This window comes from Acomys russatus, chromosome 22 (assembly GCF_903995435.1).
Source record: "Acomys russatus chromosome 22, mAcoRus1.1, whole genome shotgun sequence".
NCBI classification, from domain to species: Eukaryota; Metazoa; Chordata; class Mammalia; order Rodentia; family Muridae; genus Acomys; species Acomys russatus.
The window spans coordinates 28,289,517-28,360,212 of record NC_067158.1 but is presented as its reverse complement, the minus strand read 5'-3'; the positions used below and the strand labels follow the sequence as shown (position 1 = coordinate 28,360,212).

Below are 70,696 nucleotides of genomic sequence, written 5' to 3'. Positions count from 1 at the left end.
TGGCTGTTCGTTGCTCGACTTCAAGACTTGAGACACTATGGTTGCTTCAGGTTCCAGCAGCAACTTTGGTTGCATTGCTGGTCTGCTGAAATCCTGCCAGGGGAGTCCTTCCCAGGAACTGAATCCAACAAGGTCTCCTTCCCCTGTTCCCATTAACCTCCTTTCTCTCCTATCTAGGGTAGGTGGGTCGGAAGTGAGGTATAAGCATTTAAAGAACCCCAAATAAAGTAGGTTTGGAAAAGTTGGAGCCTACATTGGACGCCTAGCTTTCACACGGGTTCTGGCACTGAGGGCCTCACACTTGCATGTTTCCAGTTACCTTACCTAGAATCAGGTGTGTGAGACACTGTAGCATGTGATTCTATTTCTGGTCTCGGATCTCTCCCACTGACCTATTTCTCTGTCCTGGTACTGGTACCCCCGCTACCACCACCACCCCCCTCCGAGTCAGTGGGTAAGCACTTACAGCATTTAAATCAGTTCATCCTCTGGCTTTGTCTCTTTACTTCATCATTAGACCAGCCAGGACCTTTGTGTATGTAAATGACTTCTAGAATCAGCTGTCATTTTCTAAAAATAAATAAAAAAAGCAAAACAAAACAAAAAACACCCACATCTATACTGTTCTGATTTCATTTGGACGTCAACTTGTGGATTGACTTGGAGACACCTGACATATTAGCAGTACCCAGTCTTCCGCTCCACTTACATAATTTCTCTTCATTTACTCAGATCTTCTTCAGATGAATTTCTGCCATCAGTGTCTCACAGTCTTGATGGTATCCCTCTCACAGGTGCGTCAGCAGTAATGCTCTCACACTCCCTGAGTCAGGACTGATTTCACACCTGCTGGGTGATGGGAGCAGGTGTTGTCCCAGTCAGGGAAGCCAAACACACCATTCCCTGGGTCTTTCTGGTTCTTCCTCCAGCTCAGGCCCTAGAGAACTCAGGCTAGCTCTCTGCTCTGAGGCTGCACCTGGCTGAGGTAGGTTACGTCTGCCTGGTGTTCAGCTGTTGAAGAACAATGGAAGGTTCCATGTTGGGCCCTAAACTCGGCTCCTGTTAGTCAGTCCTTCTTGGCCAGAAGCCACATTCCAGCTTTGAGTGTGGGGAAGGTAGGCGCTTTGGTTCCTACCCTTATTAGGTGGGATATCAGCATTGCCCCTCCAAGTGACACCCTCTCCAAATCTCCTTCATTGTCCACTGTAGGTAGGAGGATCCTTGCCACCAGCCCCAGCTTGGCCAGTTTTCTTTGGGAATCTGATTTCTTCCCCTGAATGTATCACAGTCAATTGATTTGACTGTTTGAGAAGGAAAGAAAACTTGGGGTTTATGCAGCAGATGATGAGTGCTTGGCTTTGCCACACCAGGAATCCTCCAAACTTAAAGTGCAAGGTATCCCCTCCTCCTGCAGACACTAAGGTCAAGGAAAATAATGGACACATAGCTAGTCCCTCCCTGAGGCCAGCCCTGGGGAAATTTGGAGAACTGGCCATTAAGCATGATCGAGCAGTTTGGTCTAGAAGATATGTGACGTCCATCTGTGTGTGCCTCTCTAGTGAGCAATAATTCACAACACTTGCTGGCCCAGCAAGCACGGAGCCGCCCCATCAGCTCCGGCCTCATGAGCGACACGGTAGGTCCATGCTGACCGTACTTATCATCTGGACCTGGTGATGTCGGGAAGACAAGACAGGCTCTCAGGGTGGGCTCCCGGGAACTTGGTACAATGGCCAGGGGCCATCCTGTCATCTGTGGTCACACTCTTTCTGTTAATGAAGTGGTCGCTCTGCACAGCTGCATCCATGGAGAGACACTGCCTCCTCTTAGTCTTCCTTTTGTACCATGGTGCTTAAAGGCATTGCTATGTCCTTACTGAACTAGTTCATCCGTTTAATTTAAAAATGATTAGTCATGGCTAGAAAGATGACTGGTTCAGTGGGTTAAAGTGCTTACAGTGTTAACCTGGTGACCTGGGATCATTTCCCACATCCCACAAGGCGAAGAGAACTGGTCATACGAGTTGTCCTTTGACACCCCCTTCCAACACACACATAATGGCACATGTACCCCACACACAAACACAAGCACGTACTAAATAAATAATAAATAAATGGAAAAAATAACATCGTCCCAAGGGAGATGGCTGGGAATCCGGAAGGGCAGGAACATTACAGATCATACATCCCCAAGAACAAGGTGTGCCCCACCCCAGCTCAGCATCCCAGGAAAAAGAGAACAGTGTTTGACAAGTGGCCCCAGCTGAAGGACCACGCCCACTCTATAAATATGCAAATGTCCACATCTCCCTCTGCTTCCAGACCCCTACAGGGTGGACAGCGTATCTCTATGTCACTTATGGGAAACTGCAGCCTAAAGACATTAGGTAATCTCTGTCACTTGTGAACAGATACCAGTCCTGAGGCCAGGCGCCAATCTGTAGAGCAGGTGACAAATGGGCAGGACCTGTCTATACTTTCAGCCTCACCATAACACTGTGCATCAGCTGCTGTTAACTGCCAAGCCAGGGCTGAGGGTCCTATTTAACATATCAAAGCAGACCTGACCGCCAGGTTCTCCCAGCATCCCTCAATCCATACCTGTTAGAGGATATGGCTGGCATACCCTTCTCCATACCCTAAACACTAGCCCAGGGGCTGGGCTGCCCTCCCCTCAGAGTTTTTTCCTTATATAATCCAGACATTTTGGTGAGCTGCCTCTTTTGTACCTTTGGCCTCCTGGCTGCTGTACCACGTTTCCCTTTCTTCCCTCTTCATTCCTCCTCCACCTCCTCATGTGGCCTAGCTCAGTCTGGTCAAGTCCACTCTGGCTTCTCCCAGATGTGTCAGCCTCTGGCTATGCTCTCCCTTTTATCTACAATAAACCATCTCCGCCATACCTAGAAGCGGTCGTGTCCTTTTCTTTTTATTTCCTTTTTCTTTCAGCAGCCTGCCCTGCTTCAGGCAGCCTCTGGGGAGCAGGGTCTGGGAAGAGCCAAGCTCAACTTCACCTGCTGGCTTTCTGACAGTGCTTGGCAGCACCAGTGAAAAAGCTTGCTCGGACTCTGCCAGAGACAGAAAAACAGTCTGAGCTAGCTTAGCCAAGAAGGGAACACAGGCTACAGAAAGGCCTAATGATTCACCCAGCCTGGAGGCCAAACCTTGCCCAGAACACCTGGTGTCTTCCCACATCCAGCTCCCAGGTGTTTTCTGAGATCACTGGGTCCGAGCACGTGCAGGGTAGACCACGGAAAAGCCAGGGCCTCCAAGACAACCTGCCACCAGCCTGAAACCAGACGATTCAGAATTGCTCCTGTCCACCTGCCCTTTGTGGGTCACTTCTAGAGCCTCCTGCAAATTTCTCGGTGAGCCAGGTACCCCATTCTCTATATCAAAGACATACAGATATGCTCTGGGGTCATAAATTAATGACCTTCACCCCCCAAGCTTCTGGGAAACTTAAACTGTGGCACACCATGGAGAGAGGCAGCTGCTCTTCGCAGGCAGGGGTCTCTGGCTGCAGGACCTGGATCCCAGCTGGAGTACTAGATTTTGAGATGTATTTGTTTTTTATTTTATGTGTTTGGGTGTTTTGCCAGCATCCACATGCATGCAGAACCTGAGGAGGCCAGTAGAGGGTACAGGATCCCCTGGAACTGGTGTTAAAAGATGCTGTGAGCCTCCAAGTGGGTGCTGGGAAAGGGTCACTGAGGTTGGTTGGTGCTCTTAGCCACTGAGCCATCTCTCCAGCCCCAGGGGACTAGATTCAGGAATTGCAGTTTTGACCTGTCATGGTGAGACTGGCCTCCAGTAGCCTGGGGATCCTATAGGATCATCCCCCCCAAATCCTACCACACTGCTTCCCCTGTTATTCTTCCAACAGAGTGTGCATACCCTGCCTCGGGCCTTTGTATCTGCTGCCCCATGCCATCCCAACTCCTGTTGTTAGTCCTTAAGTCCCTGCAAGACCTGCCCCCGCCCCCTATCTCCTCAGATGTCACCTAAGCGAGGTTAGCCAGGTTTTCCTATTTAGTGTTTATCTCTTTTTAACAACATAAGAGGCTGGGGATGTGGCTCTGTGATAAAATGCTTGCCTAGCATCCCTGAGGCCCCAACACCACAAGAAAGCAAACCTCATAGATACTATTTGCCCTTTAGTCTTAGCCGGTCCTTATTGCAGTGGTTCTCAACCTGTGGGTCACAACCCCTTTGGGGGGTGGTCACATAGATCCTTATATTATGATTCATAACAGTAGCGAAATTACAGTTTTGAAGTAGCAACAAAATAATTTTATGGTTGGGGGGGTCACTGCAACATGAGGACCTTTATCAAAGGGTTGCAGCATTCGGAAGGTTGGGGAGCACTGACTTATTGGCTGCCACCCCCAACCTGAATGCCAGCTTTGTGTTTGTGCATGTGACTTCTATGTTTTTCTTTATTGTCCCCAGGCCAGTCCCTCATCATTAGCATCTGTCTTGCCCAGTGAATTGTGCTGTGGTGTGGGAGCTTCGAGTGATGACAAAGCGGTCACCAATGTGACCATCAGAGGGACATGCTGCAGTCAGCACTCTGGGGAGTGACATCAGACACCTGACACATGTTGCATGGATTCACTGCAAAACAGAAGATACATCCACACTGGGCTTCCTCAGGGCGTGTCAGCAGCTAGTTCTGGGTGCCTAGAGTTGAACTTGCCCTTGGTGGCTTGGTGGACAGGAGGCACAGAAACCTTGTCTCTGTTTCAATTACTCCTAACATCTGAAGTGCTCCAGGCTTTGCTGAGTCCTCCCCTGCCCCTACTCCCACCACTACCCCCATTAATGATTTTCTCTTTGGTCAGGAGCCATAGCTTTAAAATCACACCCACCTCAGTGTACTCTGTTGCTTAGCAACAGCCATAAATCAACAGAACATGCTGGATTGTGCAGGCAACCCCGGCCTGGCTGCTAGATGCTTTGGCTTTTTAAAATCCAAGCATGTCATCTGCCCCACCTCTCAGCTGCACCCAACTCCTAGGCTCCTGGATTAATAGGGCTCCTGGTAGGTGCCTTCCCAAACCATCTCTGGTCTGCTGGGTTTTTTCACCACAAGTCTTTAGTGCTTTCCTGGCATTCTGCCCAGCACCCACAGATGGGACAAATGCAAGCTCTCTGCTATGGAATGGAAAGGACATGCCTACCCAAACTGGAGGCCACTATTTTTGCTTTACCCCTAGCCAGGGTCACTCTGCAACTGTGTGGGCGCACAGGGGATGTTGCCTTCTTACCGCAGGTCACCAAATAGCCCATCAGCCCCATAGTGCCCTGGGTCCCCCATACAGGTGTGATATGCTTCCTCCAGTATCCAAGAATTCCTCACATTAATCCATCCTGCTTTACTCACTCATTCACTCAACAATCATTCAATCAGTTAACAGTCTAGAGAGCACTTCTTGTACTCAGGACCCCATGGAGAGCTTGGAACCCTCTTGAGGACAAAAACAACACCGGTCCCCTAAGTAGGTCATGCAGGCCATCCTCCGTGCCCGAAGCCCCAGGTACATGGAACAAAACAATCTCAGTCCTTGCTTGAGCAGCCAGCATCCCACACCATGGCTGGCAAAGCTCCCAAGATGCTCAACAGCACAGGTAGGTACCTGGGACAGTGGAAGGCAAGGCCGTGTATGGGAACAGAGTGGACAGAGAGGCCTTCCTACCAGAAACCAGCAGGTGGGTGGGTATTCTAGGTACAGAAGATGGAAATAGACAATATAGGAAGGATGCAGCACCCACACTAGGCCCCATCATGGTGGTGGCTAGGAAGGTGGGGTACAGACTTAACCAGAAAGCCATGTCTCTCTCCCTGCCCTTTAATCTCTGCCTGCTTAGCCTGCCCTGGCCCAGCACAGCCATAGCACCTGGCAAAGGCAGCTCGCAGCGCTGAGTACTCAGGGCTGGAGTCCATGCCCACCCACTCCCTGCCATCCACACATCTGCCACTCCTGAGCCCCCCACCCCCTGTAAGTTGGCCTCACCATACACATGCCACACTAGCTAACTAGAGGATGGGACACAGGCTGAGCCCCACCCCCACCCCCCAGACAAAGTGGCAGGGGAGAAGGAGGACTGTATTAGACACTTTTCTCCTTGCAGCAGCAACATACCTGACAAGAGCAACTATGGGGAAAATGGGTTTCCTTTGGCTCCGTTTGAGGGCACAGTTCATCATGACTGGCAGCAGGAATGTGAGGCAGCCGGTCACATGTGTCCACAGTGGAGAAGCAGAGGGAGAAGAAGGCTGGTGCTCAGCTCACTATGCTTTGTATTCAGTCTTGGATCTCAGCCGATGGGAAGATGGTGGCCCATGGGCGCTCTCTTCAGATAAACCTCATTGGAAGCATCCTCAAGGTGGGAGCACGGGGCACCCACCAGATGGTGATGGAGTACTGCTTTCTCTTTGGAAGAAAAGAAAGTCTCATCCCACCTCAAGCGCTACACAAAAATAAATTATAGGTAAACTAAAGCAGACTGGAGGGGGCTAGAGAGATGGCTCAGCGGTTAAGAGCACTGGCTGTTCTTCCAAAGGTCCTGAGTTCAATTCCCAGCAAGCACATGGTGGCTCACAACCATCTATGATGAGATCTGGTGCCCTCTTTCTGGTGTGCAGGCACACATGGGGACAGAATGCCGTATAAATAAATCTTTTTTTAAAAAGCAGACTGGAAAATCAAATAGCGTTTGGAAGACATTACAGAAAACTACTGCCGTGACCCTGGGGTAGAACAGGATGTTGCAAACAAGTCCAAAACACACATGGCCAAAGACCAATGCTTTAGGCTCTAGCAAAGTCTCAATAAACAGGTTGAAGAACACATTTCCCCCCCCCCTTCTCCCCCACCCCCTTACCCAACCAAGCAGCTGACAGGCTGAAAGAATTATGTGGGGGATTCTGGTGGCGAGTCAAGAAATCTAAGGAACCAACCAAAACATTTACAGGAACTAGAGCATAGCGCTGCACATGAAGTCAGAGAGAAACACCTAGAAACAGAGGGAAAGGATGCCAAGAACTGGAAACTATAGTCCCAGGAGAGGTCATCAGCATGCCCAGACCTGTAAGAGCAGAAGAACTGGCCAGGACTGGGGCTTTAGCTCACTGGGAAAGCGCTTGGGCTCAATCCTCAGTACTAAAAAAATAAACAAACACTAACAGAAGAGTCCCTTTTCCCCAGCAAAGGTGATGAGCTGGCAAGTCTCCAGGGCATGCTTACACATGGCTGGCGATGGCTGAATGGCCCGTGGGATGCTTGTTGTCAAAACAGAAAAGTTGGCTTACCACCCCAAATCCAGCAGTTTCTCTCTAGTCCCTATAGAGCCAGCCCCATGCCCCACAGCTTGGGAGATGGGATAATCACCTCAGGGCATCATTAGAAATACGTAAGGCCAAGCCACCAGCCATGAGGAGAGGGTGGACCTTTGCTGGGGCAGTCGCTAAGGGGACAGTGCACAGGCAAAGCAGTTGGACATCTCAGAACAAAGTGGATTCTGCTAATCAGCCAGACGGGGTGGGGGGGGGGGGGGGCAGAAGGAAGTAGTGGCCAAGAGGAAAGGGAAGGGGGCGGGGGAGGTGGCAGGCTTTCCAAACAATCTGAGGCCCCAGGAACCATACCTTTCACATCCTCTTAGGCCAGCACTTAGGCTCCATGACCTGAAATAGCTGGCTGACTGGAAAACAGCCTTGATGTTTGGAAGATGTGGGTCCTACAAAAGACCTGCCTAAAAAGAATGAGATAGGGATGAAGAGCAGTTAGGCTTCCCCAGTGTCTTAGGGTTTCTATTGCTGTGGTGAAACACCACGATCAAAAGCAACTTGGAGCCGGGTGTGGTGGCACACGCCTTTAGTCCCAGCACTATGGGAGGCAGAGGCAGGTGGATCTCTGTGAGTTCGAGGCCAGCCTGGTCTACAAAGTGAGTCTAGGGCAACCAAGGCTACACAGAGTTCAGTCTCTGTGAGTTCATATGAGCTTTGCTCATGCTGATTTGAAGGGCCTTGCTCTCCTGGTGCCCTCCATCCTCTCTGGCTCTTACACTCTTTCCTCCTCCTCTTCCGCTGGTTTCCCTGAGTTCTTAGGGGAGGGGCTTGATGGAGACATCTCATTCAGGACTGAGTGTTCCTGAGTGTCCCAAGGTCTCTCACTCTCTGCATAACATCTGGCTGTGGGGCTCTGTATTCGCTCCCATATGCTGCTTGAGGAAGCTTCTTTAGTGATGGTTGAACAAGGCACGGATCTATGAATATAGCAGAATATTTTTAGGAGTCATGTTAGCACTACTTTTTTTAAAAATTAATTTATTCTTGTTACATCTCAATTGTTATCCCATCCCTTGTATCCTCCCATTCTTCCCTCCCTCCCATTTTCCCCTTACTCCCCTCCCCTATGACTGTGACTGAGGGGGACCTCCTCTCCCTGTATATGCTCATAGGGTATCAAGTCTCTTCTTGGTAACCTGCTGTCCTTCCTCTGAGTGCCACCAGGTCTCCCCCTCCAGGGGACATGGTCAAATGTGAGGCACCAGAGTACGTGAGAAAGTCATATCCCACTCTCCACTCAACTGTGGAGAATGTTCTGACCATTAGCTAGATCTGGGTAGGGGTTACTTTTTTTTTTTTTTTTTAATGACCAGTAGTATTTTTGCTTTACCCTAGGTCCCTGGGCTATACAGGCTATGGTTCTTGGTCACCTAGAAACATTTTTTTAAATCGAGGTTCACTTCTCTCAGATGACTTTAGCTTGCATCAAGTTGACATAAAAATATCCAACACACCCAGCCTCCTTGTAGATGCCCCTCCCTCCTCCTCTGTGGTCCTTCCACCAGTCTTCATGCTTCCAGCCCCATCACAGCCAAAGGCCTTCTTCACACACATCTCGCTTCTGCATGAGAAACTCCTCCCCATGTGCTGTGTGCTGACTTTGTCCCAGTTTCCTGGGGCATTAGGTGGCACCTGCCCAGCCTGGCACAGATCTTCCTGAGTCCCTCCAGCAGACTCATGCATGCACTAGCCTGCTCTAGACACACTCAAAGGGATGCTCCACTCGGTTCCTAGGCACTGCTCCTTTGTGTAACCTAAAAGCTGTCCCTTGAAGTCATCACCATGCCCAGATACCTGCAGGCACACCTTCACTGTAGTCCCGGGCTCAAGCATGAGCCGCCACCAGCCTTCTTCTTCTTCACAGTTCTCCTAGGAATGACACATGAAGTTGCCTCTCCTCCCACAGGAGGGAGCTTCTGAGAAGGACACTTATGGATCGCCTCAGTGCACCTCCAGACTAGAGTTGTAAATGCTGAAGGAACAGGTGCTGGGTGGTTGTTGTTTGTTGTTTTGTTGGTTTTTCAAGACGGGGTCTCTCTGTGTAGCCTTGGCTGTCCTGGACTCACTTTATAGACCAGGCTGGCCTCGAACTCACAGCGATCTGCCTGCCTCTGCCTCCCGAGAGCTAGGATTAAAGGCGTGCAACACCACGCCTAGCTCAGATGCTGGTTTTTTTATACCAGGCGTTTTATACACATTCCTCAAAAGGACAAAGGGAAGACAGGGATCGTCCAGGCCTGTACACCACATCTCTCTAGTTCTGTGGGCTTAAACAGCATCATCTGGAAGGGACCCTGCCCCCATAGGACCCTATCTGTCCCCCATCACCCCAAAAGGGACACCAATTGTCTTCCTAGAGGCTGCTATTTCACAAACATGTGGCCAGGAAGAAGGGAAGTATGTGCTGGCTAAATTCATGTCAGCTTGACACACACTCCAGTCAGTTTGGAAGGAGGAGCCTCAAAGGAGGTAATGCCCCCACCAGATTAGCCGATGTGTAAGCCTGTGGTGCCTCTTCCTGGTTGATAATTGATGTGGGAGGGTCCAGCTCACTATGGGTAGTGCCCCTTATGGACTAGAGGTCCTGAATGCTATAAGAAAGCAAGCAGAAGCCGGGCGTGGTGGCGCACGCCTTTAATCCCAGCACTCGGGAGGCAGAGGCAGGCAGATCGCTGTGAGTTCGAGGCCAGCCTGGTCTACAAAGTGAGTCCAGGATGGCCAAGGCTACACAGAGAAACCCTGTCTCGGGGGGGGAAAAAAAAAAAAGCAAGCAGAATAAGCTAATAAACAACATGCCTCTGTGGCCTCTGCATCAGCTTCTGCCCCCAGGTTGCTGCTCCGTGTTGAGTTCTGCCCTGACTTTCTTTGATGATGGACCATAATGTGGAGCCGTAAGCACATTAACCCTTTCTCCCCCAAAGTTGCTTAAGGTTGTGGCATTTTGTCACAGCTATAGAAACTCCAGCTAAAACAAGACATGTTTAAGCTGAGCACCGGAAGCCTCTGCACCCACCCACCAGTGACAAATAGCCTAAGGGCCCCACAAGGCACACATTCTCCGGACACCCCAGGGTGAAAGCTTCAAAATCCCAGACACAGGATAAATTGCTCTAATTTAGGAGATCATCTCTAATTCTGCGGGGCCCTGGGGGAGCTGCATTTAATGGTGACAAAAGCTGATGCTGGCAGAATGGCCGCATTAGCAACAGTCAACCACAGGCACATGCACATCCTTCCGTGTTGGGGGCAGGAGTCAGTAAGAAAGATGATGGTACTTTTCCCTGCTACCTCCCAGATGAGCAGAACGTGTCTATGCAACTCTGGAGGAGGAATAATCATTGCGAAAGAGGCTTTTTAAAGCTGGGATTGTGAGCTATAAATTATTCAGCGATCTGGATGCTATTTTCTGACAAACGCTCAGACTCTGCACCTCCCTTGCACAGAGCCCAGAATGCTAGGCTTGGACTGTGCCTTGGCTGCCCAGGGGCTGCCATAAAAATGTAATTGGCTGGTCCGGGGAACAGAGGGAGTAATTACCATGGGGCCTGGGAGCTTCTCTGAAAGTGATATGGTGGATGGACAAGATGCACTCCACAAGCACATGACCCCCATCTGAACTGTGGACACCAGGCTGGCAAAGTGGGAGTGAAGCTAAGAGTCCCCATCTCTCCCTTCTCAAATGCTTACAAAGCGCCCTCCCCCCAAGAGTGCTCCAGCCCTGTCCTCGGGTTTGGCCTGGGAACCAAGATCTACCCCCTGAGCACTTAGGGCACATGAGTGCTCCTGCCGCTAACCCTATGACATTCAGTCATGTGTCCCTTCCCAGATATTGCTGACACCAGCCTACATATTACAGATCCACAATAGAGGAGAAAAGATGGTGTATTCATCCCCAGGAGGAAGGAACTCCCATTGGGGAAGTCAAGGCCCAGGTGGCATGGGACACTGAAGAGTCATCTGGTGTCTCACTCCCTTGGTTTCCTGACACACCCTGAACCGTGGGAAATGTTGGGCCCTAGAGTGGAGGACACATGAGGCCCAGATCATCATCAAGCCATGACTGATGTGACTGGAAAGCTGAGTGTTTGGGGGCTCCAGAGCTCAGCACAGGGCCTAGCACAAAATGGATCAGGAATGGCCTGATGAACAGAGAAATTCAGAGTCAAGAACACCAAGAGGGTGGGTCTAGGAAGTGGTCACCATGAATTTATTTAAGGAGTACTACTGCAGTCACAGGTACTCAGGTCTAAAATAAGCAGTGCTCCTTGTTGGGGAGCCCAGGCACACAATTGCCAGGGACCGTGGTGCACAGTGGTGAGTGGAAACCAGCTGTCTTAGCTACAGATGTGTATTGCTGTCTTCTTGTTTTATATTGTATGTCCATTGCTGTGAGAAGGCACCATGACCTTATAAATAAAAGCATTTAACTGAGGGCTTGCCTATAGTTTCAGAGAGTTAGTCCATGACCATCATGGTAGAAAGCATGGCTGAAGACAGTCACAGCACTGGAGCAGTAACGGAGAGCTTACATCTGATCCCCAAGCAGAAGGCAGAGACAGACAGACAGACAGACACTCAGCCTGGCATGGGCTTTTGAAATCATTTTTGAAAACCCATCTCCAGCGACACGCCCCCTCCAACAAATCCAGAGACAAGATGACCATGGTGCACAGTGGTGACCGTCTAAGACAGCAAGCCCAGGGAATGATGTCACTCTCAGAGGGCTGGATCTTCCCATACGGGTCTCACACGGTCATGCCCACAAGCCACCCTGATCTAGACAACTCACTGAGACTCTATTTCCAGGTGACTCTAGGCTGTGGCAAGTCGAGCAATTAAAAACTAGCCATGACGGGCCTGAAGCCTGGAGAAGAGGGCAGGAAGTGAGCACCGGGCCATCCTCCTGGGAGATGAGTCTGATAAAACTGCGAGTAGGCTGGTTTCTGACCTCAACAGAGAAGCTGAGTAGAGCAGCTAGACCCAACTGGGCACTTCCTTCCTGAGGCCTGGATGGACATGAAAGAGAAGTCAGACCTGAGGGTGGCCGGACAGAACCCACTTACCAGAGAATCCTGCCACACCCGGGCTCCCAGCTCTGTCCTGTCAGTGATGCAGCCTCAGACAAGAGGAATACAGAGTAGCCCCAGGAGGCCTGGAGTGGGTGCCAGGTAGGCAGGAGGGCCAGGAGGGCATCCCAACCCCTCTTCTCCCTACCTTGATTGGGGAGGGGTCTTCCATAGTGGATGCACTTTGATTGGGGGAAGGGGCTCCATAGAGGACGCACCCTCCCTGAAGTCACTGGAATGAATTGCCTTGGTTCAAAACAACTTAGAAAAATATTTTGCAAATCCCTGGTGACAGTAAATTAAATCAACACTAATTCTGAAGCATGCTAAAAATATTCAAATACAGATGGGGTGTAGAAACCAGGCCTCTTAGACTAGGCAGCTTAGGAATACAAAAGCAGCCAAGTGAGCAAGCCCCAGATTTGCTTTATGTAAGGAAAAGCTCATTTTCCTCCTTTTCCCATTCTTTTTTGTCTTTTCAGGAAATACAAAGCCTGTTATAATTGAATTACTCTTGTCCTATTTATCTAAGTAGCAGGTGGAAAATATCCTGCAATTAATCTTTTCAATTCTCTGAACCCATGATTGTAAGAAAGATTTTAATTTCATTTGCTGAATGAATCAAGTGGAAGGCTTGGCATTCTATTTAATTAAAGAGGTATTTATCACGCATTGGAGAGATAGCTCAGCACTTAAGAGCACTTGCTGTTCTTGAAGAAGACAACTTCAGTTCCCAGAATCCCATCAGGCAGCTCACAACCACTTGCATGTAACCCCAGCTCCAAAGGCTGCGATGCCTCTTTTGGCTTATGCAGATACTACACACACGTGGCATATACTCACATGACATACAGACACATAAACAATAGATAAAAATAAATCTTTACTAAAGAAAAGCAGCAGTGTTTACCAGACATCATGGTGGCCTGGCCTGCAACTCAACTATTTCAAGAGCTGAGGCAGGAGAATTAAAAAGTTCAAGGCTCACCTGGACAACTTAGTGAGATCATGTCTCAAAAAGTAAAGGCTGGAAATATCTGACTGTGTCTATGTTGTTGCTGATTGTTGTTTCGGGCGTTGTGTGTGTTGTGTGGATGATGTGGCCTGCCTTCCAGGACTCTGGAGGAAGGTATGCACAACTCCAAGAGCTGGGAAGGTACTCCAGCCCTGAGGTAGGACAGTGTCCCAAGGGTACCCTGAGGCATGGGAGCCTAGGAACCTCATAGCTCCAAGAGGAGGCCTCAACAGACACACAGTTCCCAGGGAAGGGATGCCCCAAATCCTGAGTACCTGAGGAGTTTTGGAGCCTGAGCCCTGCACTTTGTTTCTTCTTCTTCTTCTTCTTCTTCTTCTTCTTCTTCTTCTTCTTCTTCTTCTTCTTCTTCTTCTTCTTCTTCTTCTTCTTCTTCTTCTTCTTCTTCTTCTTCTTCTTCTTCTTCTTCTTCTTCTTCTTCTTCTTCTTCTTCTCCTCCTTCTGGTGGAGGGATGAACCCAGGAGAGGAGGAACAAATCCTGGAGTGGTTGCCTCTGCTCCTGGGAGGAGACAACAGATAAGTGGGCAGACACAGACTTTAAATAGGGTTCCTAAGGGGGCAGAGCTTTCTGAGGCAGAGATTTCCTGAGTGTGGATTGGTGGGATTTCAAGCCTAGGCTGGAGGACACTTGGGATTGGTGGTGTTTTGTTTTTGTTTTTTGTTTTTTTTCCAGACTTCTCATTCCAAATTAGCATAATCTGGGATGAGTCCTACTGAGGGGCTGGTGGTGGGGGCGGTGCGGTCTGGCTGTTGGAGCTCTCTCAGGCAGAGGTTAGGCCAGTTTTCTGCCTTGAGGGGTAATAAAGTTTACAGTGTGCCAAAGAGTTACGAGAGTCCTTTGTGAAGGCAGTAGGCTGAAGCAGGACCGGTTGTTATTATGGACAGCTCCCATGGCAGCGGCAGCAGCAGAAAAGGTGTCCGGGTTTTCATTGAGCAGTACGCTGAAGCACCATGGACAGCTCCAGCTAAGGCACTGACAGGAGTGGTGGCCATTTTGGCTCCTGTCTCCACAGCCCCAGAGCAGGAAGGAGGGGGTGACTGCCCTGAGGGGAGGAGGACTGGCAATGAGCCACTTTAAATTTTAGTGGCCCACTGCTGCTTAAGGGTTGCATCGCTCTTGGGAGTGGTGATAGAGTTAGGTACTCTGGGCTGAAAGACTTGAGGGCAGGGGTGAGGGGTGAAAGGGGACAGTGGGCTCCCGAAAACATGAGGAAGGTATTCTGTCACAGTTTGGGGGAGGGGTTTGGTAGTGTTAGGCAAGGAGAAATTCCTAAATGAGAGAGAGAGAGAGAGAGAGAGAGAGAGAGAGAGAGAGAGAGAGAGAGAATGTGTGAGATCGGAGTGGAGCTGAGGGCAGGTGATCTTAACTCAACTACTTGGCAATGACTTGAGGCAAGAAAGCCAGCTCCTCCTGTTGGTTTTCTCCGGGAACCACAGTGGAACTTACCCCCAGTCACTAGCTATGAGTTACAGACAGTGTTTCTAGGGAACTCACAGGTGTGCCTGCAAGGTGTGGGAAACAGAGTGGATTCTGCCAGGAAAGCTTGCTGGGACCCCTCTCAGCTAACATTTATCAAGCCTGCTGCGTGTCACAGAGCAGCAGGTGCTTATGACCATGTCTGAGGGGAATGGCCTGCCTTGCCCTGGGCCTTTCTGGCAAGTGAGGGCAACCAGTCCTCCGCCCTCTCTGGCCTGTAGCCACAGCAAAGCTGTCTAGCCCTGTGGCTCTGTGGCCTTTCTCTGTGTCTCTTTTTTCTAAGGTCCTCCCCTCAGCCATGGCTCACTCACTTGACTTCATCTTTACTAATCACACCTTTGGTGACTCACCTCAAAACAAGCTCAAAACTCTGAGGCCTGAGGATCAAGGACTATGACAAAGAACATTTAGAATTCATATTGTGTCAGTACTTGCCATCTGGCCTCTGTGCACCACCCTGTCCCCTGCCCCCATTGTCCCCCACTCCCCCCACCCTCCACTGTCTTTGGAACCTGAGAGGAGGAAATGAGAGGCAGGAACCTCCGTGGGGGATGGAGACCTCAGGCAGTGGGTGAGTGTAACAAGAAGAGATGGGGTGGGGGTGAGTTTGATTAAGGTGTTGGGAATGCCTTATTTGCATGAAAAGGAATTTCATGTGCTTGCTGGACATGACCTTATAAAGAGAGGGAGGATTTAAATTGGCTATGACTATGTAACCTCCTCTGGTGTGGACAAAGGTGTGGGGGTGCGTAGCACAGGACTGTGGGCACCGGAAACATGCAGGCTTAGGGCAAGAAAGGAAGTGTTCCCTACTTCTACCTCAAGACGAGATTCCCTGTTTCACCATACCCTGGCCCCACAAGTACTGGTGAGCTCAGATTCCAGCCAAGACTCCCAACGTGTGCACCTGTCACTAAACATTTCAGTGTCCCTCCTAAACTCAGTAGTGCAAACGTCAGGGACCTCAGATGCTTGATGATCTAAGATGCTGTATTTGTTGGGCTTAAACGCGTTTTCAAGGGGAGGGAAAAATGAGGATGAACGCCCCAAGAGCTCATGGACCTGTAAGGCTCTCCACGAGTGGTTGAAGATTTCAGCACCAAGAACAGCAGCTGTCTAGGTCGCAGCGCCCTCTGGTGGCAGACATAGGAAAGAACAGGATGTGGCTTGGGGCTGTTCAAGAAAAGAGAACAGGCTCAAAGTAGGAAGGGGAGAGGGGAAAGAGAAGAGAGATGGGCAAAGAACAGTGGTGCTAGGCACAAGCATAGAAAGCTCCAAAAGTAACCAAAGGCTCACATTCATCAGAGACCCTGGTGGGGAGGCTCTTGCGCAAACCAGACTTGGGCATACACCATTGGTCCTCCAGGTTGGCCAGCTTTAATTGTTGATTCCACACAACCCAGAAACATCTGGACAGAGTCCCAGTGAAGAATGGTCTACATTGAGTTGCGCTGTAGAGATTGTCACAATTAAATTAGTTAAGATGGAAGACCCACTATGGACAGCACCATTCCCTAGGCAGGGGGGCCCAAAATGTATTAAGAGTAGAAAAATGGAGCACAGCACAAGCAAGCAAGCACACATGCAAACATTCGCTCTCTGATCTTGACTGTGGGTGTCAGGTAACCAGCTCTCTCACACTCCCAATGCAGTGGTTGGCTAAACCCATTTTCCCTAAGTGGCTTTGTGTCTGAGATATATATATCACAGCAAATATATGTGTGTGTGTGTCATAGCAACAGAAGCAAAACTATGACATCCTTCAAGTACACAGACCACGATAGTGTCCCTGCCACACTTGCTTCACCTATCCCATGCCCCTCCTGCCTATTTCTCCTCAGGCTCCTGCACTTCAGCAAGCATCTCTTTGCACATAACTACAACACCGTCGGCACTCTGGTAAGCAGTGCTAGCTCCTTGTTCTCACCCACCACTCACTGACCTCTAGTGGACAAGCCAGCAGACTCTGGGTGTTCCCATGGGACAGTTTGGGGCACTCACCTCATCTATACAAATACTCCTGCCCGAAGAACAGGGACTGAACCTCATTGTAACAAATGCCCCATCAGACTCCACATTATTGAAGGCAAAGAAGACCAAGGGGCATGCCTGTGCTACTGAAAGAAAGCTCTGCGGAAGCCAGGAAGCCCTCTGCAGCTGAGGACTTCACATCCACAATGATTCACTGCACTCACTGTGATGCAGAAACCACCGCAGGCCCATAGAGAGAAACACAAAGCCACCTGCATCCCTCACATCTCACAGAGAGAGTTGTGCAAAGAGCCTAAATGTAAACCAATAACTATGATTCGGCATTTCTAATCTTGGGGAGAGAGTAAATTAGGGTCACAGTAGAAACTACCGGAGTGGCATCTAAGGGGACAATAGGAGGCCCTGTGTGCCCTCCGCTAAGTGGAACTAGAGTATGTGGCCTTCAGCCTTGAGGCTGATGTGCTTTCCCACTCAGGACACACCATGCAGCAGGCGCTGACTCATGTCTGGCCTGGCCCTGGCACCTGTAACTTTCACATCCAAAGCAGATGTTGGGAGAAACATGTTATGGTGATATTGCAAAGCTGAATATTTCTTAAAGTGACAAAGCCAGTTCCCATTGGGTGCCACTGCCCAGCATTCCGTTTGCAACTTGCCACTTCGCTGTTGCAGCGCAAGGTGCAGCTGAGATCTCGGAGGTGGGGGCAGGGCCTAATCCTACAGACCAGGGTCTCAGTGTCTCTCTACACTCTGCCTGTGTGAACTTGGGCAAGTTATTCTGCCTCTGTAAACCTTGTCCCCATTGGCAAAGTAAGACTGAATACCTGCTTATGTCCTCTCTGGTCCCCATGGCCCCCCAGATGGCATGTAGAATAACAGCTGAGATCAGCTTACTTTCCCATTTGTCATTCCACATCTCCATCCTGTGCCCTCAGGTGACCTCCAGCCTCTCAGGGGTACATGAAGCCCTCCCTGGATGTCCCATTGCCCTCTCCATCCACACCTCCCACTGTCTTTCCCACCAACCTTACCCTGGCTGCCCCAAACCCATGCCCTTCAGCAAACACCAACACTCCCAGGGCTTAAACCTAAACTGCTACTAACCTCTCTGCCAGGAATGTCCTCCACCAGGGTCCGCTTCTTCTTCCTCTCGGGCCAGCTTCATGGGTCTCCTCCGGAAGGGTCCCTCTGCCCTGCATAGACCTGGTTACTCTTCACTCCGTGCAGCAGGCTCTGGGCTGACAGGGACCAGGAGTTCTCCAGGCCCCAGGGAGAGCTCTTCTGCTCGGCTCTCTCTTTTCCCTTCCCACTTCCTGGCTTCTCCATGCCTATGGTCTGCAGCCTGGTGGTTGGGCAGGAGGGCCCACAGTTCAAACCCCAGGCATCTCACACATGAGCTTAGTGTCTCGGGTAAGCTTTGTCCCTTTGTACCTCAGTTTACCCCCAACCCAGCCAGGGACAAGACAGACAGGGAAATGGGTACTTGAGTGATACTTGGAAGCATTTGGGGACGCCGGCATGCATGAGTGTGTGTGCAGGGCCCCTGCCTGGGTTTCTTCCCCTGTCACTCTGATAAGATACTCTGACAAGGGCTGGGTGTGGTGGCACATGTTTTTAATCCCAGCACTTGGGAGGCAGAGGCAGGTGGATTGCTGTGAGCTTGTTAGAGGCCAGCCTGGTCTACAAAGTGAGTCCAGGACAGCCAAGACTAACACAGAGAGACCCTGTCTCAAAAAACAAAACAAAACAAAACAAAACAAAACAAAAACGAAAAACAAAACAAAACAAAAAGATACTCTGACAAAAACTAACTGAAGGGAGAAAGGGAGGGCAAAGGACTCTGGCTCACAGTGTAAGGCACAGGGGCTCAGCTGCCTGCATTTTCTCTAATCCTCATTGTGTGTGCTTCCTGTAGCCACTGTAACAAATCTGCACAAACTCAATGGCTCTGGATAGTAGAAACATATTACCTGATAGTTCTGGGAGTCAGAAATCTCCTCCCAAAGGTGGGAGGAGAAAGAGCATCAACCTGAATCATTATGGCCAAATTAGTGAAAGCAAACAATCAATTAAAGCAAGGTCATCATTGGATATGAGGAAGACAAGGCTTTTATAGCTCAGGGGTAAGGGGTTTCCAAATGGGGGTTTGAAAGGCAAAATAGGTAGGGTTATGGGATCAAAACATAAGCAATAAGGAACTACTTCCTCCTGAAACAACAACAAAAATGGTTGCAAGTTGGGCATAACAAGGTAGTCATAGGTGGTCATATAATCTTTGGCAACAGACATAGGGTTGCAAGATAGTTATAAATAACTTTTTGAAACAAGAGCATGCTTGCCATTCCTGGAACTGGCAGTACAGAAACATTTGTAGTTAAGGTTACAGGTGGGGCAGAGGCCAATCTTTGAGAAAGAGAGGTTTAATCATAAACAAGAATGGGCCTAGTTTGCCTTTACTCTAAGATGGCTTTCAAGCCTAAGATGGAGGAAGACTGGAGGCAGGCTGGCTCTTCATAGTCCCAGATCCTGGTGTGGTATGTGCCAGGCCATCCCTATATGGGTCATGTGGAGCTGGTTCTCTCACCTTCCAGCTCCTCTGGGCTGCCAGCTTACCATGGCCTTGGCTCCTCCCCAACCACCTGAAGCCAGCAATGGCTTGTTAAGACTTCTGGAGACTCTTCCTTCCTCTCTTACTCATGGCGGTTACTTCACTGTGGCTGGAATAAAATGTCGTGACAAAAAGCAATATGAGGAAGAAAGGGTTTGCTTTGACTCACGGTTCCAGAGGGCAGAGCGTTTCTCATAGCTGGGATGGTGTGGCAGCAGAAGTGGGAGGCTGGCCTAGCAGGAAGCAGAGTGGTCATACTTCACCCACTTTCATGAAGCAGAGAGAGACCAGGTGGGGGTGGGGGCAGTAGAAAGGGGGGTCAGACTATGAACCTCAAAGTCCTCCCCTGGTGATGCACTTCCTCCAGCAAGGCTCCCCCTCCTAAAGGGTCCATAACCTCCCAAGCAGCAGCACCAATGGGGACCAAGAGATCAAACACATGAGCCTATTGTAGGCTCAATTTTCTTAACCAATATATTTTATTAACAACTTAGTGACCGAGCATACGTCACTTATAACCCGACTAACCAAAACAATAGGAAATGAGGATTAATGGACACAACAACAAAACTGTAAGGATATCAGTTCCGAGGAACGATTCTCCTGGCACAAACTGCAGGATTTCTTCTACTGGAACCTAGAGTAACCAGAACCCAGAACCTCTGCAGGAGCCGGAGCCCCGAAGCCTTCCCTCGAGCAGTTCTCTCTAGGAGCATCTTGAAATGCAGCAATGAACAGCCAAAACTATCCCAAGTCTCCAAAAAGCCCCCGCCTCCAGTTCTGGGCTCATTTATATATCTCCTCCCAGAGTCTGTTCACGGGATCTTTTCCGCTGGCAACAATCAAGCTCCCGCACGAGGTGGTCAGTCTTCTGGTAGATTAACCTCACCTGTTCTCTCACAAGACCATTCCAATCCTGCACTTGGGATCCTAAAAAACAGGTTTATCTCTCCTTCAGCCTGTGGTGACATTTCTCATTCAAACTGTAGCAGAAAGTCATCGGCATCCTTCGAGACTGGATTTTATTGTCCTTACTAAACCATGGGGCCCTTGGAAGTGCAAACTGTTAGGAAAGGTATTGGCTCAGGACCCTGTCCCCCAAGACCAAGTTCTCAGCACAAAGGTGATTTGTTTGCCCCAGAGAGACAAAGGACATGGAATAAGAGACAAACACAGGAGGTAGAGGACAAGAGAGAAGAGAAAAGAAAAAAAGGGAAAGAGGGCAGGGGCATTTGTCTCAGGGGGATGAAGGACTGCTTCTGAATAGAAAGAGGACAGGCCTGGCACTTAGGAAAATGAAAACTGCAGTTTATAAAGATACTAGGAGAAACCCTGGGTGAGGATGAGGTGTTTAACTTTAATTGGGCATGTTAATTAGGTGAGCCAAAGGGGCCTTTTGATTGCCAGACCTCAATACCTTGGTGGTCAGCCTCAGGAGGAGGAAGTGTCCAAACAAGGGAATAGACCTTCATGGCTAGCTTTAGGAATGCAATGTAGTAGATTTTAGCAAGGCAGAGGAATGAGAGAGAAGGGCAAAGCCTGCCATGCTTGCTGCTCTCGAGTTGGCTAGAGTCCCTTCCCTAGCCCCTGATGTCACAAGAGTAGCAGAGAAAAGAGACAGGCTCAGGTTAGGCCACACTCATTCCTCGGGTACATATCTGCTGAGCCATCCGTGAAGTCAGCATTCACCTCAGGCTTCAGTTTGTGGACAGTGGTTTAGGGGGCCAGTGAAGCTTGTTGGGGTTCCCAGAGATGAGCAACGAGGAAGTGAGTTCGGATCCATGTAAAAGCTGGGTACAGTGGTGAGTGAGACTCTGTAACCCCAACACTGGGAGGGAGACACTGGAGGCTCCCTGGAGTGACTTGCCAGCCACCTTAGCCAATCAGAGAGCTCCAGGTTCAGAGAGAGACACAATCTCAAAACATAAGGAGGAACGTGATACAGGAAGACACTCACCGTTGACCTCTGGCCCCCACATGCATGCATACACACATGCACAAGACATGAGCATGCACCACACCTCCAAATAAAATACAACCTTCTGACTTACTACAATTCAAACATATGCTAACTTGATGCTTATTTGCTGACAAATTATGGAAGGGAAACATTGAATATTTGTTTCTGAGAGTAAACCATTATGTTTCTGTGAGAGCATAAATGTTGTCTATTCAGTCAAAAACAATGCAACTCACAGCAGGTCTGAACCAACATGCTTCAGGAGTGGTGTCTGCTGCGTGGCGTGTCAGCCTGCACAGTGTAAAGTGCTAGTGCTCTGTGTTCAGATGCAAGGCTACAGTGATGTCACCTGGAGCAACCTGAGGGAGCACCACCAGAAGTACCTCAGATTCTTTACAGGTTTGAGTGTAGTATTATACCAGAAAACCTTTACTGTTAGCAAAAATTTTGCAGCTCCACATGTGTGGTCATGACACGCAATTTAAGGAGCTATGGTCGGGCTAGAGAGATGGCATAGCAGTTGACAGCACTGGCTGCTCTTCCAGAGAACCCAGGTGCCATTCCTGCCGCTCCCATCCCATTGGCCAACATTTGTTATGCAAAGGAAGCTGGGAAATGCAGTCCCGCTGTGAGTCCTGAAGGAGAAGCGGCACAAATTAGTAAAGGGCTTCCCACAACTTCGGGGAAGGGTCTGAACCTATTATGGGATATATAGAGGACTCAGGCTGGTGGATAGGATGCAAAAGGTTCTATGCTTGCTCAGGGAACCTGTTTTCAGGTCGCATTTGTTGAGGGACAAGTGACAGAACAGGCCAATCAGAGTCACGCCTCTGGCCCCACCACAGCCCAGGAACCCCCAAATCATACACCTCCTGCTCGACATGGAGAGCCCACAGAGGTGGCTCAGGGAACTGTTCTCCTACCAGTTGTGACGGGCTGGGAAATAGGGATTTCATTCGTTTAGATCTCATTTCCATCGCAACTCGTGCCTCCTGTAATTGTCATATTCCGTTCTATGGAAAGCAAAAAGATTAAACACCTGCCCCAGCTCACCACCCAGGACCCCAGATTTGATTCTGAACCTGCCAACCTTGACTCCTCCATAACTGTCTGTAAAAGCCAGTCTTACTCCCTTAAAATGAACTCAAAAGTTTCAAGTCAAGCCACCCTAAGGCTAGAGATCTCCGTACGGGAGCGTTTTATGCTGGAAAGCTTCCCCCCTGCGTGGACACTGCTGTCTCCCACTCCGGAGGCACCCGCCTCGGACTGTAAGGCTGCACCATGCACTCCAGCCGACAGGGGGCGCGATACCACGCCAAGCTCCTGCCATACCCATCGGCTGGCTGCGCTCGCGCACTCCCGCCGACAGGGGGCGCCGCGCTCCCGGACCCGGAAGTGGGCCGCTCCTCTCGGACCCGCCACCCGGGCAGCATCCAGCCCGCCCAACAATGGGGCCGCTGCGCTGGCTGCCGCTGCTTGGCCAGCTGCTGCTGCTGCGGCCGCCGGCAGCCCAGCCCGCCGGCCCCATCCGGGCCTTCGTGGTCCCTCACAGTCACATGGACGTGGGCTGGGTCTACACGGTCCAGGTAAGTGGCAGGCGTTGCTGGGCCACCTTGCACAGTGGCTGCCTCCTGCGGGGTGCTCTCGGCCCAGCCGGGAAGAAGAGCGGCCTGGGCTGCAGTCCTCACCCTGACCCTGCTGTCTTAGCCGTAGCTTCGGGCTGGCCACTTCCTGCCTCGGAGTCAAGGCAGGGAAGTGTGTCCCCAAAGTGGGGGCTTTGATAAATAACCAACCTCGTGAGTAAGCCCGGAGTAAGCACGTAGTGGGGCTGGCTTCCAAGCAGGTGGATGTCAGCTGACTGCTGGGAAGTGGGCTGGCCTTCTGTGCTGCTGACACAGGGGCTAGTCAATTCAGCTTCCTCGACACACACACAACCCCACCTGGCCAGATAAGCTTGGTATTGGGCCTATAACTTCATGGTTCTTTCTGTTCAGGACCTTGGATGGTCGGGGCAGGGGTGTGGGTTGGGGGACTTTCTGTCCACTGCCTCAGTTTCCCCATCTGTAATGAGAGCGTGGCAATCCCTACCACATACCCCCTAGGCCTGAATGTACGTGGAGGTCTTAGGCACCACAGCACTTGGTCTCTGGATCTTCAGTTTGGTCCTTTGGGCTCACCACCAACCCCAACCTCTGTGGGGCTGTGATGGCGTCTGCCTCCCCAGGAAAGCATGCGAGCCTATGCAGCCAATGTCTACACCACCGTGGTGGCGGAACTGGCCCGTGGGCAGCAACGTCGCTTTATCGCTGTGGAGCAAGAGTTCTTCCGGCTGTGGTGGGACGGTGTGGCCTCTGAGCAGCAGAAACACCAGGTAAGACAAGGACAGGAGTGGCAGGACATGGGTCCCCAGGTATCCCAGGTGTTATATGAAAGTCCCAACATGAGACTAGGTAGGGAGTTCCAGATATGCTCAGGGACATGCCAGCTGTAAAAAAACAAAGGTTGTGGTCGGGGCCACTGCCCAGAGACAGGGTGATGTCATCTTTTCTGCTTGCTCTTGGTGGGGGAAGCCAGTACTCCTTCCCAAGAGGCATCAGGAGTTGGTGCTTAATTAACACCCAAGTGAACATTGACACACACACACACACACACACACACACACACACACACACACACACACACACAATCTGTGCACACTGACTCTCCCCTGCCTCCAGCTGGCCAAGTTTGGGATCTCTGGCTAGGTGGCAGCTGGTGTCACACAGTACAGAGAATATGAACAGGTTGGTGCCTGATCCTGTCACTGGCATCTGTAAGCCGTGGCTTTCTCTTCTATAAAACAAGATAAGGTGCAGCCCCTTCAGACAGTTCATGCCAAGCATTCTGAGGAAACACCTGGAATACTTAGCACTCTGTTTTCTTTCCAGCTTTCACCTTTCTTTCTTTTTTCTCTCTTTCTTTTGTGCTTTGTTTGTTTGTTTGTTTTTTGTTTTACATTTTTTGTTTTTTTGGTTTTTTTTGAGACAAGGTTTCTCTGTGTAGCTTTGACTGTCCTGGACTTGCTTTGTAGACCAGGTTAGCCTCGAACTCGCAGTGATCCACCTGCCTCTGCCTTCCAAGTGCTGGGATTAAAGGCATGTGCCACCACGCCTGGCTTTCTCTCTCTCTTTCTCTCTTTTTTTTTTTTATGCTATCCCCGCAGCTCCTGCCTCCACCCCTGTCCCCAAGATGGTTTTTCTGTATAGCCCTGCCTGTCTTGGACTCTCTCTGTAGACCAGGCTGACCTCAAACGCACAGAGATCCACCTGTCTCTGCCTCCCGAGTGCTGGAACTAAAGGCGCCACTGCCATCGCCTGGCTGTATTTACCTTCCTGAACAGCCACTGCACATGAGCTTTAGAGAACTTAGGTAACTTGAAGTAGCAGACTAAGCAGACTTAGCAGGAATCTGCTGGGTCTTACTGAGGCTGCATTTGGTAGTGGTGGGGAGGAAATCTCATCTGCATTACCTCATGTTTGAGGCCCCATGCATGTACCCGTTATGGGCATTGGTACATAGACTTCTACAGGTGGTCTGGGGAGTACTTCAGGGGTTTACAGTTTATGAATTAAACAGGTGTGGGTCTGAAACAGGCCTGTCTGACTTTAGAGCCTGCCCTTCCATGGGGTCTGTCTCCAAACTTCTGTGAGGGGTGTGGCTTCTGTGTAAAGCCCTAGTGATGTGCTAGTGCAGTTCCCTGGAGGCCAGTATTTTGTCTGCTGTGTCCGCTGTGGACTCCCCAGGAGCTAGACAGCTCCCTATATGTAGCAGGTGCTTTGGAGTAAGCCACCTGTAGATTCTATCCTCAGCAGACTACAAACAGCCGGCTGCCCACCCTCATGCCCATCATTTTTTTCCTACCTATCCCTGCATCCATTTGTCTAATATGCATTCACTAGCAAGACCCAGATAACAGGCCTGTCTGCCTCCGAGTTGTCGGGTCCCCCAAAAAAGACAAGACTGAGGAGCTGCACCCTGAATTAAAGGACATGAATGAAAGATGGTAGTTTTCTGAGACATATGGTCCCAGGTTGAGTGGTGTGCTGGGAGGGGAAACTGGTAGGGCACCCAGGGAGGCTCTCGGAAAGCCTGGGGGTTACACAGTAGATCTTAGCATTCTGTTTTCTGGGTTTTTGTTTTTGTTTGTTTGTTTGTTTGTTTGTTTGTTTTTTCGAGACAAGGTCTCTCTGTGTAGCCTTGGCTGTTCTGGACTCACTTTGTAGGCCAGGCTGGCCTTGAACTCACTGCGGTCCGCCTGCCTCTGCCTCCCGAGTGCTAGGGTTAAAGGCGTGCACTGCCACCCACTCTGCTGCATTCTAATCACAATGGTAATACTAGAGTTAGCTAGGTAGTTAGCTAGTTAGTTAGTTAGTTCCTCTGAGGCACACACAAAAGCGCTCAGGGTGAAGCAGGCTTCAGCTACAGCTGGTTCATCATAAGTGCTTTAGAGAAAATAGAGTGAGGGTTTAGGCATGGAAGTATTTAGGCAAAAAGAGTCCAAAAACATTAACTGACCAGTAGATGTGGGGAGGGCTATGAGGAAACACTTTGTTCAGCTCTTGCAGCTTTTTTTTTTTTTTTTTTTTTTAAGGTTTTAAGTTATTTGAAAGTTAAAATCACATTTGCAGAAACAGGCATGGATCCAGGTCTCCAATAGCTGCCATGGGCAGTGTGCTGAGGACATGGTATGCACCAGGACAGTGTTCTGCTTTTGTGGAGTGAGCCAGGGCGGGGCAATTCATGAAAGTCCCTGGGAAAGTAGGCTTTTGGGACCTATGACCTGACCGTCTTCTTCTGCCTGCCTGTGCCCAGGTCCGCCAGCTCCTGGAGGAAGGACGCCTGGAGTTTGTTCTTGGAGGCCAGGTCATGCATGATGAGGCTGTGACCCACGTGGATGACCAGATCCTACAACTTACAGGTTTGGCTGCTGCACTTAACTTCTTTATCATTGTTCATTAGTAGCTGAGGAAACCAGGCAAACTGTTGGCTTGGCCTACAGCTGCTGAGGCGTCTGCCTACAGTCTCTGGCTCTGTTGACTGTGGGCCCGCGGTGAGGCCAAACGGCAGCAGGACCATGGACTGAGGATGCTGCTGATTTCATGGTGGACGAGAAGGAACCAGAGACAAAGGGGACCTGCCCCAGTGACCTACATCCTCCAGTAGGCCCTACAGTCTGAAATTTCCAGTACCTCCTACACGGGAACCAAGCCCCCAGTACACGAGTCTGTGGGGGATACTTCTCATTCAGGTCATAACAGCCACTCTGCCCAGCACGCAGAGGCCTGGGGTGGGTAAAAGTGTATGCCTGGCCTCCAGGTCCCGAGTTCTGCCTCCTCCGCTTAGCAGGGCACTATGACAATGGGAAACAGTGATCTTCTAGGTCTACAGGGATTTGAGTAGAGGGGTTAAGAGCCAGGGGTCCAGAGTCAGGTGTCGTTGGACCATCGTGGCCCCCATGGACTTGTGGCCTCAGGCAAGAGATAAACCTTCGAACTCTGGCTTCTTTGTTGGGAGATTAATTTGATATTCTTGAGAGACTTAAGTTGGGATAATTCATATGAAGTACTTTAAGTAGAATATATGGTTCCTTAATACATGCCCAGTAAACGTTATCTGCCTTCACCACCACCATCACCATTATGACAACCATCGTCAATACTACTCCCCCTCCATCACCTTCATCACTGCCATTATCAGCACCATCACTACCACCACTATCTCCATCGGTACTACATCACCATTATTATCATCACTACTATCTCCATTATTGCCACCACCACCACCATCACTGTCATCGACATCACCACCACCATCACTGTCATCACCATCACCATCACCACCACCATCACTGTCATCACCATCAGCACCACCATCACTGTTACCACCATCACCACCACCATCACTGTCATCGCCATCACCACCACCATCACTGTCATCGCCATCAGCACCACCATCACTGTCATCACCATCAGCACCACCATCACTGTCATTGCCATCACCACCACCATCACTGTCATCGCATCACCACCACCATCACTGTCATCACCATCAACACCACCATCACTGTCATCGCCATCAACACCACCATCACTGTCATCGCCATCACCACCACCATCACTGTCATTGCCATCACCACCACCATCACTGTCATTGCCATCACCACCACCATCACTGTCATCGCCATCACCACCACCATCACTGTCATTGCCATCACCACCACCATCACTGTCATCACCATCAACACCACCATCACTGTCATCGCCATCACCACCACCATCACTGTCATTGCCATCACCACCACCATCACTGTCATCGCCATCACCACCACCATCACTGTCATCACCATCAGCACCACCATCACTGTCATCGCCATCAGCACCACCATCACTGTCATTGCCATCACCACCACCATCACTGTCATCGACATCAGCACCACCATCACTGTCAAGCCATCACCACCACTATCACTGTCATCGCCATCAGCACCACCATCACTGTCATCGACATCACCACCACCATCACTGTCATCGACATCAGCACCACCATCACTGTCATGCCATCACCACCACCATCACTATCATCGACATCACCACCACTATCACCACTATTAATCCTCACCTCTTTATTGCCATCCCGTCACTGCTATTACATTGCTCTGTCCCCTCTCCCTGCCATCACTTTCTGTTACAGTGTTGTGCTTTGCTCACACAGTCCTCATGGAGGCTGAGGATGCCCTGAGATTCTTAGTCTCCTCTTGCACATGTGAAAACCAAAACCCAGCAGACTGGAGAGACGCTCACTGGTTAGAAATAGGTGCAGTTCTTGTAGGGGATCTGGGCTCAGTTCCTAGAATCCACATCAGAAAGCTCACAACTGTAACTCCAGCTCCGGGCATCTAGCACCCTCTTCTGGTCTCAGTGGGCACCTGCATTCGCATACAGTTATCTGTTTCCGCACTCATGTAAATGCATGTTTTCCTCCCACACCCCAGCTCCTGAAACAACAACTCTGAGGCTTAAATAGGATTACAAAAGCCTAGGCCACTATAGCTAGGCATGTTTCCTGACTTGCTCATAACAAATATCCCATTTATTATATTCTAAGTTCTGCCACATGGCTGGTTACCTCTGTTCAGTTTCATGCATCCACCTTCTTCAGAATGCCAGGGTGAACCCTCACCTCTCACTGTTTCCCAGAGTTCCTCTTTTCCTGCCGGAACTCCCACCTCTCTATTCCCTGCGTCAGCTAACAGGCCATTAGCTTTTGATTGATAGGTGATGCTTCCATGCAGACATAAAATATTCCTTCTACATACTCATATTTTTAAGTAGCTCTTAAAATAGAATTGTAACACCTGAGACCCAGTGAATGAAGTGACTCTGCCCGGGGCCAACAGCCAGTACTAGAATCAGCTCCCTTGATTAAGCAACAAGTCCCATGATCTCTGCAATCTGCCATTGGCCCAGCTTCCTGGTAAAGCACAGAGGCATAACACAGCATACTGTAAGGGATATTAGCACCTTTCCTGACTCTCATTAGGAATGAGAGAGGACATCTTCCCATGAAACCCATCAGGCTTGTTAATCCACACATAGTATTGGCTGCCTCCATAATCCATGCTGTTGAAAGATATATTTAGGCATACTAAAACTATGCAGTTGCCAGGCAGTAGTGGCACACACCTTTAATACCAGCACTGGGGAGGCAGAGGCAGGTGAATCTCTATGAGTTTGAGGCCAACCTGGTCTACAGAGCAAGTTCCAGGACAGCCAAGGCTACCGGGAGGAAATCCTGTCTCAAAAAAACAAAACAAATCAAACAAACAAACAAAACTGTGGGGCTGTTTTGAACAGGCAACACCAAACTGCAGTCAATCTAGGGACACATTGATGGGGTTGAAGGGGACATCAAATGGACTCCTTCTTGGTTCCTGACTGCGTGAGCTCACTCTTGCTGTTTGCACAAAGCTGAGCTTTGGTTAGCATATTCATACTCCCTGGGCCTGTGAAGAAGTCATGGCCTCATCACTTATCATTCACTGGGCTTTCTCCATGCCCTGCCAACTACAAGATCAAAAGTCTTAAGGAAGGCAGCTAGCACGCTTTGACTGAGACTCACTACATCCGTCACTGTGGGCTGGCACTGTGCCTTGAGCAGTGAGGCCTCTGCCAGCCTGGAAGTGGCCTCGGGGACTCACCTGCCCTCAACATGCTGATGTTGCCCATGCAGCCTCTTGCTGTTTCGTCCCTGCTTCCTGCACAGCCCAGCCTGCCTGCTGGCAGAAGGATGCTAGTCTATGCCCCCTGCCTGACCCGTACTCTCCCTGCACACCTGACCCACCAGACCACAGCCCTCCGCCAATCCCTCTTCCCCTTCCACACTGTCCTTGCTCTCTGCGCCTCGATCTTGCTTATGGCTTGCTGCTCTGCTTCCAAGTCCTGCCATCGCCTGGGTCTCAATCAAAGTCCCCGGGCCTAGAGTGTCACTGGGTCATTGTATCACATTCTTGCTATGCAGACTACAAACCCACTGGATGGTGTGAAGACAGTGCTTAGGGCAAGGTTTGGGGGAGCTAGTTCATTCAGCACATGGAGTTTCTTTCTCCTGTCACCCTGAACCCAGCGGCTGTTCCATTGCCGTGGATTCTTCTGAAAGATACTCAAGTAGACGAATGTCGGGATGAGTCCGACCCAGAGTGCTTTGCTCTGTAACAAACTATCCTCAAACTTAGCAACACCCAACAGGACATATTTAGTATGCCCACTTTCTAGATGAGAAACTCAGGGTCTCAGGCCTGGCTGTATAATTTGAGGCTGGAATATCCACCCCCAGGACCACTCACCTAGTCCTGAGGGAAATGAGCTGGACACATAAGGACCAGTGCCCTGGGGTTCCTCTTACACGGGGTCCCTAGAACCACCAGATCCAAAGACATGTAGAAAGATGTTGCGGGGGGCTGGAAAGTCATGCTTCAGCTTTGCAAGATTGAAAGTCCTGGACCAGAATGGTGGTATGTATGAGTGTCGTTAACCCCAAGAACTGTACATCTAGAGATTGCTTCAATGTGTACCTGTTAAGAGTTAATATGGAAACCCTTCTCCCCAGTCCTCATGACCTGCCCAACCTGGTAGCTGACACTGAGGCATCACAGGGTACACAGAGAGCCGGAGTGAGGGTGATGGAAGAGGCCACCCTGCCCAGCTCAGCCAGGTGACCACTGTCTTTGCAGAAGGACATGGCTTTCTCTATGAAACATTTGGGATCCGGCCACAGTTCTCCTGGCATGTGGACCCCTTTGGTGCATCGGCAACGACCCCCACCCTGTTTTCCCTGGCAGGCTTCAATGCCCATCTCATCTCTCGAATCGACTACAACCTCAAGGATGCCATGCAGGAAGCCCAGGTGCGTCCCACACAATGTCTATGGTTACCTCCTCCTGCTGTCCTGCCACCCTGCCCTCCACTGGGCTTTGTGGCACCTGCCTAAGCCTGGCCTGACTCCAAGGGTGGCCTCCTGCCCCTGAACCTGAGCTCACACACACTGCTGATTTCATCTGTGGGTGGCCCTAGAGTACTGAGTGTGGCTTCTCCATGTTTTCCACTCAGAAACCAGATGGTAGTTGGGTCTAGGAGCTGTGCAAGGACAGTCTGGAAGGGCAAGAGGGGTGGAAAAGGGCTATGGTCTGGTGGCTCTAGAACTCCAAGCCTTTCTTAGGCTGCCTGAGACTAGACTGCACAGTTGGGACCTCTCCATGGCTGTGGGTATTGAAGTAGGGCAGAAGGAGCTTCTCTGAGGCCAGGTGGGGGATGTGGGTGTGGGTGTGGGCACGGGGACACGTGTAGCTCCAAAAAGCTGGTCTCACAGCTACCTGTGGCCCTGGTAGCATCTGGCTTGGGGGAATCTTACAGAGGAGGTGAAGGAGGCCTTGTCCCTGAGCCTTTGAGAGAAGCTGAAGGTGTATGGCCATGCCATCGAGGTGCAAGGGGGCTGAAGGAGGAGAATGGGGTGCCAGCAAGCATTATCCTGGCCCTTCCCCTGTCCTGGTTCACAGGGGCTGCAGTTCGTGTGGCGTGGGTCCCCATCCCTGTCAGAGCAGCAGGAAATCTTCACTCACGTAATGGACCAATATGGCTACTGCACCCCCTCATACATCGCCTTCTCTAACAGGTAGGTGCCCCTGTCTGCAGATGCCCTGAGAACAGCTGTGCAGGCCCTGGAAGCTGAGACTCAGAAGCAGCTTTTTATCAGTAGCTCCCCATGCTCACACATGAGGCTTCCCATGCACAAGCCTCCTGAGCATGCGGGTCCTGGTATAACCACATTGTACTGCTCCAAAAGCCAGGGGTGTTGACATCTCAGAAAAGAGAGATAGCTCCTGAGGCATTGTACCCAACATTGTCCTCTACTTCCATATGCATACACACACAGGTGCATGCACACACATACACATGCCCACACACACAACACAGGATGGAGTGGGGTTTTTTAATTATTTATTGTTTTTTTTTTTTTTTTTGCATGAGTTTATGTGCACCATGTGTGTACAGTGCCCACAGAGGCCAGAAGATGGCACTGGATCCCCTCTGGAACTGGAGTTAGGAGGCAGTTGTGAGCTTCGCATTGCTGGGGGCCAAACCTGGGTCTTCTGCAAGGGCAGCAGGTGCTCAGCTACTGAGCCCCTTCTCCTGCCCCAAGGATGAGGTTTTGATATAGCACTCACAGGGACATTGCACTCTGACTTTGATGGGACCCTGCCTGTTCCAGGCCCCACCTGTCCTCATCTGCCAGGTGACAAAACTGAGCCAGCTGATATCCAGGAACCCCAGCGTTGTGCCTCCTTTTTCACAATTCCTTTTATGATGCCTTGGAACCTCTTCTCACACACACGCACGCCCAGCTCTCCTTCCTGCTTCAGTGTGGTTGTCCCTTGCCACAGTGACCAGTTGGCTCCCTGCCTCTGTCTTCCTGGCCTGGAAAGCTGAGTTATAGGGAAAGGCACTGGGCCAGTGATAGTCATGGCTTTCTCAGGTGTGAGGACATTTGGCTCCACATGCGCATGGTTGGCCTGGCTTTGCTGTGGAGTCAACTGGAAAATCAGATGCTAGCTAACCCTGTAACCCAAGGTCTTCACCCCTGTCAAGAATCACCATGCACAGGTGTCAGGGGCAGAAAGGGGCTGGGTCACAGTGCAGAAGTGCCACACCATTTCACAGAACCAGCTGCTGTGGTGCCTTGTGGCACTTCTGTACTGTGACCCGGCCTGAGCACCTCACATGCAGACTCACGGGTGCACAGGACAGACCTAGGGTTTGAGTCCAGGCCTGCCAGATTTCAGAGTCTGCGTGTGAGGTACTCAGGCCCTGGGAGTGGGAAGCGAGCCGATAAGACATAGGAACTTAAAGTGTTGTTGTCATTTGTCAGGCTGCTCTGCCAGGCACGGTGCCTAACTTGCATATTTTTGGTTGTGAGCCTAGCCTTTAATGGCTGGGTTATCTCTCTGGCCCAGTGTCTAGCATCTATACCACAAATTGTTTCTGTTACTCTTCCCATTGTCTCATTGTTCACCAAAGGAGAGGCAGGGCTTGGCAAAGGTAGCCTGGCCATGTCAGCAGGTGGCCCAGGATCATGACTGCCACCCAGTGCTGCATGGCGTGAACAGGGATGATCCTTCCAGATTAGGAGAATCTGTTAGGGGTGACCCTGTTGCTATAGAAACATGTGATGTTTTTGCTCACCACAGATTTGAGGGTGGGCCTTGAAAGAAGAATTTTTTTTTTTTTTTAATTGTTTGGATGGTTCTGGTTTGGTTTGGGCTTTTGGGGATTTTCAGGGTTTTTTTTTTTTTTTTTTTTTTTTATGTATACACATGATTTTCCTGTATGTACATGTGTGCACTAATGGCTGCAGAGGCCAGAAGAGGACATTGGATCCCCTGGAATTGGAGTTACAGGCTTTTGTTAGTCTCTGTGTAAGTGATGGGAATCGATCTAAGGTCCTCTGCAGGAGATAGCTCGGGACTATGAAGCTGTGTCTTCAGCCCCTCATTTTGGTTTTTCTGATGCAGTTTCCCTCTGTAGCCCAGGCTGGCCTTGAACTTGTGTGAGACTTCTTGTTTCACAGTGGTGAGTGCTAGGGTCATGGATGTGAGCCATTACTCTAAGCTTTGACTTTTATTCCTTTCTTTTTTCTTTCTTTCTTTCTTTTTTTTTTTTTTTAGACAAGGTCTCTCTGTGTAGCCTTGGCTGTCCTAGACTTGCTTTGTAGACCAGGCTGGCCTCGAACTCACAGCGATCCACCTGCCTCTGCTTCCCGAGTGCTGGGATTAAAGGCGTGCACCACCACTCCCGTCTTGACTTTTATTTAATTGCATTAATATATACACATTTTTTTCTTAACTACTGATATTTGGGGCAGTTTTATACCCAAGATGAATCTTCACTCTGGCCTCAGCCAAGCAAGGAGGTGCCTTACAGGAGCCAAGGCACAGGTGATCGTCATCCATCATCCGATCAATCCCCAGTGGGCCACTATGGTGGGGAAGCCAAGGCATCCGGCTCCATGTGGTCCTGAGGCGGTTCTCTCATGATCCCATTGGCCAACCATGCTCAGCCTAAAGCCTCTGTAGCACTCTCTTTTGCTGAGCTTCTGTCTCCCTTCAGGTCCGGATTTTACTGGAATGGTGTGGCTGTCTTCCCGGAGCCTCCCCCAGATGGCGTGTATCCCAATATGAGTGAGCCTGTCACCACAACCAACATACATCTCTACGCTGAGGCTCTGGTGGCCAACGTTAAACAGAGAGCTGCGTGGTTCCGGACTCCTCACGTCCTCTGGCCCTGGGTATGGCATGCTCCACCTGGTGTCCTCAACACTGCCCAGGCCTTCCATGCAGTCTATGGCAGGACCAGCCTGTACATGAGGCAATCTCTAATCTAGCCCATCTCTACCCAGTTCTCGATGCCCTGTCCTTCCCTGCAGACCCTGGGCCTCGCCTACTATTCCACCTTGCTCCCCTGCCCCGCTGCCCCCTGCCCTCTACCCCTTGCCCACCTGCCCCCCAAGGCTGATGGATAACCTCCCAGCCATAACGGCCTCCACTCACATTGTTTGGGGCTGAAAGACTGGCCTGCTTGGCTCTACACACATCAGGCTCCTCGTCCATGCAGTGGATTTACAGTGCTACCTGCCATGAGGCTCATAAGAGGGGCGTTCCTAGGGGACAGCCCCATACCTTATCACTACCACTATTATTAAGCTGACCACTCTGCGGGGTATTTGTCTCATTCATCTAACAGGCACTACTAAACCAGGGAGGAAGGTATTTCTGGAATTCATTTCGCAGCAGTGATGCGAGGCTCAGATGTTCAGGAACTACCCTGAGGCCACACAGTTACTTAGCAAGCAAGTAGAAAGGGGTAGCATTCTGTCTGGCCCCGGGCTGATGACCCACACCCTGCCACCCTAGCCCATGGCTGCTTGTGGTCAAGATGTGCGAGTCAGGGCTATATAATAATTGTCATATTGTCGCAATTAGTCCTAGTGGTGGTTGCTTAAGAGAAACCTCACAGCTACAGGAATCTTTCTGGTGCCCTTGTTGGCCAAGGAGAGTGGGTGTGCTGCTGGGGGTGGTAAGGATAAAGCCCCTTTGCCTGGGTGAGGGCTCCGAAGGTTCCTAGAGGTTCAGACCACTGCTCTGTGTCCCGCAGGGATGTGACAAGCAGTTCTTCAATGCCTCCGTGCAGTTTAACAACATGGACCCCCTGCTGGAGTACATCAACAACCACACTGCCCAGTTTGGCATCTCAGTGCAGTACGCCACACTGAGCGATTACTTCCAAGCCCTGTACGCCTTCAACATGACCTGGGATATCCAGGACCACCATGACTTTATTCCCTATTCTTCAGGTATGAGCCTCAGGGTTTAGTATCAGGGGGTACAGGCCTAAATCCCAGCTCAGTGTAGGCTCAGGTGGCAGGGGGTGGGGGGACGGTACCAGGCTGGTTCCCACCTGCCCTTCCCACCTAGACAGCTGTTTCCCACTGCAGCACGCCTGTGCAATCATGGGGCCTTTCTTCTCTGTCACTGTCATTGTGAGTCTATTTCCTACCTGTGTCCTCAGGCCTGAGCCTCTGTTCCCTGCCTGGGGAGGTTGGGACCCACCCAGCCTCACAATAAGGATTCTGATGGTGCCATTGTGTCAGATAGCCCCATCTAGTCCCTGCTCTCAATGCTCCAAGATACAGGGAAAGCACCCAACTTCAACCCTTCCAAGGCTGGTGTGCACCCCCTGCTGGTGGTACAGCAGGCCCCCTCCTCTGCCTAGTTTCCAGCAGAGCCAGGGCAAGTAGAAAGCTCCCTCCCCACTCCATGCCCAGGCCCTGCCTCAGAGCATCACAAAATGATGGCTGTTTCTTTGTTGTGGGGCTGGGGGGGGGGGGACAGCTCAGCGATAAAGCAATTATCTATCACATAGAAGTCCTGGACTCCCATCCCCAATGCCAGAAACAAAAGGCAAACCTCTTTGCTGCCTCTGTCACAGCCTGTGAAGGGCCCTACAGCCCTGCTTATGCCTTTGCCCAGATGGAGAAGCCTCGGCAACGTGGGTGGGATGCTGACTGACACACTTGAGCAGGGCAGTTCAGAGACCAGAACATAGCTGTGCCTCCTGGTGAGCTTTGCCCCGCACAGACACTCATGCACCTGCTGGTCAGTCCAAGTCCTGGGGTGTGGGTGGTGCCAGGCTTCTCGCTTGGGCAGCAGAGTTGCACTGAAGGCCTAGCCTCCTACCCACTCGGTTTGCTGGTGCTATTTGACCACCCTACTGTGGCCTTTCCTTGGAGCTATGTGACCACTCACTAGAGTCTGGCTCTGCCGGTCCTGTGGGGAGAGACTGAGAAAAAGAGGCGGAAGCTAGAACTGGAAAAGACAAGAAAGCAAAAAAAATCACAAGAGCCCTAAGACCTACCTTCTGAATCAGGTGGCTGCCTCCCATACTCTTCCCACGCTCCACCTCTGTCATGAGTCCCTAAGCAACCTACCTGGTGTCTCTCAGCTCCCTCCTCCGTCTCTACTTCCTTCTGTGAGCCTTGGGAGGAGCCCTGCTGGTTTTCAAGCCGGCAGTCATATACAAAAAGGATCTGGCTGTTCAAGGCTCTTCACTGCATGCTGCCCACTCGGGCCCCATGTCTCACTCCTTCCCTAGGCTATCCCCACCCTTTGTGTATGCGGAGGCTGCGTGTTTCTTAGGTGTACTGTGGGCTGTGTTCTCTCCTATTGTGACACTTCAGTACCTACTTCATCCCAGTGTACCCAGCCTAGCCTGATCTTACCATCAATCATCAGACCCTGTCCAGAAGTCCCAGGACCTGGTCTCTCTGTACGAACCAGAGGTCCTGATGTCACCTCTAGGCCTGAGTGCTTCCCTGGGTGGCTAGGCAGAGCTAGTTCCCTTAGCCATCCCCAGATCCGCACTCAGGACCACGGCCTGGGCCCTCAGCCTCACCACATGTGCTTACCTTCCAGAGCCACAGCAGGCGTGGACTGGCTTCTACACATCCCGTAGCAACCTCAAGGGTCTGGCGAGACAAGCCAGTGCCATGCTCTATGCTGGGGAGTCCATGTTCACACGTTACATGTGGCCAGCCCCCCGTGGGGCTCTGGACCCTACCTGGGCCCTGCAGCAGCTCCAACAGCTTCGCTGGGCTGTGTCTGAGGTAAAGTCCCTATATGGTGTGTGTTTCCCCATGATCAGAGGCTCCCTCGCATAGAAGAGAAAACTGAGGTCTCCTTTGGTCACAAGGCTGGTCCCATGTGACACTGGACTGCAGCTGGCCCCTGAGTCTCAGGGCACCCACCCAGTGGGTGGCTTCCGTAAGCTTCACACCTGATTTTACAAAGAATAGAGAATAGACTGGCACCAGTGCCCTGTCTGGATCCAAGTCTGAGCTCAGCTGACGGCCTTTTGCCTCATGGCGTTTCCTCTCTGGGCCCATTTCCTTTCCTGTACATTGACCCCACAGCATGGTATGGTAATGCAATGGTATGGTGGCTACCTTCCACCCACCTCCCTCCTCTGTATCCACATGGGAATGGAGACACAAGTTTTGTAGTTTATCGCCCCTTCAGAAAGTGGCTGGGTCAGGCAGGCCCTCGTACAGGCGCCTGAGGGTAAATCTCCAGGCGAGGTGTTGGGAAGGGTTGGATGGGCTTTTTATGTGGATCAGAGCAGCGGACCAACCGTGTGGCTTCAGCCAGGGAACCTTAGTCTCCTGCTCTGCAAAAAGAGACAGTCCACCTCTCGCCGGCACAGTGGAAACATCACACCCTATGCGGTGCAGCAGGAGGAACCAGTGCATACACAGGGAAGTGATGATGGAGGGGGAGCCGAGTGCCTACCGGAAGGAGGACTCAGGCAGGGCATTCCTGTGAAGCCAGGAAGAGCTGTGAGGCCAGGAAGAATTTTAGCCTCCTGCCTCAGTTTCCCTTCTGTAAGATGGGTGGGATGCTTGCCTTCTCCCCTGGCGTTCTGGAGAGCAGGTGCATCCCGGGACCAAGTTTGACAACCTTCTTCCTTGACTCTGGCGGTGGCAGGTCCAGCACCATGATGGCATCACAGGCACTGAGTCCCCCAAGGTGAGCAACATGTACGTGGAACACCTAAGAATGGGGATGCTGGGCGTGCACAAGCTGATGGCCTCCATTGCTCTGGACAAGTCCCCAGTGTCTGCGACAGGTAAGCCAGCCCCTGCAGGAAGGCTTTGCTTTGAAAAGAGTCTGGGGCCAGAAGTGGTAGCACATGCTTATCATCCCAGCACTAGGGAGGCAGAGGCAGGATCTCTGTAAGTTTGAAGCTATCTTGGTCTACATAGCAAGTTCCAGGACAGCCAAAGCTATGAGAGAGAGAGACAGACAGACAGACAGAGACAGAGACAGACAGACAAAGACAGAGAGACAGAGACAGACAGACCAGAACTTCACATGAGCCTGAGGCCCCGTGGTCTCTGTACTGTAATATGATCTTGCCAGCCTGTTTGGTGGAGTCCAGGGTGGACTGGCGGTGCAGTTGGATTGAGCAAGAACAGCTGGTGAGCTCTGAGTGTTTCCTGAGTCTAGAATGCCCCCATGTGTATTTAGTGCCCTGCATTGTCCACGAGAGGGAAGCTTAAACCTCGGAACCTGAGACAGAGAGGTCGCGGCTCAGCTCCAGCTCACCAGCTAAAGAGAGCAAGAGCTGGGGTTTGAACCCGCCACCCCATATTCCCTGCTTTGCTCTCTGGCCCTACCCCTCTTGGTCCCTGCTTCCCCTCTCCAGCCCAGGTGGACTGCAGGTCCCCTCCAGGCAGTTGTGACCCAGCCTCTTTGTCCATCAAGTGTCACACATGTACCTATTGTACAACTGGGATGTTTGAAACTAAGCAAATCATGAGCAGCCAGGTTTGACAAGGCTCCAGGTCCCCGTGCCCCATCTTGGTCATCTTGTATTGTTTGCTGCCCCTTTCTAGCTTCTCTGGTCTTCTTCGCTTCCCTGACAGGGACGGGGCCCTGCCTCCCACCTGCCCTGCCCTTCCATCTCTCACTGTGGGACCCAATCCAGCCTGTAGGATCTGCCCAGGGCTAGCACAGACCAATCCTTACTCTGGGGACACAAGTCTGATGGAAGCTAAGGATGCAGGAAAAGAAGAGCCTGGCTTATGACACCAGTGCTGAGCAGGGCAGTGAGGTGGCCTGTGCCTTCCCATGAGCACACAGGTAGGCTTCTCCCAGCGGGGAGTAGGTAGAGAAGAACCAAAAAGTGAACTGGGTAGAAAGGACAGCAAGGCCTGAGGAGCAAGGTTGAAGAGTGAGCAATGTTCAAGGAGCAAGGCCTAACAGAAGGAAAGGGCACCAGCCACGCATCACAGGAGCCTCTCTCTCGTGCTGGTCCGGTCACCCAAAGCCTTGGATCAAAGCCAGGCCTCACTCTGTCTTCTTCACATCTGTTCTAGGGGCTCTGGAAGGCTGAGTCTCGCCTGGGGTGGGGTGAGCTCAAGTGATGTCCGTTCTCTCTGTAGACACAGGGCCTGTGGGATACTCCGTCTCTGTGTACAACCCGCTGGCCTGGAAGATCACCACCATTATCACCCTGACTGTCGCTTTCCCCGGTGTCAGTGTCACGGATGAGTTGGGCCACCCGGTGTCAGCACAGGTATGGGCGAGAAGTCCTGCTGGAGGACGTTTGCTATCTGCCACTCGGCAACCTTGTTCCACTGTATCTGGGCAAAGGCCCTAAACATCTGAAAGAGGCACTGTAGCAGAGGTGCCAAGGTTGGGGTGGGATACAGGCTGCCCCATCTACACTCAGCCCCCCGCCCTTGCTAAGATGGTGGAAGACAAGACATAGGGAGGAGAAGTGAGTAGAAGTAAAGGTCCCAGGCGTGGTGTGTTCAGAGCTGGGGAGTGTCTCAGAGAGCAAAACCAAAGCTTGTAAAGATGTCATGGGAATCTGTACAGGAGGTGGATGGACACCACTGCCTGAGTGGACGTGAGCACCCATTGCAGGAGTGTGAGGTAAGGGTGATGAGGTGACTGAGAAAACTTCCTTTCCATGTTGCTGGCTTACAGATCCAGAACTCTACAAAGGCCCCTTCTACCTATGACCTGCTTATCCTGACCACCATCCCGGGCCTCAGCTACCGGCTCTACAAAGTCAGGCGCACTAGTGGGGACCAGGCAGGCACTGGGAAACCGGTCATCCCTATGGCCAGAACCCTCAAGTTTAGTCGCAAGCTGAGGAACCAGACCAGCCAGGGAGGCAAGCTCCTGGTGCCTGTGACAAACGACTGCTACACTTTATTGTTCGACCAGGACACCAACTTGTTACATAGCATTCAGGAGAGGTAAGGTGAGGCCAGCACTGCCTCTGAAGTGCGCCTGGGGCCTGGACACATGGGTGGCGTCCTGTGACCCTTTTTGTGCTTGCCTTCCTGAGGGAAGGACCAGGTGATAGCAAAATCCCTTCATGCTCTTGTGTTCCTGAGGAGGGGGGCCCTGGGCCACTGCAAAAAGGTTGCTTAGCTGTGTCATTCTGAGCCCTGACCTATAGTCAAAGGGGGCTCAAAGGGGCCCCAGAGAATGGTGCTCATGTGCTCTTCTTCTCCAGCTACGGAAACGGAGTTGCTGTTCAGGAAGTACTTGCACTGTTTAAAAACAGAAAGGGTCTTTTAATTACTCTATTCCAACCACCACCGCCCCTCACTTGTCCATCTGCGCACCGAGCCAGTCATCTACTCCTCACCCACATCCCTGGGAATCAAGTGACCCCAAGGGCGTGAAGGATCACTGGGATGCAATGCCAGGATGGCTCGGTCAGCATGATGAGACACTGCTCTTGTGCTAATGTGGCTGCTGGAGCGCTGGTGGGATGCTGAACAGCAGTCTGGGAATAGTGCGCTCTGACAGCAGCCTGTGTGCGGCCTCCCTCTTGCGACTTCACCTGACAGTCCTTGGCTAGTGTAGGATCAGAAAGAAGTCGTGTTCCCCAACCCCCACCCCCACCCCCAGGCTTCTGGTAGCTTCCTCAGGCCCTTCCATGGCATTTTCTTCACTCCTGATCCCCAGCCACAGCCCGCTACAGATGAGAGATCTTGTTGAGGGCAACACCAACCATTCTCCTCCCTCACCCCTGCAGACAGAGCAACCGCACAATGCTCACAAGGCAAGAGTTCCTGGAGTACCATGCCAACGGGGACACGAAGCAGGGCCCCATTTCCGACAACTACATGTTTGCACCCAACGATACTGCTAAGCCTGCCTGGGAAGCGGTGGGAATGGAGATGGTGGTGGGTACGCTGGCGACGGACATAAGGCAGTATTTCTACAGGTGTGTCCCTGGATGGATCTACAGCCCCTGCAAGGCATAGGGGTGGGTGGGTCAATGAGCCAGTGTCTTTCTCCAGAGCCTCTGAGCCCATTCTTGCGCATGGGTCTGGCATGTGACTGATTGCTGATCGCTGGATGAGAGAACTGCTCTCCTCTGCCTGTGTTTTTGTGTATGCCTGAACCAGAGCTGAGTCAGAGCATGGGAGAGGAGTCCGTGTTACTCCATGAGTGGTCCGGGGCTTGCACGAATCTCCACAGGGTCCATAGTCCTCCCACTGGGTTGCCGGTAGCCACCTGCAGATAGCTGCCTCTTGGCACCCAGCTTCCTATATGAAGGAAGGAGCCTTCAGGCAGCCCCCACAGCACTCTCTTCTATGCCCCCTTCCTAGGAACATAGCAGACCAGGATTACATCTATGCCATCCACTCTCGTCTGGCCCACGTGCATCCAAGCCCTGATGGGGAATTGCTCTGCCAACGGATAGAGCAGCAATACCAAGTGGGCCCATTGGACCTGAACCGTGAAGCCATCCTGAGGACTAGCAGTGACCTAAACAACCAGAAAGTCCTCTACTCTGATAACAATGGCTACCAGATGCAGCAGAGGCCCTACAAAGCCTTCAAGAGCAATACTATTGCCCGGGTATGCCGGCCGCAGTTCCACACTGCACCCAAGCATGTTTCTCCTGGTCTGTTGAACACTTACCTGTAGCTGTTTCAAAGCCCTGTGGGCTCTGCATCCTGGCAGTGCCACTTCCAAGACCTGACTATTTCCCTGTTCCCTCTTGGCTTTGTCAGGGGTGGTTCTTGATGCCATGTGTTAAGCACTTAGCAGGGGCCTCAAATCCCATCAGTCAGGCTACATGGCTAGGAAGCACCAGGCTGGAAGCTGTGCCACTGTGCCTAGGGGACAGCTGGTGTCTGCCTGACCCTGTCCTGAAGCTGCCACTGGGTGGCACTTGTGTCTGCAGAATTACTACCCCATGGTACAGTCGGCCTTCATGGAGGATGACAAGAGCCAGCTTGTGCTGCTGGCAGAGCGAGCACACGGTGTCTCCAGCCAAGAGAACGGGCAGGTGGAGGTAAGAGAGGCCTGGCTGTCCTCCCGTGGGCCCTCACGGCCATCCACAGCATGGCCAAGGGCAAGGAAGGACCTCAGGTGATTTCTGCTGCAGGTGATGCTCCATCGGCGTTTGTGGAACAACCTGTCCTGGAACCTGAATTACAACCTCACGCTGAATGACACCTCCGTTGTCCACTCGGTAGTCTGGCTTCTGCTGGGGCCTAAATCCCTCACTGCTGCCCTGCGCCCGAGGAGTGGGGTGGCACTGCAGCACAGGCCTGTCGTGTTGTTCAGAGAGCTATCTGACGAAGAGACCCGCATTAAGAGTGAGCATCACTATGGCCTACGATGCGCCCACCAGGGAAAGTGGCTGTAAGAGGCTCCTGCCTTAGCATGCTGTGCAGCCTTGGAGCAGGAAGGGACCTCAAGGTCTGAGTGCTGTCAGTGGCTCCCTCAGGCTTACTCAGCTAGTCAGTACAGAGCTGAGACCCACAGCCTGTCCTCCCCTCAGTCTTCTCCATCTCCTTCCTTACTGGTTGTTTGTCATTTCTTTCTTTTTGATCTTTTTGGGGTTTTTTTTGTTGGTGGTGGTGGTTTTGGTTTGGTTTAGTTTGGTTTGGTTCGGTTTTTGGTTTTTTAGGACAGAGTTTCTGTCTTTTCCTTTCTTAACAAGCCCTGCCACACCATAGTGCTTCAAGTGGCGGAAGCACATCGCTTAAAAGACCGGCTGTCTGCGCGAGGTGGGATGGCACATGCCTGTAACCCCAGCAGGAGGCAGAAGCAATCGGATCTCTGTGAATTTGAGGCCAGCCTGGTCTACAAAGCGAGTCCAGGACTACACAGAGAAACCCTGTCCTGGAAAACAAAAACAAAAACAAAAACTGTCCAAATCAGGGTAGACTGTCAATACGTGAGAATGCTCCTAATCTAGCCTTTTGGCTTCTTCAGCACTAGACAAGGAATTGATGTGGGCACACATTAAGTCCAGGGTTACGCCACCTGTGGCCCATGGCTTGTGAAAGCATATATATTTATTTCATGTGGTGTGGCAAAGCAACAGCCATCGGCAACACTCACACGTGAGAACTGCAGTCAGTTTCTAAAATGAGCAACCACAAAAATCACTAAATGAGTTCAGTGTCTTGAGTAAGTTTATCAACTTATGATGGCTGCATCTGTAGCTGTCCTGGGCTACAGGTTGAACACCCCTGCAGAGACTACCTAGCCGTGATCCTAATGCAGTGTTTGCACTGTGTATCCCCTAGGGTTCCCATAACAGCCCGAGGCTCTGGGTCTTTACTGAGACAGCAGGCTCTGAGATGCTGCATTTTTTAAAGGGCTCTGCAGCTCAGCCTCTGCAGAATGAGAGCCTAGAGGGAATGTGGCTCCATTCTCACATGCTTTGAAATCTGCTTTCTCCCTTCTCACTTGCAGAGGTTTGCATTAGAATGCTTGGCTTTTTCAGCCAGAACCCTTCCAAGTAGGAGGTAGAGCCATCTAGAGGTGGGAAGCTGTCACTCAGTCCTGCAAGGAATGTCTCCTAAAGTCGTGTAGTGTGTAAGGCACAGCCTCTGTCCTGCAGGGTGTCTGAGAATGAGTGGGGGACACACTCATGCAGAGCATGTTTGGTGGGTGTGCGCGACACACACACACACACACACACACCACACACACACACACACACACACACACACACACACACACACACACACACACACACACACACACCCCACCCCTCTGGAGTTACTAGGGACCAGATGCAAAAATGGAACTTCTGGCTGGGCAGACCTGGGGAATTAAGTAAGAGCAAAAGCCAGGCATGGCAACCCATGCCTGTAATCTCAACACTTGGGAAGCCGAATTGCTGTGTGTTCAAAGCCAGCTTGGTCTGAACAGTATGACCTCATCTTAAAAGAGAAAGAAAAAGAAAGAAAGGGAAATAGAGAAAGGAGGGGCTGAGTGAGAGGGTAGGATGGCCATGGGTGTCTAGAGCAGGTATTCCTGTCAGGGCTTCCACTTTTTCCTCAAACCCCATACTGCAAATGGCCATGTCCAGTGTGGGCGCCCCCTGGTGGCTATAAACTTTACCGCAGGCAAAGATTCAGTATGTCTGAGAACTCTCTCTCTCTCTCTCTCTCTCTCTCTCTCTCTCTCTCTCTCTCTCTCTCTCTCTCTCCTCTCTCTCCTCTGTCCTCTCCTCTCTCTCTCTCCCCTCTCCCCTTCCTCCTCCCTCCTCTCGCCTCTCTCCTCCTCTCTCGGGTCCGTCCGATCTCCCTCATCTGCTTCCTTCTTCCCTTTTCCTCCTCCTCCCGTTGGGACAGAACTGCACAACTCCTTGGCTTCTCTCAGAGAACAGCTGCCCCATCCTGTGAATCAGATGCCTGTCTCTGTTACAGAACACCTGAGACAATCAACTTAAAAGCAAGCGGGGCTCATCTTAGCTCACGGTTTCGTGGGCTTCAGTCCATGCTCGCTTGTCTCTCTCTGTTGCTTTTTGGTGACAAGAGTCCATCATGGTGGGAAACACAAGGCAGAGAACTGCTCATCTCATGACGGCTAAAAAGCAAAAGGGGAGAGAAGGGGCTGGAGTCCCAGTGACCTTTACAAGGGTGCAACCTAGTGACCTAACTTCCTCCCCTAGACCTTACCCCCTACAACAGCCCACAGGCTGGGGACAAGGCTTTCAGCACATGAAAAACATAGAAGATCCAAACCTCATGCCATGTAAAAGGGGCTGAGACTCTAACTTTCTAGACCAGACTGAAGCAGACCTAGGGACAGATCCTGTAAGGTCTACCTAAGTCAGGTGACCCATGCCTAGGCCAGTCATGTGACTTAAATTTGATAAGAAGGTGGCAGCACCTGTTGAAAGTCAGAGGGCCATGTGGAAAGCTGCGTGCCTGAAGGAGTCGGCTTCTCACCATCTGTCTGCCTTGCAGGACCCCATGATCACCCCGGTGTGACACTGCCCCCCAACCTACACCTGCAGATCCTCAGCATACCTGGCTGGAACTACAGCAGGAACCACGCCCAACACCTGAAGAACCTTCAGAGAGGTGAGGCGGCCCACCAGGGTGGCTCTGTCCCCTAGTCCACCAGGCAGTCCTCACAGCTCTGCCCGGTCCCCTGTCCTTTCATCTGTCACGTGGGAGACCAAGGCCTTGAGAGGGTTGGAAAATGAGCAATCAGTCAGTAAGCTGGTACAAGGGTGGTCCCAGCCTCTGGCCCCCAGCCGAAGACCAGCCACAGGCCCCTGCAGATGGATCCCACGCAGTCCCCAGATAGTCCACATGCTGCCCAGTGCTCGAGCTGCCCTGTGTTAGTATCTATGTTAGTCAACTGTTATTTAAAGAGTTATTTATTTACTATGTTTATAGTGTTCTGACTGCACGTACACTTGTACACCAGAAGAGGGCACCAGATCTCACTATAGATGGTTGTGAGCCACCATGTAGTTGTTGGGAATTGAACTCAGGACCTCTGGAAGAGCAAATAGTGCTCTTAACCTCTGAGCCATCTCTAACCCCCAGGTATAAGTGGTTATTTCTTTTTTCTTTTTCTTTTTGAAACAAGGTTTCTTGATGTGGCCTTAACTGTCCTGGAACTCACTCTGTAGACCAGGCTGGCCTCAAACTCACAGAGACCCGCCTGCCTCTGCCTCCCGAGTGCTGGGATTAAAGGCATGTGCTGCCACCACCCATTTTTTAAAAAGATTTATTTATTTATTTTCTGTATATGTGCGCTCTGTTTTATGCATACCAGAAGAGAGAACCAGATTCCATTACAGATGGTTGTGAGCTACCATGTGGCTGCCAGGAACTGAACTCAGGGTGTCTGGACAAGCAGCCAGTGCTCTTAACCGCTAAGCTATCTCTTCAGCCCTTTCTAGTCAGCCTTTTCATCTCATGACAAAATACCTGAGGAAATCAACTCAGGTAGACAAGGCTGACCTAGCAGACAAGCATGGAAGTTTCACCCCTCACAGCAGGGAACACAAGGCAGAGCAGCAGCCCACCTCATGATGCAGTAAGCAGACAGGCATGCAGGCAGGCAGGCAGAGAGTGCATTCCCTTCCTTTCCCCTTTCCTCCTGTATGCCACTTGGGCCTCCATGGGAAGATGGCGACATTCAGGGTCGGTCCTCCCATTTAGGTTGATCCTCTTGGAGGACACTGAGACTGGGCTGTGGCAGTCTCCTCAGTGTCTCTCAATCCAATCATGCTGTCAATCAGGATCACGTGCTTCTTCCAGACAGTCCTCTTGCAGCCCCCAAGTACCTCGGTTCCCACTCACCCTCAGGGTTGGGACAGCCTGGCTATCAGGAGTCTCACTGCTGCATTTAGCAGATGCCCCTGGAGGGTGTCACGGTGCCAGGGTCCCTGGTTTCTGAGCCCACTAGACAGTGATGACAATGAGAAGGGAAGCAAGCAGCAGGGAGGTGACACCTGCCAGGAAGCAGCACACCTCTTGTGCTCACTTTCTGTGTTGAGGCACACGACCAGAGCAGCCTGTGCCCACACCCAACTCCAGGGGGGCAGGAAGGAACAGGCTGGAGGGTTTAAGGACAGGCCCAAGCATGGCCACTGTAGGAAAGAGGACACTGGCATCAGCCCCGTGTGACGTGCTAGAGGTCCAATGTTGGCACAGCCCTATCTGGGATCCTGCCTCTGCTGCCCATGAGCCATGTGACTATGGGCAAATGACTGTCCCTCTGAGTGACAGCTGCAGGTGAAGGCCATGCTGCTGTCCTGCAGGGAGCTGAGATCTGGAATGGAATCCACAATGCAAAGTGCCAGGTCAAGCCTGGAGCCTTGAGCTTGCTTGATGGGGGCCCTTTTTGCCACGTCCACACCCACAGGCCACCCAGAGAAGCCTCAGGCCAACCTGCGCCGTGTGCTGCTGCGCCTGCGCCACCTGTATGAAGCCGGGGAGGACCCGGTGCTGTCTCAGCCTGTGACGGTGGATCTCAAGGTAAACCGGCAATGCTTACCTCATTCCGGACCAGTCAGGCCTCCAAGAATGCTCTACCCAGGGGAGGCAACCCCGTCCGAAGTCCTGTCTTGAGCCACACCTTAGTCAGAGGACCACTGGGCATGCTCACAGATGCGGTATGCTGGGCTCCCAATATATACCCTCCCTTCAGGGTGGACGAGATTTCCCAGTTAGCATCAAAGACCACATCTGGTTCTTTCATGTTTTATTTTGTACCTTGGTGGGGGAGAGGGGGTATGTGGCATACGTGCATGTTTGTATGGCTGTGTGCACATGTGCATGCTGGTGTGCATGCTGTGCACATATATGTGTGCACATGGGCTAGAGCACAATGTCAGGGTGCCACCCTCTCAGTTCTCTACCTAATTTTTTGAGACAGGTCTCCCACTGAACCTGGAGCTCATTTGGGTGGCTAGACTGACCACTGAGCTCCAGGGAACCTCCTGTCTCTGCCCCTCATAGCCAGCACCGCAGTTACAGACAAAGCAAGCGTTTTAGTGGCTGAGCCACCTCCTCAGTCCACTGCAAAACCTTTCCTACAACATGGACAATCATTGGTATCATCAGAAAACCAAACACTTCTCCCCGGGCTTTCTGGGAAAGGTGACTTAGAGTGAGAGAATCTGAGGTCTGTGTCCAGTTACGCGAGTGGGTCAGGCCCCTCAGCCTCCGGAGGCTCAGCTTCCCTACCTGCTAAGCTAGGGAGGAACACGCTCTTGGTTCAAAAAATGGCCGAGAGGCTCTGGGGCAATCGTGTGGGCACAGTGCCTGCCATCCCTGCAGGCTTCCGGGCAGCTGCCCATCTATCAGCCTGTCCCCACAGGGCCTTGCTCATCTGGCAGACCATCTAGGGAGGCACACACCCCCGTTTTAGTTTCCTTACCTGGAACAGGCTGACAGTCTGCCCTTGCAGATGAAGGGAGGCAGGTGTATTAGGCACTAAGGCAGGAGGACCCCGGGCACAGCGAGTGGCCACCGGTCGGTTGAGCTTCTGGGCATCAATATAGCCGACCCCTCCCTTTGCTCCTGCCTCTGCAGGTTGCACTCCGAGGACTAGGGTCTGTGATAGCCGTGGAGGAACGCTCACTCACAGGGACCTGGGACGTGCAGATGCTGCAGCAGTGGCACTGGAAGACAAAAGGCCACCTAAGAGGTTTGGGACCCCTGGAGATCCCTGGCAGGCTGGGAAAGAACACAGGTCTGCCCTGTGCTGGGTGGCCTTGTGTAGCTACTTTCCACCTCTGAATCCACAACCATCGTTAATTACCAGATTAGGTTAACAACAGCTTTGGACCAGTCCCCTCCTGCCAGGGCTCATATGTTTTGTGCGTGTGTGTGTGTCTGTCTGTCTGTCTGTCATGTGCGTCTGTGTGTATGTGTCTGTGTTTGTGTGTGTCTGTATGTCTGTGTGTCTATGTGTGCACCTGTCTGTGTGTGTGTCTATGTGTGTTCACGAGGGCTCCGCCCAGATAGGTGTGTGTGTCTGTGTATGTCTGTGTGTCCATGTATGTCTGTGTGTCTGTGTTGGGGAGTATTTCATCCATGCAGGGAGGGAACTGGCCAATAAAAGAGGCTTCTCGATAAGGCTGGAGCTCTAGCCCCTAGCAGGACATGACTGGAGCTAATGAGTAAAGGTAGGTTTTTCCATTGGTCCCACCTTAGGTGCTCAGTACAGGCTCCACAGGGACATCAGACTGGTGGGCAACACAGTGCCCTTCAGTGTAGGCCCAGGGGAAGCTAAATGGTAAGGCCCACTTTATCAAGAGTCCCAGGAAGAGGACAGCCAAGGGCCATCAACACAAGGGAGCCATAGCACACTGTAGAACACTCCTGTCAGGAGGAAGAGCCAAGCAGACAGCCTCCTTCTCCCCCTCCCCCAGGCCACCCCTCCTCACCACCAAGGTCAGCAGGAAGCTCCATCATCACTGTGTACCCCAAGGAAATCCGGACTTTCTTCATTCACTTCCATCAGTGGCATCAATACAGTCGGCCTCAGGGCCATGAATCCTCCCGCAGCCCCTAATGAAAACAGTGAAGATGGACCCAGAGTGAGGAGTGAGCTGCTCATCTGTGTGGCAGGACATCCATGTGGGCAGGGCTTTCTTTTTTATTTAAATAAAAAAGAACGGTCTGGGCTCTTCTTCTGAAGTTCAAGCCAGCCCTCTTCTCTCTTCTCACAGGAGTGCCCCCTCCCTCGCTTTTTCCCTCCTTCCCTCTTTTCATTCTTCCCCTCTCCCCTCCCTCCCTTCTCCCCTCCCTGCCTCCCTTCTTCCTCCCCTCCCTCCTCCCCCCCTCCTCCTCCCCTCCCTCCCCCCTACCCGTCTCCACTCCCTCCCACCCACTCTCAGTTTTCAAAAAGAGCTTCTGCTTTTCAAAAGTTAGTGTGAACGAACTATAGAAAATTAAATAGCAGGAGGAGGGTCACACACACTACATGGCTCACAACAAACCTTCGGGTCCTATATGTGAACATGGCATGCCTCAGTATGTGCCTAATGTACAGCCTGTGTCTGTCACACTTCCCATATGTCTACTGGTCCAAACCCCTGTTGTGTAGATATTTTGATGACCAAGAATACACTTTGCTAAACCTGACTATTTCATAGGAAAAAAATCTGGCCTCAGACTTTCTGCGGCAGCAAAGGCATGAGATGCTGTACTGTGTGCTAATCTCGTGCCCTGATTAGACACAGAGTACACAGCATGACATTGTCAAGAGTGTCCAGGGTCATGTCCATACTGTTAACTGCTGCTGAGGGGAGGTTGACACAGGACTGTGAGTTCCAGTTCCAGGCTGGCCTAAGCTACACAGTGAAAGTCTGTCTGTTAAAAAAAAAAAAAAAAGCAAGGCTGGGGATGAGTGTTTGCCTAGTGCACACAGGCCCTGAGTTTAATCCTTAGTACTGGATAAACTGGGGATGCCTGTGCACCCCTGTGATCCTAGCACTTGAGAGATGGAGGCAGGAGGATAGGGAGTTGAAGTCATCCTGAGCTACATAGCAAGTTTCAAGCCAGCCTGGGACTCACATGACTGGCCTCAGTATACACATGCATGCACATATATTGTTATTAACACTAGTGAGAAGGTGTGTTACACCAAATTCTCAGGCATCACAAAGCTGCAGCCAAGAGTGGTGGATAGGGCTTGGTTTGAGTTGCTCACCAGTGCTGACCTGTGTGAGGTCCTAGGCTTAACCGTAGCACTGCCCATACCTCCAAAACAGTCCATTCAAGTCCATCCTGTGTACTCTGTTCTGTCTTCTGGCATGACATCTGGTAGCACTGTACCAAGTTTAACATGCATCTGTTCTCTAAATCAGAAACAGGTGCTTGGGCAAGGCTATGGTGGCACACGCCTTTAATCCCAACACTTGGGAGGCAGAGGCAGGTGGATCTCTGAGTTTTAGGCCAGTCTGGTCTACAGAGAGAGTTCTAGAGTTCCAGGACTACACAGAGAAGTCCTCTCACAAACTAAAAAGGAGGAGGGAATGGAAGGGAGGGGAGGGGAGGAAGAAAAGAAAGACAGACAGAAAGAAAAAGATGCTTGAATATCAACTAGCCCCCAGCTCCCCCTCACGTGTCACCTTGGGGACCTCCCTCATAAAGCCTGGGGGTTTGAAAGTAGAGTCAACTGCTACAGTGAACACAGGTGCTTTATCTAAAAGTAGAGACCCACTCTAGAACAGTGCACATCACAGTATACATCAGAAGTGCTGGCAAGGAGCCCTTCCCGCCCCTCCACTGCCTCCCTTCTCCATTCCAGCACCCAGCACAGCCCAGTGTGGCTCCACACTCACAGAAGTCCCTCCTACGGACTAGAAGGATGGCCTTCTAACCCTTCAGTACACAGCTGGGGTAGGGGAGTTGAGCACAGTACATCTGCAGCCAGGACTCTTCCTCCTGTTGCCCCTGTCACCCAGGGAGCAATCAACACCCCAGCGGGCAGGCATTAACAACTTATCCCAAAGAGCAACTGTCTTGGAATCATAAAGCCACCAGGCTTGCTGTAGCTTCTGCTGCTCCGTAGATGCCAGTAAAGACTGGTTTCCCGCTGTGTGCACAGTCAGGCTGAGCAAACTGCACATAGCTAATAATGGCTGCAGGTTGCAAGGGGCTTCTAGGCATGGACTGCTGGAGGAGCCGTTCCATCTCTCTCCTGCCCACCCAGGGACATGCACACACCTGTAATATTTATGGGCTCTTGTGGCCACTGATGATTTTGTGGATATTAACACAAAATGCTCGCTAGCCACGCTGGCAACTATGGCAGTCTCTAGCACCTGGGAAACAAGATACTGACTGTCCATTATTACATTTAGTGTGTACAGGGAACAGGAAGGCGCCACTCAGTGACAAGGGACATAGCACAGTCACTCTTGTTCTTGCCTCATTGAAAGCACTCTACACCACCTCCCACCCAAACCTACGTGCAAATCACAGTGTGTTCCCCGTAAAAGGGGGTTTAGCCATCCCCCCCATAACATTTCACTAGAATTTTAACAAAGTCACATCTACAAAATGTGTTCTGTTCCTGCTTCTGCTTTTAAAAGACATGGCACTTCATGTCTCAAAAACCTGAGAGCTTTAAGAAGCGTCCACCACGGTCATCACTGAGTACAGCATCCCGGAAAGCACGCCACACAGAAATGCCCTCCACACATGGCTTGTGTCCATAAAGTGTCTTCTGCCACTATATGAGACTCCAGGTGTCATTCTGGGGTTCACTTCCTGGGGCTCTGAGGTGGAACACTTGGCTAGTATGTGCCAGGCTTTGGCTTCCTCCCCTAACGCCAGAAAGAAGGGAAGACAGAAGGGAAAAGGCCATTTTCAGAAAATATTTCTCTAATCTCTTCTAATGGAGGAAGTCTACAGGTCCTTGCAAAATGACCCTTGTGGGTATTAACACATTTCCGGGACACTTTGTCACATCTTAGCAACATCTTCACCACTTTGCTGGCCCAGATTCCCTTGCCGGGGGGGGGGGGGGGGGGGGGGGGGGGGGGGACACAGAGCCAATTTCAATCTGCATAAACTTGACCTCAGTAAGGCCTTCCCATCTCATCCTCACGTTGACCACACACTTGCATTTCTGAGACACACTTCTATCTCCACTCGAGTGTTGAGATCACACGTGTGCCTCCATGTTTGCCTTCTCCCCCAGGAGTTTGAAAGACCTACTCTTCTGCTCAATCTTTCTAGTAACCACTTTCTGGCCACCTGAATTGTTGTTACTTGGCTTCATTTGCTTGTTTTGGATCCTAAGATTTTGGTGTGAAGACTGACTTCAGACAGAGACGGAGGTGCGGGTGGCGGGGGGAGGGGGGTGGAACCTGTGAGTTCCCATCATGTTTAGGGACAGACCAGCTGTCTAGCCAACTGGGGCAGCTATAACAAACTACCACAGGATTGGCATTTATTTCCTGCATTCTAGAGGCTTTGAGTTCAAGAGCAAAGTGTCAACAGATACCTGTTTGGGGCTGCCTTCTGTTTGCATATAGCTGCCTTCCCAGTATGTCCTCACATGGCAGGTAGCAGAGAGCAAGATGGCCTGTTGTCTCTCTTCTAGTAAGGACATTTATTTTATTTTGGGTTTTTGGCCTTTTAAAAAACAATTTATTTAATTTTATGTGCATTGGTGTGAGAGTGTCAGATCACCTAGAACTGGAGTTACAGACAGTTATAGGCTGCCATGTGGGTGCTGGAAATTGAACCCAGGTCCTTTGGAAGAGCAAGCAATGCTCTTAAACACTGAGCCATCTCTCCAGCCCCATGGCTTTTGTTTTTTCAAGACAGGTTTCTCTGTGTAGCCCTGGCTGTGCTGGAACTCTTCTGTAGATCAGGCAGGCCTTGGACTCACAGAGACCTCCCTGCCTCTGCCTCCTGAGGCTGGGATTAAAGGTGTGTGCCACCATGCCTAGCCAAGGACATTAAACTTATCATGAGGATCCCACATTCAAGACTGAATCTAGGTGGTAGTGTCTCTGAAGGGACCCATATCCTAGTAATAGTCAAGATGTGAATAGAGGGTCACATTTAGTCCAAGGTTCCAAATCCTTCCAGCCTTGACAACGCAGCATCTCAGGCCTGGACTATCTGTTCTCAGAGTCAGCAGCAGCTCAAGGACCACAGGCCCGCAAAGAGCTTCCACTCAGGTGTCCAGGCCCATGCTGTCTCTGGGAGTCATTTATGGTAGCTCTATGCTCCAAGCTTCTAAGCATGGTGTGTACATGATCACTCCTCCTGAGGACAATTAAGAGTGAACAGAATTTGCCACCTCTCCCCCCTGCAGATCTAGACCTGAGCCCCAGGGCCTGGAGTTGCAGTTCTTTCCCACACGACCTGCTTTGCCACTTGTAGGACAAACTGTTCTCAAGTCTTCAGCTTGGGGAAAGGAGGCTCCACATCAGTAGGTTGCTTACCACTGTTGGTCAGCTGAAAATCCTGCACCCATGTTTATTTTCCAGTAGCTGCTGCACCCTCAACAGTCTTATATTAAGACGAGGTCTTACTATGCCACCCTGGCTGTCCTGGGACTCAACATGTACACGAGGCCAGCCCTGAACTCACAGAGACTTGCCTGCTACTGCTGCTTGAGTCCTAGGTTTAAAGGCGTGTGCCACTACACCAGGCTTTTTGTTTTCTTTCTTTCTTTTTTTCTTTTTCTTTTTCTTTCGGTTTTTCAAGGCAGGGTCTCTCTGTGTTAGCCTTGGATGTCCTGGACTGTAAACATTATGTGGCCTGGTTGTGGCAATGCAAATCTCTTACATTCTAAGAGAATGAAATTTTGGCTGAACAGCCAAAGTTAATGATACACTTTGAAGTCACTTAAGACTGCTAGCCTAAATGGGGCATGGTAGCGTATGCCTTTAATCCCGGCACTCAGGGAGGCAGAGGCAGGTAGATTGCTGTGAGTTTGAGGCTAGTCTGGTCTACAAAGCAAGTTCAAGGCAGCCAAGGCTACATAGAGAAACCCTGTCTAGTGCGGGGAGCTGGAGTGGGGAAGCCCACTGCTAGGCTACTGTGTACTTAAACTGTTGCTTTAACTCCCTTTTAAGGGAACAATGTAACAACCAATCTTTCTTACTTGCCTTGAATTCCCCATGTAATCAACTTTTACAACCTAAGCTAATGTATAGCTATAATCTTAGATTACAATGTTAATTAGTATACTATTCCATGTCCCTGACCCAGACAAGGCAGGGAATACAAAAATTGAAAGCCACTTCCTAACATCTACCATAAAGGTTGAAAGCAACCATTTACTGTTGCTGGTTGATGAATAATGACACTTGTTAGCTGGGTCAGTTGGAGCCAGTGACTTAATCCCTGTGCACCTCTGTTGAAGAGCTCTGTAAAGTGTCCCACTCCTTCCTCACGTGGTGCTTTCTATGTCATTCAGTACAAATAGAGTGAAGCCTCTGTTAGGGACAGACACACCACTCACAGAAGAGACATGGTACACAACAGACACAGAAACCCCCACAGACAGAAACCGACAGCCAGAGACACAGGGACAAACAGATTGACAAGACAGCCTTCAGGCAGGCATAGCTACAGACTCATGAGACAGACAGACAGGACAGAAAACACAGAGAGCATGAAGTAGACACTTTGAGTCTGGACTCACTCTCTGTTAAACAGCTCCAAGGGAAATGCTTCTGTTTGTTCCTCAGTGTGACGCTAATGCATTACCAGTGACTCAGAGTTGATCTCTAATGAGTAGAATCCGTGCACAGGGTTTTGTGTGGATATGTGGGTTCAATTCATTTTCTGGGTTGTACAGTGGAAGCTGTCTTGGCAATAGAGATCACATCCCCACCAGTTAAAAGAGGGGGTGGACGTGGCCTTTAATCCCAGCACTCGGGAGGCAGAGGCAGGCAGATCTCTGTGAGTTCGAGGACAGTCAGGGCTACAAAGAGAAACCTTATCTCAAAAAGAAAAAAGAAAAACAAAGAAAGAAGGAAAGGGTGAATTTGTGAATTTCCCAGGATCCACACTTACCAGCCTTTCCCCATGTCAGGGTTCTGCAAACTGACTATCCTAAGTGTGTGCAACAGTATCTCATTGTCCTTTGAACAATTTACTCTTATTCATGTTTTAAATGGCACAGCTTCTTCTGGTGTCAGGAAAACCTGAAAGGCTGGATTTTTTTTTTTTTTTTTTTTAAAGTAAAAGCCACGGAGTGTAAAGAATCTAAGAGCCCAATTAAAAAGATGTGTACTTTATATGTGCCTCTGTTTGGTATTTACAAAGTGGTTTCATGATTCGTTGCTGGGAAACTAACCAAATATCTAGTTCAGATTCTCGAGAAAGTGCTGTCTGATCAGTAGACTAAGAATTCTGCATCTTTCCATCAAGATCAATGTTGAGTGGCTGTTAAGCAAATTTAGTTGTGTGCACCAACTTCTGTCCTTTCCACACCAGCTGATCACCAACTGAACTTTGGTCAGCTGGGGCCTCAGAAGGCATCAGACAGAAGTTTCACCTCAGGAAACCAGGAGCTCTGTCTGGTTAAAAGACACCCAGGCACTTCCAATCAAGGTAAGATAATTACACCTTAAACTAGCTCAGCTATAGCCAAAGAGGAGGGGCTATGATTTCTCTGGATTTCCCAGATTCCTCTTTCCCCAGTTTTGGAAAGCTGGTTTTCGTTTGTTGTTGCTGTTTTGAAACAGGGTTTCTCTGTATAGCCCTGGCTGTACTGAAACTCATCATATAGACCAGGATGACCTCAAACTCAGAAATCCTGCCTCTGTCATCCGGGAGCTGGAATTAAAGGCATGTGCCACTAGGTCGGACTTTCTCTTTCTCTCTCTCTCTCTCTCTCTCTGTCTCTCTCTCTCTCTCTCTCTCTGTCTCTCTCTCTGTCTCTCTCTCTCTCTCTCTCCCTCTCCTCTCTCTCTCTCTCTCTCTCTCTCGCCTCTCTCTCTCTCCTCTCCCTCTCTCTCCTCTCCTCTCCTCCTCTCTCTCTCTCTCTCTCTCTCTCTCTCTCTCTCTCTCTCTCTCTCTCTCTCTCTCTTCTTTTTTACTAGTAAGGAAACGTGTCCAGCGTGGTGGCTCATACCTGCAACCCGGGAAGCTGAGGCAAGAGGATTGCTGAGAGTTCAGGACCAGTTTAATCCATACAAATGACTTCCAAGATAACCTTAGCTACAGCATGATATCCTGTTTCAAAAAGTACGTGCATGAAATCAGAATAAGATACAGTGAAGTGTGAATCTGGCAACATCTCAAACTGCTCCAAGAGCTTAGGAGCGAGGATGGAGAACTGATGTCCGCGCGTGGCCGCGGAGGCACTCGCCCCGCCCCTTTCATGGACGTGCGCGCGCCCGCACCTCGCAGCGCGACCGTAAAGAGGGGCGCGGCGGTGTCGTGAAAGGGGTCGCAAGGCGCAGAGCGCTGGTTGACGGTTGGAACTCCATTTTGTTCGCCGCCCGTCTGCTCGGCAGTCACTCGTCTCCGTGGCTTCTCCGCGGCGTAAAGTTGAGCCGCGGCGGAAGTTTTGAGGACTCGGCCCGAGCTCGGTCACAGAGTGTCCCGCAGACAAGCAGAGCGGCAGAGATGCGGCCCCTGGACGCGGTGGATCTGGCGGAGCCCGAGGAGGTGGAGGTGCTGGAGCCCGAGGAGGACTTCGAGCAGTTTCTGCTGCCCGTCATCCACGAGATGCGCGAGGACATCGCGTCGCTGACGCGCGAGCGCGGGCGCGCGCCTGTGCGCAACCGGGGCAAGCTGTGGGAGATGGACAATATGCTGATCCAGATCAAGACGCAGGTGGAGGCCTCTGAGGAGAGCGCACTCAACCACCTGCAGGGCGCGGGCGGTGCCGAGCCCCGTGGCCCCAGGGCGGAGAAGGCCGAGGAGAAGGCGCAGGAGATGGCGAAGATGGCCGAGATGCTGGTGCAGCTTGTGCGGCGGATAGAGAAGAGCGAATCGTCGTGAGCGGGCCGCGGTAAGGGCGGGAGCCTGGCGGGGCGTGGGCGACTGCGGGGAGGAGGCTGGCTTGTCGCCTCGAGAGTAAACTAGGCCCCTCTGGGGGAAGGGCTGTAGCAAATTGTCGGTAGGGAGACAGTGGAAGATTCCAGATTGTGCTGGAAGGCATGAGGCCCTGAGTGAGACAGCCTCCAGGAGAGGCCAGTGTTTTGCTCTGCTCTCCGGCGGGATTAACCTCTCGGTGATGAATCTTTCCCGCCCGTGCTTTAGGTTTCCAGCCAATGGATTCTGGTTGAGTGATGGCGATTGGCTGACATGACACCCTGGAGAAGCTGAAACCAGAGAGCCTTTTGTTTTCCTTTTTTATTTTTATTTTTATTTTTTATTTTGTCCTTTTTTCTTTTTTTCCTCAATGTTCACTCAGTTCTCACTGACACTACGTTCCTGCTACAGTCTGCGGTTGACGACCTCGATATGAGTTTTTGATTATTCAGTGGTTCCTTTTTTTGTTTGTTTAGGGGAAATAACTTTGATTTGGAAAATGTGCTCACATACGGGAATTAGGGCCTAGATTGTAAGCCCTTGTGGCAGTCAAATGACGTTCGTTCCTGGGCTTTGGTTGTTGTTTCTGAATTTTGAGGTGCTTTGCTCTTTCTTGGGTGACCTGATAGCTCCCTGGAACTTTGCGTCCCTGTGACACTTGAGACTCCAAGTTGGAGCTCACCGGCTCTGGAAGTTCTAAAGGAGCTGCTTTACTTCTAGAAGACGACTCCATGCAGCAATGGCAGAAGATGGGACCAGACTTCATCTGGGACTGCAATGGGCCTTACATGGCTAGGACTGATGGCCTGGGAGAAGGGTTGGAGGATAGTATTGTTTCTATTGGGGGACTTTAATTTCTGTGTGAGACCAAAGGAGGAGAGATGTATTTTGTGCAAATTTTAAATTTTATGTGCTACACTATCTATTGTAACCTGTCTGGTGAGTTTGTTTGGACAGCCTAATTCATTTCTAAATGAAATGGAACCCAGAATGGGAGATGAGGTCTTGTTAGTCTGTACAAGTTGGTATTATATCCCCATATATTTGAGGAGATCCTGAACATAAAATGAAAGGGCAATGCCTTTTGTGGACTGGGAAGGAAAACCTGGAACTGTCTGCAATGGACCCGAGACTTCGAGGAAGAGGCATCGTCAAGGTTCATCTGTAGTCAAGCTATAAATTTATTGAGTAGCAGACCTGATAAGCATTTGAGGTCAAAACCCCTACCATGTTTGAAAAACAAAATCTTACATGTTAATAAAAGTATTTGTTTGCTTGAAAAGAGTATATACCCAGAAAGTTATTAAGAAACACAATGAACTCTTCAGTGGCCTCTGCTTAGTTTGATGAACATCCTACAGCTTTGGGAGCTCTGGGTTAGCAACAGAAGGGAGTTTCCACTTTGGCTACTGTGGGGCCTGGGTGAGAACAGGACATTCTTGGCTCCTAAGTAGGAAAGAATTTGTTTTTCAAGAGATGGTTCTAGAGCCTATGAGCTATGAGGGAAGATGACACCTGTCAGTCCAGGTAGAGTCTCCAATGTGACATCCTCCAAAGTACATTCTCCAGTCTGGCAGAGGGACAGCAACATTTGAGGTGGTGGTTGGTAGTCAGCTTGTTCCTTTGACAAGCATAGTTTATTGCCACTCTAGTCAACATATTACACAAATGAAGGAAATGCCCCTGAGATGGGACCAGGTGCTGACGGTGGCATAATTTTCATTAAGGTGACCAGTATAAATGCTTTCTCCTTTACTGTTTTGCAAGAAGGGTTGTTCATCCTATCAGACAGTGCTTTCACCTGTGAGTACGTTTCTCCCCCTGCCCAGAGGCCTTGCCAGGTACATCATATCTGTTTCCCATTGCTCTACCTTCTTAAGGACTCCAAAACAACATGAAGCCAAAATGTAAACTGAAGCCCTGACTCCCCTCCCTTCCCCTGAGAGCAGATAAACCCGGAGCACTGTGGTTTCCACTGTCATCTAAAGATCAATAGGATCTGTCATCCCACTCACACTGTAGCTGGGTAAACCAGGCAGGGCTTGCTTTAGTTACTGTCCCAAATACGTGCAACTTTACCAAGACCCCCTGTAGTGTTCTATGAGTCCCTATTCTTTGTCTGTTCAAAGCAGTTTTCTCTAACAGCTCTTCCAGCTAAGGCCCCTACTGCCCAGGCTGGTATCACCCCGCTGGTGAGGGACTCCAGCAGCACTCGGCCACGCCTGTGCAGACAGGATGCCACTGCGGATTCATTAGGGCTGCCTTCAGCCAGAGGAGTTAGGAGGGAAGAGACATTGCCACACACTGGGCCATTAAGAACAAACATGCATGAGGAAATGAGCAGAGTTAAGGTAGCTGTGGAATTGAGGGCCTGGAAGATTGGCAGGATTGCAGCAATCACCAGCCCCAGGTCACTGGGAATGAGTAGCCCTGTGGAGGGCAAAAGCTGCTGGCTATGCAGAGGCCAGATGTTGAATGGGCAGCCATGTGAGCATGTTATTCACCTAGAGAGACTTCAGGACTTTTAGAGTGATGGGCTGGTCATGACTCAGGTGTCAGAGTCTGCAGCAGGCAGTAGGAATGTTGTGGCAAGTCATTGGGGTGCAGAGGGGCTAGGGCAGGGAATGGGTGTACTTTAACCAAACTCCTGGCTGATGTTTGTTTGAAGGATATGGAGATAAGAGTGGCTGTCCTTTTATCAGCCTGGGACCTTGGGACCAACTGGCACTATGCTATTGGAACCAACAAGCAAAGTGAAGTGGGGTCGAAGGCGGGCCTGCTCCAAGCCAGGTTGTGCTAGCCAAGGCTAACTCAGCCCCACTGGCCCAAGGGCTTTAGGGATAGGAACACCAGCCGAACAGCGTCATAGGCTGGGTTCAACTCAACAGTGGTGATGGGTCTGGTAAACTTAGTTCTGAATTTAGCTCCTTGGGTGACAACCACTTGGAAGGGCCAAAGATGTAGCAGCCAAAAGTGTCACTCAACCAAGCTTCCTGCCAATGGTGGCTCTGTCCCTTCAGGCCTCACACTGACAATGGCAGGGAGCTCTTCCTCCCATACCCTTACAGATAAGTGATTGGGAAGTGGAAGCTGCCTCAGGAGATGGCCCTAGGCCCCTGGCCGCCTTCCCCAGGCAAAGTCCGGAGTATAGTGTTGCCTTCTTGCCAAAGAAGCTTCTTCATGGAGGGGACAGTGAAGGATGGGGCAGAGACAAATAGATCGAGTCTTGCCTGGGTGCTCAGCTGGGGTCACACAGCAGACAGCAGGTGCTTGGCAAACCAGGCCACTAAAGCCTGCGGTTGTTCAACCCCTAAAGGCAGGTCTGAGGCCTGACTCCAGGAAGAAGCCGCTTCAGAAGCAGCAGAAGGTCCTGGGGGCGCTTACCAGAGGGGTTTCTATGAGAACTAGTCAGTAGCAGAGCAGGAACAGTGGGCCCACTGGGAGATACTGCTTTCTACTGAGCCTTTGGTGGTGTCTCTGAACTGAGGATATTATGGGCTTCTCTTTTTGCGCTGTCGGAGTGAAGAGTGCCGTTGGCTTGGTGCAACACGATCACAGCACACAGCGCTTTGCTTAGAGAGCTCGCCAGGCAACACTTTCCCCAGAATGATGAGACCCAGAGAATCGGGTGTGCTCCAGGTGGCATGTCACTTCTGTGTGCTCTGTCTGTTAGAGTGTAGCCAACACTCTAACAGGCACAGGGAGAAGAGTGCCGAAGACCCACGGACATGGTTTTAAAACTACCACAGCTAAAGCTGGAGAGATGGGCTCAGCGATTAAGAGTATTTGTTGCTCTTGCAGAGAACCCAGGCTCCCCACTACTGTAACTCCAGCTCCAGGGAATCCAATGCCCTCCTCTGTTCCTCTCCAGCATGAAGCACACACAATGTTCAGACATACATGCAAACAAATATCCATACACATAAAATAAGTTAACCTTTAAAAAAAAATTAAGCCGCTAGTCAGGCATGCCTATAATCCAGCACTTGGGACGCAGAGGCAGGTGGATCTCTGAGTTCGAGGCCAGGCTGGTCTACAAAATGAGTCCAGGACAGCCAAGGCTACACAGAGAAGCCCTGTCTCGGGTGGGGGTGGGGTAGGGGTGGGGTAGGGGTGGGGTGGGGGTGGGGTAGGGGTGGGGTGGGGTAGGGGTGGGGTAGGGGTGGGGTAGGGGTGGGGTGGGGTGGGGTGGGGGTGGGGCAGGGGTGGGGTAGGGGTGGGGTAGGGGTGGGGTGGGGGTGGGGTGGGGGTGGGGTAGGGGTGGGGTAGGGGTGGGGTAGGGATGGGGTAGGGGCTGTGAGCCACTAAACTCACCACAGTCAGTGTCATGCCGTACCCACACAGGGTATCTAAAATATCACAGACCCAAAGCATCAGAGTTTCCAATCGTCACAATAGTTTCTGGGTTTGGAGAGGCCAAATCAGTACATTAAAATGTGAGGCACTTGTAGCCAGAGGCAAAGGGGAGAGATCTACAAAGTATGGTAAGAACCAACAGATGAGCGGCTTGTTTGTTTCCTTGCAAGGTAGTAACAAACTGCTACAAATTTACTTGCTTAAAACAACACAAATTCTGTTCAGGAGGCGGTCCTGAATCAAGTGTGGGTAAGGCCACCCCCTCTGAAGGGTGCAGAGAAGTTCCCTGCTCCTCTTCTCCCCGCACAGGCTGCCCTTGCCCTCACTTTTGTTAAATCGTCAGTTCTGTCTGCCTTCACTGTCAGTCTCTGTCTTCACATGGCATCAACGAAGGACACCAGTCATTGGATTTAGAGCTCACCTTAACCCAGTACCTTAACGGATTGAGTTGTAAGGACCCTATTTTCAAAGAGGTCCCATCCTGAGCTTTGAGTAAACATGAATTTTGGAGGGGCCCTCCTGCACAAATAGTAACTTTTTTTGAAGAGTTATCTATTTGTGTGGGGGGGGGGGGGCTATGCATACTGTGTATGCACAGAGTAAGTATCAGATTCTCTAGAGCTGGAGTTACAGAAAGTTGTGAGTTGCCCAGTGTGGATGCTGGGTACCAAACTCAGGTCAAGTTTGTAAGAGAAGTGCTCTTAACTGCCGACCTATCTCTGTAGCCTGAAAATTGTTACACAGGTACAGTTTTGGTTTTGAGACACAGCCTTACTAGGTAGCCATGGCTGACCTAAACTTCTATATGTAGGTCAGGTTGGCCTTAAACTCAGAGATCTGCCGGTCTCTGAGTTTCATCCCAGCCTCTAAGTACTGGGATTAAAGGTGTGTGCCACCATGCCCAGCTATGAAAAGTTTGCATAAAGTCACATCAAAATGCATTTTAAAACAAGAATTGGTATTGCAATGGTTCAAACTGGCCCAGTGAGTCAATAGAGCCAATAAAAATCTCTTCAGGAATCCCAGGACCTTGGCTGGGGATGTGGCTCAGTTAGCAAAGTGTTTATCTAGCGTGCATGAAGGTCGGGTTCCACCCCCAGCGCCTTAGGAGCTACTCAAGAGATAGAAGCAGGAAGATCATAAATTCAAGATCATTCTTGGGGTTATGTAGTCAAGTCCTCAGGCAGCCTAGGACACACGAGACCCTGTTTCAGAGAGAGAGAAAGATAGGGAGGGAGGGAGCCCATGGTCACCTGCCTGTAATTCTAGTGCATGGTCAGCAGAGACAGGGATCCCTAAAGCAAGCAAGCCTTATCGGAGAACTGTGGGTTCAATTGACAGACCTTGTTTCAGTGACTAAAATGGAGAGTGGTGGGTGAAGACACTGATGTCAGCCTTGGACACATAGACAGAGACACACGGGGAGAGAGAGAGAGAGAGAGAGAGAGAGAGAGAGAGAGAGAGAGAGAGAGAGAGAGAGAGAGAGAGAGGGAGAGAGAGAGAGAGAGAAATATCTTCCATGGACTTCACAACACCTCTGTTCACTCCCATTAGGGTCTGGTGTTTCCAGTCATGCTGACTAGTAGGTGTCTTTAGTCTTTAGAAAGGGAAAGAGAAAGACTGGTCAGGTCTGGGTCAGGTTAACCACGTATTACAGTTTAGACAATATTTCTCAGTGGTCAGCATGTCTATGTGCAGAGCTGAGCAGTGTCTGATCCAAAGGCTAAGACAGCAAAGGGGACAGATACAGCCTGATGACAAAGATGCAGATGTGTGTGTGTGTGTGTGTGTGTGTGAGAGAGAGAGAGAGAGAGAGAGAGAGAGAGAGAGAGATGAGGGAGGAGAGAGAGAGCTGAGAGTGGGGAGAGAGAGAGAGAGAGAGAGAGAGAGAAAGAGAGAGAGATGATCGCCAATGCCTGTGGCCAAGTGAAGACTCAGAGCTAGGAGCAGAAACAGGAGTTACTTCAACCACACGGCAGAGGTGCGGTCTGCAGCGGAGCTGGGAGAGACGTGTTGTCCATCCACATGACCTCCAAATCAGTGACCTTTAAGCCATCTAGGAGCCAGGGAAGCATGGGGCCTGACTTGGGGCCTTCCTGGGTAAGGCAGTTTGTAGTATTGACCCAGGACGGTGGCCAGCAAAGCAGAGTGAGTACTCAAGAGGGTAGACATGGAGATGACTGTGAGAGGTGACACTGCTGACCAGAGGCATGGGGACAAGTCCAGTGTGCAGAGCAGAGAGCGGGCCACATACACACAGGGTAAGCTGCTGTTAGATCTTTGCCTCAGACACACTGAAGCCACTTCCAGATGGCTAGGGAAACGGAAACAGTAAATAGTTTTGAGAATATAAAGGGAAAATTTTTGTCAGCTCAGGGCAGGCAAGGATGTCTTCAAACAAAAAGGAGGAAGCATAAAAGAAACGCTTGGTGTTTGTCTTCTTCAAAAGCAAAAAACATACACATGAATGTTTATAGCAACAGTTTTCACAACAACCCGAGGGCGGAAACAACCCAGATGGCACTCAGCGGGCGAGCGGATCGGCACATCTCGGAACAAGACAGCACCCAGCTATAGAAAGGAATGAAGGAGCTCGCAGGCACTCCACAGGACCGGATGAGCCTTACAATCACGCTGAGCAGAGTTAAAGCAGCCAGACACAGAAGGCCACACTGTGGGGGTGCTGCGAGCTAGCCAGGGCCTGGCCCGTGCTGGCTGAGTGCTCTGCTACTGAGCTCAAATCCAGCGTCACGGCTTTAAAGTGGTGGCCTGTATCATGTCCCTCTCCCAAAATCATACATAGAAACTCGGACTAAATGTGAAAATATGCCACTCTAAAGATGAAATTGATGTTGCGGGAGAAGGTAAAGTGAGGCACCAGGAAGGACTCCAAACTCTCCAAGAAGAGAGGCGTCTGAAGAAACCAAACCAGCCCTGCCAGCGCTTTGATCTCTGACTGTGAGAAACATGCCAGTTACTTCTGGCGCCCAGTCTGTGGTCTTCTGTGATGGCGCCTGGTCATCTTAGAGACAGACAGTAGTTCTGTGGTTGCCAGAAGAGACGGAATGTGACATGAATGGATACCGCTTACTTTTTCCTGGGTGACTCAAAAGTTCTCAAACTAGAGAGAGCCGGTGTCTGTCAGTGCACTCACAAGCACAGAGTTTACACATCCACAGTGTCGTGTGCACCATGTGAGTGTCGCCTCAGGTTTCCCAGAAGCAGGAGCAGTCAGTTCATACAGGTGGTGAGTGTTAGGTCCCGCTGCAGGGCGTGGCTGGCGTACGCTGCCCTCTACCTAGGGGCGGGGCTTCCCTTTTCCCAGAGACCCTTCGCTTTAGAATCCAGTCTTTTTGGTTCCGCCTGCCCCTTTTCCCGCTTCCTGCCCTTTCCTGCTCTCCTTCCTTCTTCCCTTCCCCCCTCTCCAGCGCGTGCCCCTCTCTTTCCTTCCCCTCCCCATCCCGCGCTGCTCCAACAAACCTGCATTTATAAATAATACAGCTTTGTCGCCATTAGCTCATTCCGCTTTAATCAATCAGTGAGGGGAATGGAGTGTGCCAGAGCTGAAGCGGTACTGGGTGGCTAGAATTTAATGGGAACAGTTCCACTTTGGGGAGGATGAATATTCTGGGCATGGATGCACAGGCAGCACAGGATGTATGTGCTTAAAGCTACTGAACAGCATGCTCTGCTGGTTGTATTCATTTTACCAGAAGAATTTAAAGTAAAATAATGTGGTTTTTTTTTTTTTTTTTAATTAAACCATAATCATTTTCTTTATGGACTAGATGTGGCAATCCTAGCCCGCTGGAGACTGAAACAGACATTTGAGGCCAGCCCTACACAGTGACACTGCCCCTATTTTATATTAGAGTAGGCTCATTTCATAATAAGAACACCAGACACTCAGAGTACTGGGGCAGTTCATTTCATGACTTGCAAGTTAGGATAGTAGGTAAGCCTGGCTGAAGCAGAGAACAAGCCTTATAAACGCTAACTTGGGCTGGAGAGATGGCTCAGAGGTTAAGCACTGAGTGCTCTTTAAGAGGACCTGGGTCCAATTCCCCAGGTTCAGTTCCCAGTACCCACATAGTGGCTCACACTGCTCTGTAACTTAAATTCCAGCTGATCCTATGCCTCACTTCTGGCCTCTGTGGGCACCCAGCACACTCGTGGTGTGCAGACATACATGCAGACAAAACTCCCATAGACATAAAATAATAATAAAACTCAAGTGTGTGACCCTTCCCCTTATGAATAATTGGGAGGGAGCAATCTTACACATCGCCTGGGTCTTGTTTTCCCTCTGTTGTTTGTTGGTCCACTTTCAACAAAAATCACGTGTAGGCTGTTGACGCAAAAACCATAGCTCTCATCATAAAGAGAATCAGAGATAGTTTATTCTATTAGTTATTCTATCTTGAAAGCAGTTTCCTGGAATTTTTATAGTTTTATAGAGCAGAGAAACTTGCATAAATCAATGCAAGTTTGCAATATATTGGTGACTAAATCAGACAGATAGGTTCATCAAGATGGGGAAAGTGTCTATAATTCAAGACACTATCTTCTGGCATCCCTAGCTGCTATCCTGGCATCCTTAGCTGCTCTCTGCCAGTATCCTTATCTGCTACCCTGGCATTCTTAGCTGCTCCCTGCTGGCATCCTTAGCTTTTGCATTGATAGAAGCTGGTTTGCCTATAAGTCAGTAGTTTCTAAAAGGGTTTTAATCTATTGTCACAAGATGTTAGTTTTGACATAGGGTGGCAAGGAATAGCTGTTCCAGAGGGCCAGAACTCAGCCCAAGATAAGGTCATTAGCCTCCGGGCCTGCAGCATTCCAGTCTGTCCACTGTACTGAAATCAGCCCAGTCGGTCTGCAGACAGATTCCTTTCTGTTTCCTTCACAGCCAGATGCAGCTCTTTTCAGGAGTTCTTGCTCACAGGGGTCATCTCCACATTTCACTTCCTGTTTCTTTTAAAGTTTATCAGACACAAGACCAAGCTTGCCCGTAATATTCTATTCTAAACTTATAGTTTGGCAGGGAGGGGTAGCTTAGTAGAGTTGGAGGGAGGGGTTAAAGCAGCAGGCGTTAGCAAAGGGTTTGGGGCGGGGGATAGTTAGACCAGGAGGCAATGGCAATGTGGGGGTGTGGGATAGTTAGACCAGCAGGCATTAACAAGGGTGTTTTCTGTTCATTTGTGGCTGGGCCTAAACTGACTCCTAGCACTTCAAAGCGTGAACCAGCAGATGTTATTTCTAACAGGCGCACACTTAATCCCAGCACTGGGCAGGTAAAGACTGGCAGATCCTTTTGGCCCCATGGCCAGCCAGCCTAGCTTAGGCCAATGAGAGCTCTTGTCTTTAAAAAAAAAAAGGGGGGGGGGGCAGGGCTGGAGCTCAGTGGCTAAAAGCACTTACTGCTCTCTAAGAGGGCTGAGGTTTAGATTCCAGAACCCAAAAGGCTGTTCACAACACTTGTTACTCCAGCTCCAGGGAACCCTCTCTTGACTTACGTACACACAAGCATTGCACATACATACACACAGGCAGAGCATTCATACATAAATCTTTTAAAAAGAGTTGATGACATGTCTCACCCACACAAGTAGGGGCCAATGAGACAGATCAGTGGGTAAAGGCCCCTGCTCCCACACCTGACAAAATGAATTCAATCTGAAGGACCCACAGGTGTGGCCCAGGGGCAGGACTGTGAGGATCTGTGGCTGTGAGGGCATGGTCAAGTGGGTGGGGTTTGGGTGTGTTCTTGAAGCATATGATCTCAGTCACAGGTTGTGGGGGTCTTTCTGAGCAGCAAGGTAAGGGTCAGGGCCACCAAATTGAGGAGTGCAGTAGGCAAGGCCTTATAAAGATGGCAGTCAGGCTGGGCTGCCCCCTCAGTAGAGAGTGCTTGGCAAGCATATCCTCTAGGTTTGATCCCTGGAACCACTAAAGGCTGTACAAGGGCAGCCTGGGCTAAAGGGGGACAGAAGAAGAAATCAGGGGCGGGCATGGGGTGAGGGAGGCAACTTACTGACTTGAACAGGATTCCAAGTTGCCCACATGTGGACTCTGGTCATTTGGAAAGAGGCCTCCGCACTTGACAGAAGCCACCTTTTCTGTCGGCTTTGCTCATTTTCCTATCTGCATTAAACCCTCCGTTTCCCAGAAACCTTCCTGCCGTGACTCGAATCTGAGATTTCCAATGTGCTCAGTTTGGGTTGGATAGCATGTATGCATGTACATGCCAGGTAAGCACCCGACCACTGAACTATATGCCCAATCATTCTTGTTGTTTTTAATTTTGAAGACAGGGTATTCCTGAAGTTGCCCATGCTGGCCTTGAACCTGTACTCCACTTGCTTCAGCCTCCCAAACAGCTGGGAGTACACAAAGAATGTGGCCCTGAGTATAAGCTGCTTTATGGTCATATGTATTACTGTGACTTCATTGTAGCAGTGTTTTTGTGTGTGTGTGTGTGTGTGTGTGTGTGTGTGTGTGTGTGTGTGTACAGATGAGCGTGGATGAACATGGAGGCCAGAAGTCAGCATTGGCTGTGCTCCTTGAGATTGCTCACCTTGCTGAGTGAAAAAAGAAATTAAAAAGGAAGAATGTGACTGTTCCTAGGAATGGCGGACGAGAAGGTTTACTGTAGATGGGAGGGAGAGCATAGCCAGAAGTAAGGTGTCTAGGAGAGTAAACCAGAGGCACCAGTGACTATGTGCAAAATGGGCCCTGGGAATTTGAACTCACATGCCCTTGCCAAATCTATCTCCCTAGCCTTTCCTTATTTTCTTAGACTAGGTCTCTCCCTGAACCTGGAGTTCATCTATTTGATTAGGCAGGCCATCCAGTAATACTCTTGTCTCCTCCCAGCACTGGAATTACAGGTGTGTGATGCTGCTGCAACCGGCTTTGTACATGGATGCTGGGTGTGTAAACTGAGGACATGGCTGATCAGTGGTATGGTTAAGTGGAAGGCTTTTACTGTTGATGTGTGTGAGAGATCAGCCAGAAGCATCTGGAAGAGTCCAGAGCAGAGAGAGAAAGAAGTAGACTGGACATGGCCAGCATGAGAGAAAGGGAGAACAGCAGGGATAGAGAATAGGAGAAACAAAGCGAGGGAAACAGGAGCAGAACGTACAGGGAGAGAACACAGGAGGACAAGAAGCTGGGGGTGGGAGTGGATCCCGTTAGCTGGGGGGAGGTTAGGGGAGGGGAGGAGGTGGGAATGGCAGGCTGCTAGCATGAACTTTGAAATGTGTGGCAGACAGGTACTTGTGATACTGAGGGAGCCTGGAAGCCAGCATGCGCTTTGATATACTGACAGGCATCACAGGTCCCTCCTGCCATCGATAAGGGAAGTGGTTCCTTTTGGCAGAAGGGAACCAGTTTCACATGTTCCTGAGGAATGCTAGATTTTATGTCAGCCCAGAAAACCTATAGTCCAAGCTGAGCTCATTTCTGGATATTTGGACTGCCTTTTGGAGTTTCCTTCAGGCCTAACACTGGGATCTGAACTCAGGTCCCCACACTTGCACAAGCAGCACTCTATCAACTGAGCCACCTTCTCGGCCCTCTTGTCATTGTATTTTCAAATTTTGAAAATCCAGCCTTGTGCTTGGATCTTTGTTTATTTACATTTATCCTGTGTGTGTGAAGAGGTGTGAGAGAGCATCGGCATGCCTGTAGAAATTAAAGGACACCTAGGAATCAGCTCTTGCCTTCCACCATGTGGGTACCATGCGTTTGTCTCAGACCATCAGACTTGGCCTCAGGCGCCTTCCCCAGGGGCACCATCTCACCAGCCCCTGATTTGTTTTCAGCTGCAGCAGGTGAGAAGACGGAACTCATCACAGATACAGATGTAGCTACTTGAGAAAAGATGGAGAAGAGCCAGGAGGTTCTTGGGCTTGGAGAGGAGTGGGCTACGGGCTGATGAGACTCTGCACGAATACAAAGGAATGAAGCAGGGTCTTGTTTTATTCCATTTTCCATAAATAAAATATTCTTAGCATGTTAGGTGGTGCACACATGTGGCCTACCGGATGACTTACCTGGCATGGAGAGGTGTAGAAGTTTAGAAGGTAGACAGAAGATTGGGACTGGGAGAAAAGGGTCCTGTTTGAACAGCCAGGCAAGCCATTGTCAAACCCCTGCTCCTGCGTTTACAATAGGGCTCCGTTTAAACAAAAACCGGAACAGAATGCCTTAACCTTAGGGCGGAAGGTTTTAGCTGACAGACAGCAATGAGCTCAACGCAGGACCTGCTGTCTCCAGGGAGTCAGATGAGATAAGCAAGAAAACTGTCACTGTGTCAGTGGTCACTGTGCCTCCCATGGTCAGAATGTCCTTTCCTGCTTAATCATCCTTGAGGCTGCAGACAGCTTGTTCCCTCCGGATCAGAAAGTAAAGGCTGTGGGGACATTTTCCCACACAGGCACTAAGGCAGGGAACTGCAACCTCAGATGAACTCAGCATCATTGTAATATCATTTGCTGTGTGATTTTTACCCTCCCCTCCCCACCCCCACCCCCCGTGAGAGCTTTTCTAGGGCACCGTTATCATTAAAGTGGGATGCCACGCAACTGATATGAATATGGAGAGATTTATCTGGGGAGAAGGGAAGAGGAGAGGAGTTAGGGCCATGAGGGTAGAGACAGAGAGAGAATAAAGGGGACACCCTTAGAGGAAGTGCAGGAGTGAGATACAGGCTGGCGGTGGGTTTTGTCCTTTCATATCCTGGGCCCCTAGCACACACCTGGTGGCAGGCAGCTTGTAATGATGTCAGAGGCTGCTAAGTAACCCAGAGGCAGATCAGATAGGCTAGCAGACTAGCAGATGAGCTAACAATCATGAGGAAAAAAAAAGGAAAGGAAAATATGGTCCACTATGATTTGGGAGGGACGAAAAGATCACCTTACCTATGGCACCCACGTA

The 70,696-nt window shown here is 50.7% G+C and overlaps 2 protein-coding genes across 2 annotated transcripts; both read left to right on the top strand.

The window, feature by feature from the left end:
• Positions 1 to 22,932: 22,932 nt before the first annotated feature.
• Man2b2 (mannosidase alpha class 2B member 2) lies at positions 22,933 to 49,587 on the top strand. Its single transcript, XM_051164841.1, has 19 exons — positions 22,933 to 23,070; positions 23,709 to 23,855; positions 26,336 to 26,441; positions 30,753 to 30,925; positions 31,575 to 31,690; positions 34,183 to 34,360; positions 35,227 to 35,425; positions 37,044 to 37,234; positions 38,112 to 38,253; positions 39,572 to 39,705; positions 40,122 to 40,396; positions 41,188 to 41,379; positions 41,768 to 42,020; positions 42,349 to 42,459; positions 42,553 to 42,766; positions 45,380 to 45,496; positions 47,298 to 47,410; positions 48,470 to 48,584; positions 49,312 to 49,587. The coding sequence occupies exons 1-19, from the start codon at positions 22,933 to 22,935 to the stop codon at positions 49,452 to 49,454; spliced, it is 3,057 nt and encodes a 1,018-aa protein (XP_051020798.1). The 3' UTR covers positions 49,455 to 49,587.
• Positions 49,588 to 56,831: 7,244 nt separating this feature from the next.
• Mrfap1 (Morf4 family associated protein 1) lies at positions 56,832 to 58,685 on the top strand. The gene is made up of 2 exons (XM_051164848.1): positions 56,832 to 57,380; positions 57,632 to 58,685. The coding sequence occupies exon 1, from the start codon at positions 56,993 to 56,995 to the stop codon at positions 57,368 to 57,370; it is 378 nt and encodes a 125-aa protein (XP_051020805.1). The 5' UTR covers positions 56,832 to 56,992; the 3' UTR covers positions 57,371 to 57,380; positions 57,632 to 58,685.
• Positions 58,686 to 70,696: the final 12,011 nt, after the last annotated feature.

Coding starts and splice junctions, on each gene's coding strand:
- Man2b2 (XM_051164841.1), top strand. CDS start 22,933: ATGGGGCCGCTGCGCTGGCTGCCGCTGCTTGGCCAGCTGCTGCTGCTG. Junction 37,235..38,111: donor TTCGCTGGGCTGTGTCTGAG/GTAAAGTCCCTA, acceptor TGGCGGTGGCAG/GTCCAGCACCATGATGGCAT. Junction 40,397..41,187: donor TTACATAGCATTCAGGAGAG/GTAAGGTGAGGC, acceptor TCACCCCTGCAG/ACAGAGCAACCGCACAATGC.
- Mrfap1 (XM_051164848.1), top strand. CDS start 56,993: ATGCGGCCCCTGGACGCGGTGGATCTGGCGGAGCCCGAGGAGGTGGAG.